Raw genomic sequence first — 72,089 nt, forward strand, 5'->3', positions numbered from 1 at the left:
TCTGTTAGGCAGCTGTGTTCACCTGTGACGCTAACAGGGCACAGCGTTTTTCCTTCTGTGCGACTCTGTGAAGTAACAGAGTTCGCTTATATCGCCATATTGTGCCAACATTTGCTAGCAGCAGGCTTGTCTCCTGCACGGTGGATCCCGGGCTGCGAACGCACCAATAATTATATCTAAATATACTCTGTGTGTTCCGCCAGCCCTAACACACCCCTTTAAATTTTTCACTCTTTGTTTCATTGCAGCCATTTGGTAAATTCAAAAAAGTTTATTTTTTTTTCACATTAATGTACACTCTGCACCCCAACTTGACTGAAAAAACAAATGTAGTAATTTTTTCAAATTTAATAAAAAGAAAAACTGACATATCATATGGTCATAAGTATTCAGACCCTTTGCTCAGACACTCATATTTAAGTCACATGCTGTCCATTTCCTTGTGATCCTCCTTGAGATGGTTCTACACCTTTATTGGAGTCCAGCTGTGTTTAATTTATCTGATAGTGAGTCGCCCGCCATGGCTGTGGGGTACTCGGTACCGGGTCCGGTGTTCACAGGGGGATGTCACGGTGGCTGTGACCCAGTCCGTCTCCCTGCGCGCCAATGTAAAAGGGAATGGTCTTTAATGGGAATAAAGTTTATGTTCATGATGCCACCTGTGGTATTCGGTCAGGGTGAGCGACGCTGCTTTAAGGGTTCAACTGGGGTGATGTTATGGCAGCTAGATGGTATACCTTCCCACAGGTGAAGTATATCCCCAGGGCTTCCCAGTGTGTAGATGGTAGAATGGTGAGAGGTGTAGTAAGGAACGAGGACACAGGTTTGCAGTCTTTTTACCTCTTTACTGAAGACTTCAGCAGCCAGGGCACTGGATCACAGGGCAGGTACGGTCCGGCTGGTTCGCAGTCAAGTCCAGAGTTCCCTTATCCAGGTGGAAAGTAAAAGCCTTCCTTTGCGCTGTAGTGATGTAGTCCCTTACTTCTAGAAGCTTCACATAAGGTCCTCACAGATGTTATCTCTCTCTCTGTCCCCCATATAGGATAGGACAAAACCCGTTTGACTGGTGACTTGAGCCTGTTTATAGGGTCTCTTAGATCAGTGTTCCCCAACTCCAGTCCTCAAGGCCCACCAACAGATCATGTTTTCAGGATTTCCTTTGTATTGCACAGGTGATGCAATTATCACCTGGGCAAGACTAAGGAAATCCTGAAAACATGATCTGTTGGTGGGCCTTGAGGACTGGAGTTGGGGACCCCTGTCTTAGATGACCCGGCTCTGTGGGGTGTTACCGTGCCTCCTGGGTCTAGGTGCGGACAGGTAACGTGCAATTAGCTGTCTTGCTGGTCTCTGATGTAAGGCATGGAGGTCCTCACAACCTCGGTGTTCCGGCCTCAGAAGGAGGCAGCCTGCTAGGAGCTGGTCCCCTTCTGGTATCCTCTCTGGTGCTCTGCTTTCCTGCACGCTCGCTACAATCAATTTTGCTTTCTAAAATGTCTCTTTCCGGGATCTGCAGCTCTGAGAGCATGCACAGCCCCGTAACCCTCCGTCCTCCTCAGACGGCTGTCTGGAACTTTCTCTGACTTTCCCTACAGACTACCAGTTATATATATGTATATATATATATCTATATATATAATTGTCTAAGGGTTTTTCCGTCTGTCTGTCTGTCCTGGAAATCCCGCGTCTCTGACTGGTCGAGGCCGCCAGGCCTCGACCAATCAGCGACGGGCACAGTATCAACGTAGGTCATAATGATTGCCATGGCGACGATGATGTCATAAAGGTTGCCTCGACCAATCAGCGATGGGCACAGTCTGCCGCGAATCACATACTACGGGGACAAGCATTTTCTAGAATACCCGATGCTTTAGAATCGGGCCACAGTCTAGTATATATATATATATATATATATATGTGTATATATATATATATATATATATATATATATATATATATGTATGTATGTATGTATGTATATATATATGTGTATATATGTATATATATATATATATATATATATATATATATATATGTATATATGTATATATATATATATGTATATATGTGTGTGTGTGTATATATATATATATATATATATATGTCACCTAGTAAATAGGATCAAAAGCTCCCCCCTGGTGGCCTGGAGTGTGAATGTGTTGCATGTTTGTGGTACCTGGTTATAGTTATCCTTTCTTGCCTCCAAACGTAGCATCACTCTCCCCATGAGGAAAGCGACATTACTGTGACGACCAGGACCCTGGGGCACCACACTAGGACTTGATTTGGAAAGGCACACATCTGTCTATATAAGACCACACAGCTCACAGTGCATGTCAGACCAAATGAGAATCATGAGGTCAAAGGAACTGGCCAAGGAGCTCAGATACAGAATTGTAGCAAGGCACAGATCTGGCTAAGGTTACAACAAAATTTATGCAGTACTCAAGGTTCCTAAAAGCACAGTGGCCTCCATAATCCTTAAATGGTAGAAGTTTAGGACCACCAGAAGTCTTCCTAGATCTGGCCATCCAGCCAAACTGAGCAATCGCTGGAGAAGAGCCTTGGTGAGAGAGAGGTAAAAAAGAACCCCATGATCACTGTGGCTGAGCTACAGAGATGCAGTAGGGAGATGGGAGAAAGTTCCACAAAGTCAACTATCACTGCAGCCCTCCACCAGTCAGACCTTTATGGCAGAGTGGCCCGACAGAAGCCTCTCCTCAGTGCAAGACTTCTGAAAGCCTGCATAGAATTTTTGCTAAAAAACACAGACTATGAGAAATAAAATTCCCTTTAAATTTGCGTGAAGTGCATCCCACATACATCTTAAAGCTGGGTGGTACAATGTTACCAATGGTGGTTGCTCATTTCACTACAATGTAACATCCCTGTTCCAAAAATTTAATATAGAATGGCATCCTCATACAAGATGGGTAAAAGTAGAAATAGTGGATGTAGTACAATCAAATTGAGGACTGTATTGTATGGATAACACGGGTTTAGTTGGATTACCATTATTTTGGTGCCTTTTTTTCATCAAATGTTTCCTGTTTTTAATTTTGACCATATCAGATGCTCTGTTTTAGTCCAACTAGGGTATCCCCTTTTTATGAATCTAGACGGTGAATCCCAATTTCTCTATTTAGGCTGGTTTTATTGCTGCAGTTTCTTTTTTCATCCTAGTGAAGTCTCCTACTGGGATAGCTTGGATAGTGTGTTGGGGATGACTGCTATTGGCATATAACATAGTAATACCCATAACTGGCTTCATTTAAGTTGCTGTATACATTATTTTATTAGGAATGACTGTTAGTTGTAAATCAAGAAAGGAAATTTGTGTTGCATGAGAAGTGAGTGTCAATTTTAGATTGTACTCATTTCCGCTAATGTATTTAATAAATCCAGTTATGGCAGATACAAAGCCCCACTATATGAAGAGGAGCTCGTCTATGTATGTGCCATACCATATCAATTGTGATGGAAAGATTGTAAGTGGAATACAGAAATTCCATCTTTCCAGAGTGACAACAAAATTGGCCAATGTGGGAGAATATTTAGCCCTAATTGACACGCCTTTACACTGAAAATGAGTAATCAAAGGTAAAAAAAAATTGTGTCATAAGGAAATAGATAAAAAATGTCTGCATTTCGATAACGAAAATTATAGGAATTTAATAACAACAGCATGTGGTAAAGATGTGTATAACAATATAACTTCACAACTAAGCCATGAAAATTCAGTAGGCCAAGTTTTGTTATTCAACATTTTAGAACTTTTTGCTGAGTCCTTAAAAAAAAACCAGGGTTTTTTGGACCAATGGCTGAAGGGCCGTGTCAAGTCCTTCACTTTGGTGTTCTGTTACTGAACCAATCCCAGATATGATGGATCTCATGAGAGGAGGGTTATTGGCTTTGTAGATTTTGGGGAGGGCATGTAGGATTGGCAAAACACACGGTTCTACTGAAAGGTATTCCACCTGTTTGTCATTGAGAATTTCCAATACAGAACATTTTTTTTAAGTATTCACAAACTGTCAAGCACACCTGTAAGGCTAAGGCCGGGTTCTCATTAGCGTTTCTGTGCACAGCGTATGATCTGCATGCATCCACTACTTTAGACTGTGCATGTCCAGAAAATGATGTCACCACCTCCACCATGTGGATAAAAAATGCAAACGCATGCCAAAATGCATTTAAGCACATGCAGCATTTTTGTTTGCGTCATGCGCAAGCGTAAGCATGCGTTTGTGCATGCAGATCATACGCTGCGCACAGAAACGCTAATGTGAACCTAGCCTAAGCGATCTACAAAAGAACCAGGGACTGGTAACTATTTGCAGAGGACACTGCATACTCTTTTAAACCCCCCAGTGCTCCCATATTGGTATATTCTTCTAATATTTCTATCGGCTTACATGACATATATAAGAGTATGAAGGAATTGTTCTCCTTTCTTGTATCCACTATTTAGTTACATTAAAAAAGATACACAAAACCTTACTTTTTCTTTAAAGTTATGACATGACATGGCTAATCTGCTCTAATGTGCTTTGCTCTGTATTAGAGTGCTTGTACATGCCAGAGAATGTATGACCTGAATCTACACAGAATATGGCTGTAATAGAGATGTGAAAATTTGAAAGGACGTAAGGGTTGAGCGACCTTTATTTTTTTAGGGTCGAGTCGGGTTTCGCGAAACCCGACTCCTAAAAGTCGAGTCGAGTGAAATCGGCCGACCACCGTGAAATGTCGGGGTTCGGCCAAAACACGAAACCCAATGAAGATTTTTTATTTATTATTGTTTTTGTTTTTTTTCTCTCCCCCTCTCTCCCCCTCTCTCCCCCTTCCCCCGGAACGGTAACACTGCTTTTACACATTTCAAATCGCTGCAAACATGCAAGCGAAAAAATGGCGATATTTGTGCACGCCCCCTGAGCCTATGTCATCACTCTGCCGCTCCTTCATTGGCTGCAAAAATGGCGCTAAAAGCGTCATATGAAACGCGACTTTGGCGCCAAGTTCGCGTCCCGCGTGGCCAACCCCACACAGGGATCGGATCGGGTTTCATGAGACGCCGACTTTGCCAAAAGTCGGCGACTTATGAAAATGAACGATCCGTTTCGCTCAACCCTAGACGTAACCTGTTGACCTAACACTATAATCTCAGTCCCTCTTTTATGGTCTATTGTCTTAGTCTGTCAATAATTGAATTGTATTACAGTTTGCATGAAAATGCTATAAAGTACTGTATATAATATTATAAATAGTAATATAAGTCAAATGAAAACTATTAAAATATGTTTTATTCTCAGCAGATGACTGTACCAGGAGCATAGAGAAACGTCAGATATTTTCAGATTTTGCAGAAAATAATCTTGGTATCACACTAGATACTTGTGAAGAACATGTCATTATACCAGATCCACCTCGGGACCTTCTCAGAAAAAATCTGTCTTCTGATCCTTTTCAACAGGTCCTTTCTTCTGCTTTAACAAAGACAAATATGAAAAACAAAAGGCAGAGAAGGACTGTTGAGCATGAAATAGCTGACATAGGGAAGAAACCATTTCGGGACCTTCTCAGAAAAAATCTGTCTTCTGATCCTTTTCAACAGGTCCTTTCTTCTGCTTCAACAAAGACAAATATGAAAAACAAAAGGCAGAGAAGGACTGTTGAGCATGAAATAGCTGACATAGGGAAGAAACCATTTCGGGACCTTCTCAGAAAAAATCTGTCTTCTGATCCTTTTCAACAGGTCCTTTCTTCTGCTTCAACAAAGACAAATATGAAAAACAAAAGGCAGAGAAGGACTGTTGAGCATGAAATAGCTGACAAAGGGAAGAAACCATTTTCCTGTTCAGAATGTGGGAAATGTTTTAATTGGAAAGGAAATCTTGTTACACATTTGAGAATTCATACAGGGGAGAAGCCATTTTCATGTTCAGAATGTGGAAAACATTTTGGTAATAAAGGCACACTTACAAATCATGAGAGAATTCACATAGTGGAGAGGGGGAAGAAGTCATTTTCATGTTCAGAATGTGGGAAACATTTTAACCGGAAAGAACAGCTTGTTAGACATCAGAGTTATCACACAGGAAAGAAGCAATTTTCTTGTTCAACATGTGGGAAATATTTTAATAGGAAAGGAAATCTTGTCACACATTTGAGAATTCATACAGGGGAGAAGCCATTTTCATGTTCAGAATGTGGAAAATGTTTTAATTGGAAAGGAAATCTTGTTACACATTTGAGAACTCATACAGGGGAGAAACCATTTTCATGTTCAGAATGTGGAAAACATTTTGGTAATAAAGGCACACTTACAAATCATGAGAGAATTCACATAGTGGAGAGGGGGAAGAAGTCATTCTCATGTTCAGAATGTGGGAAACATTTTAACAAGAAAGAACAGCTTGTTACACATCAGAGAATTCACACAGGAGAGAAGCCATTTTCTTGTTTAACATGTGGGAAATGTTTTACAGACAAGTCAAATCTTGCTTCACATCAGATAATTCACACAGGGGAGAAACCATATTCTTGTTCAGAATGTGGGAAATGTTTTAACAGAAAATTACAGCTATGTAGACATGAGAGAAGTCACACAAGGGAGAAGCCATATTCATGTTCAGAATGTGGGAAATGTTTTAATATGAAAGGAAATCTTGTTACACATCAGAAAACTCACACAAGACAGAAGCCGTTTTCATGTTTAAATTGTGGGAAAGTTTTCACTGAGAAAACAAATCTCATCAAACATCAAAAAATTCACACAGGATAGAAACCATTTTCATGTTCAAATTGTGGGAAATGTTTTACTCAGAAAATATATCTTGTATATAGATCAGAAAACTCGCACAATAAAGTATCAATTTTCTTTAATTGGTTTATTGACAAAATGTAAAAGAAAATCAAAAGTTATAGTAAAGTCTCCAAAAGAAAGCGAAACGATTTAGAAGAGTAAATGATTATTAAAAATGAGATGGAACGCAAACATCTGAGGGGCAAGACCAGGAAGCCATACCTAAAGATCAAAGAAATGTGGTGAAAGTTTTAACCAAGAGTGGGCATGTTTAAAGACTACAACTCGAAGAAGCAGAGCCAGAACAGATCAAGGAAAGATAGAAAGAGTACACGGAGCACCTCAACTAAAACAACTCAGTGATATGGGAAGAAATGGAGTCTGGACATTATAGAGAGTCGAAACATCTTTAAAGACAAAGTCGTTGCGGCTACAAAGCACCTGGATTTGACAATATTCTAATAGAGCTAATAAAGTGTTCTGAAGCTGCAACAAATAGACAACAATTAAATGGACACAATCGGTTTATTTCTATTCTGAAGAAAGATGCTACTTACTGTGAAAACGATCGGATTTGTGAGCTCATATCACATGCCAGAAAATAGTTCTGAAAATCATAAAAAGATGCAGCCTTACTTTTGACAAAGCTGCCAGAGGAACATACAGGATTCAGAAAAAGAGGAGGAACAAGAGATGTTATTTGCTAACATTAGATGGAAAAGGCCAAAGAATACAACCAAGAGATCTATTTTTGCTTCAACTGCAGCAAAGCCTTCAACTGTATTGGTTACCAGAAACTTTGGACACCATGAAGGATATGGGCTTTTCGAATCATGATTAGGAACATTTACATTTACTAAGAAGCAACACTGTGACACTGCATGGTTCAAAAGATAGTGAGACATTAGGCAAGGCAGCATTCTTTTACTATTTCTATTCCATTTATACACAGAAGCTATTTTCAGAAAGGCTGGACTTTCCAAAAAAGAAGGAATCCAAATTGCTAATCGATTAATCAACAATCTTAAATACGCAAATGATATCACATTGATAGCAACAAGTATACATGGAATGAAGGACTTACATTTTATCCCAAAGTGCGTACTCGCTTCACATTTTTGTAAATATATTATAATTTTTCATTTGACAACACTGAATTTATGACACTTTAAAACAGTGTAAAGTAGTCAGTGTACAGCTTCTATAACAGTATTAATTTAGTGTGAATTCTAAATAATTCAACATACAGCCATTAATGTCTAAACTGCTGGCAACATAAGTGACTACACCCTTAAGTGAAAATGGCTATATTGTGTCAATATTTTGTGTGGCCACCATCACCACAGCTGTCAGCATTCATGTAGTCCCAAGCCATGACATTCCCACCACCATGCTTGACTGTAAGCAAGACACACTTGTCGTAAATCCCTCATCTGATTGTCGCCACTCATACTGAACATCATCTGAACAAAATAAGTTTATCCTGTTCTCATCTGTCCACAGGACATGGTCCAGTAAGCCATGTCCTTAGTCTGCTTGTCTTCAGCAAACTGGGTTGTGCATCATCTTTAGAGGAGGATTCCTTCTAGGATGACAGCTATGCAGACCAATTGGATGTAGTACAGAATGCATAACACACTGCGGGGCTGGGAATCTGGGGCCCCCGCTACATGCAGGCGCGATATCCTTCCATCACCTGATGTAAGTTCCCGGGCAGCACGCACAGCGCATGCCCGAGAACTGATTGCAGAGCGCAGGCGCCGGTGACATCACGAGAAAGAGATGGGGCGGAGGCCAGAGGGGGACGATGGACGGCTGCGAGTTGGTTGAGTCAGGGGGAGAAAACATACCTCCCTGACTCAATAGAGGTATGGCGGGTAATTTATAAAACTCATTATTTCAGCGTTCCTGGGGATAATAAGCATAAGAGCCATCTTCACAGAATGCAGTCTTAGTGCTGCTGAAAGTGGCTATTTTACTTTAATAGGCCCTGATTTGGGGGGGGGGTGACAGGTTCCCTTTAATCCGACTAAAGGTGTAGCTGTCACTCAGGACTGTCTGGCGAACGCACTTAAAGCATTTGAAGAATCTGCAGCTAAAACTGGAGAGACCATTTGATAGGATGCAAATTTCTATTGACGGACAGTTTTAGACAAAGCGGGGCCCTGCGCAAAAGTTTAAAGTGGGGCCCCAAATGCTCACTTATTGCACAATCATACAGAAGCATTTCGGCTGTATTCACGCGCTGAGTTCAGGCCCCTAAACAAGCCTCTTTAGGGTATGTGCAGACGTTCAGTAATTGGCAGCGCATTGGACGCAGCACATGTCCGCTGCGTCCAAAGCGCTGCTGTATATTGAATGCAGGATGATTCTACATGTGTTCATTGAACCGTGCCGATTCACTGCATCCAATAAATTGTACAAGTGACATTTATCGTGTGGAGATTCGTGTCTCTGCAAGATAAATAGACATGCTGCGGTCTGCAGAGACACGCCGCATGTCCGTCTCCACAGGATTCTGTGCACGTAGAGTGGGCATGGGATTTCTTAAAATCCCATCCACTATGCTGCACATGTACGCAGCAGCGTCCAATATGCAAATATGCATTGTTTATTGACCGTGTGCATCTACCCTTACTCCGGCTGAGGAAGTATGATTGGTACAAATTGTCCTCGATACAGTATAATGCAGGTCCCATATAATACATATAGTAAAATGCACTCCCCATGGTCCATGATAGAGTATACTGCAGCCCCCCTCAGAGTATAATGCAGCCCCCTCCCACACACAGTATATTGCAGCTCCTTCAGAGTATAATGCAGCACGCTCAGAGTATAATGCAGCCCCCCACACACAGTATAATGCATCCCACACAGCATAATGCAGTCCCCCCACACAGTATAATGCAGCCCCCCGAACACACAGTATAGTGCAGCCTCCACACACAGTATAGTGCAGTCCCCCACACACAGTATAGTGCAGTCCCCCCACACACAGTATAGTGCAGTCCCCTATACACAGTATAGTCCAGTCCCTCCACACACAGTATAATGCAGCCCCCACACACAGTAGCGCACTCCCCCCACACACAGTATAGTGCAGTCCCCCACATACAGTATAGTGCAGTCCCCCACACACCTTAAAGTGCAGCAGACACAACAGTGTAGTGCAGACACACAGACACAACACAGTATAGTGCAGCTCCTTCAGAGTATAATGCAGCACGCTCAGAGTATATTGCAGCCCCCAAAGACACAGTATAGTGCAGCCCCCCACACACAGTATAATGCATCCCACATAGCATTATGCAGTCCCCCCACACAGTATAATGCAGGGACCGCTATTACTCTCGCTAACAATACTAAAAAAAAACAGGAGTCGCCATTTTGATAAAAAATTAAATCACGTTACAACGCCCTTGGCCATGTTTACTCATCCTAGTGTCTGTGGTGAAATGCACCCTGGCAGACATAGCTTTAGTCAAGGAATGGGTGATGTTGTCTGTGACATGCTGGTGTAGCACAGGCACAGCATTCTTAGAAAAGTTATAGCCACTGGGCAATTGGTACTGGGGGACCGCAACAGCCATTAGCTTTCAGAAACAATCTGTATCTACCAGGCTGAAAATAGAATTAGTCTTACCGGTAATTCGATTTCTAGGAACTTTCCACGACAGTCACCTTGGAGGTTGTCTCCCCGCCCTAGTGGGGGACAGGAAACACAAAGAGGTTAAATAACCCTCCCCTTCCTGCCATCTCCAGTGTTTTTTCTGGCCATACTAGCGTGAATAGTTACCACCAAAGTGCAGGAATCATCCAATGAATATCAGATACGGAGAGAAATTAGTGCTGTTGTGGAAGGTTCCTAGAAACCGAATTACCATTAAGACTAATTCTATTTTCTCTAGTCACCTTCCACGACAGTCACCTTGGAGTTATACCAATGATAATTTCTTTAGGGAGGGACTACGGCCTGTAGAACACATCTGCCAAATGTCAGATCCCTGTCGAAATTTAGTCTGTAGTGTCTGATGAAAGTATGTACAGAAGACCAGGTGGCGGCTCTGCATATCTGCTCAGATGAGGCGTTCCCCTTGCTGCCCATGATGTGGAATGTAGATGTAGAATGGGCTTTCAGCGAGATCGGTGGAGGGAGATCTTTTGCCGAGTATGCAAAGCAGATGGCCTGCTTAATCTAGTTGCAATTGTGCTCTTAACTGCTTTCTTTCCTTTATTCTGTCCTGAGAACTGGATAAAGAGATTTTGGTGAATCCTCCAAGCCTTGGATTGCTCCAGGTAGTGGAGGACTACCCTGCGGACATCCAGGGTGTGGAAGATTTCCTCCTTCGCATTGGAAGGATTTGGGCAAAATGAGGGCAATATGACATCCTGACCCCTATGAAAATTCAAAACGACTTTGGGCATAAAGGCGAGATCTAGACGCAGGACTATACTACCTGAATTTAAGGATAGGAAGGGTTCTTGAACAGACAGGGCCTGCAAATCTCCTATGCGCCTAGCCATGGTAATTGCCACAAGGAACACAGTTTTAAGCGTTAGGATTTTAAGGGGTAATGAAGACAAGGGCTCAAAGGGTGGCTGAGTTAGACTATTGAGCATTAAATTTAGATACCAGGGGGAACCCGACTAGGGAGTCTAGGACGTAATCTGCTTACAGAAGTCATGCATCCAGCGGTGGCCAGCCAGGTCCTGGTCAAAAAAAGAACTAAGGGCCGATACCTGAACCTTTAGTGTACTCGGGGTGAGCCCTAGATCTAAACCCTTCTGGAGGAAGTCCAGGATTTGAGCAATGTTGGTGTGGAAAGGGTCAGGGACACTGGGAAGACACCAGGAAGAGAGCTTCTTCCACACTTTGCCGTAGATAGCATTGGTCACAGGTTTCCTACTCTTTTGGAGAGTTTGTATAACCCTGTCTAAGAGGCCCCTGGCCTTTAAGATGTCGGTCTCAGTAGCCAGGCCGCCAGGTTCAACTTTTTGAGTCCTGGGTAAAGTAGGGGACCTTGAAAAAGGTTGAATCTTTGAGGAAGAAGTATGGGACCTTCTTCGGCCATGTCCCTCAAAGCGCTGTACCAGCTCCGATCCAGCCACATTGGGGCAATTAGGATTGTCGTGACTTTGTCTGATCGGATCTTCTGCAGAGTCTTTGACAGCATCGGAATTGGTGGAAAGGCATAAGCCAGATTGAAGGTCCATTTATGAACGAAAGCATCTATCCCCAGAACCCCACACATGGGGCTGAGGGAGAAATGTTTTTGATTTTGCGTTTTGGGCATTTGCAAATAAGTCGACCTTCGGGCTTCCCCATCTCAAGGTTAGGGATAGGAAGACCTCTTGGTTCAGGCACCATTCCCTGGGATGGACATCCTTCCTGCTGAGGAAATCCGCTTGCTTGTTGTCCGAGCCCTTCAGATGTACTGCAGAGATTGAAAGCAGGTGTTTCTCTGCCCAGAGAAATATCTGTGCTGCAACTAGCTTCAGACTGGCATATTTCGTGCCCCCTTGATGCCGAAGATAAGCCACCTTTGTTACGTTGTCGGAGTAGACACGGACATGATGGCCTCGGAAGAGAGATGAAGCAGCTATCAGTGCTTCCTCTACTGCCTTTAATTCCCTCAGGTTGGAAGATCTGGAACCTATGTCTGAGGACCATAGTCCCTGAAAATATGTTTCTTCCACCACGGCACCCCAACCTCTTCGGCTGGCATCTGTATGAAGCACTTTCAGGGGAAGCTGGTCCCAGCTTACCCTCTGCCAAAGGTTCCGGCCCTTTAGCCACCACAAAAGGGCCGAATTCACGTGTCCGGGAAGTTGAATTTTCCTGGATAGAGTGTTCTGATACCTCCGTGTCATGCTGCCGCCTGCCTTGCCACCGGAATCCTGCTATACTTACTGCTCTGCGGCGTCCCGGCGCGTTCTCCGGCTTCTGTTCCTCTCCTCGCGCGTCCGGGTCCTGTTAGCCGTAACACTGGGTTCTGCGGCGCACGCGCACACTTCTGCTGATTCTGGATGCTCCTTCCCCTCAGCTCTGTGCTCCTGGAGGACCCTGACCCGGAAGGTATGCCGCCGCTCTCCTTATCAGGCCGCCTCTTCCTCCTGGCGGTGCCTGATTGTCATTTCTGTTTAGCATTTGATTCTGGACCCACGTCCTCCTGCTATTCCGTACTCCTGCCTGCCTTTTTAGCCAGTAGTCCTTTGCTTGCTACGTTGCCTACTTCCTCACCTGCTCTCTCTCCTTTGTTTCCTTCTAGTGCCAGTGTTCCCTGTTTGCCCTTGCTGCCGTGTCTTCACCGTACCAGTCTGTCTGTCTCAGTCCTGTCCGTTTGTCCTGTACTCCTGCCTTTACTACCTTCGCCTCAGTCCTGCCCGTATTACCTGTGCCCCAGCCACGTCACTCTGTCCTTCCAGCCCCCCACTGTGACTCCTGTACCCTGTCACTGAGTACCAGCTGCCGTGATAGTAGTCTCCCTTGGGCCTGCCCCTAATTACCCCCTGTATAGGGGGTGGTCCACTGGGTCTACTCGCCCTAGCGAGGTTCGCTGTCATGGTCCAGTGGGTCAACCTTTTGAGTTCCTCAAGCTCCCTGACACTCTGTGAGTATAGGAGGATGTGAGTCTGGAGGGTTCGTGTATGTGCCTGGGCCCAGGATACTGCCTGAATACACGAAGTTAGGGACCGCAGAATGCACATGGACTCTTTTAGGGTTGGAGACCTTTGTTGTCTGAATCTGGAGATTCTCTGAGAAAGGTGACGATCTTCGGGAAGGAAGGACGTTGTTTTCTCTGAGTCTAAGAGGAATTTTTTCCTTGTGGAAGGCTGTAGGTCCAACTTCTGGAGATTCGGGATCCAGCCTAGTGACTCGAGTCTACTTAGAGTCTTTGACACATCTTGGTTCAACTGAGATGTTAATGGAGCAATGATGAGAAGGTCTTCTAAGTAAGGGATGAGGCAGATTCCCTGAAGACGAATGAAGATGACTGCATCTCTCATGATTTTTGAGAATACCCTCGGGGCTGAGGATACTCCGAAGGGAAGCATACTGAACTGAAAGTGAGTGATCCTGCGGTTGTGGGAGACCGCTAACCTGAGGAATCTCCTGTGATCCGGATGGATCGGAACATGATAATAGGCGTCCCTCAGGTCTATTGTAGTCATTATCCAGTTTTGCCCGTTAAGTGGGATTGCCGTTCTGATTGACTCCATCTTGAATCTCCGGTATTTGATGACCTGATTCAGGGGTTTTAAATTTATGATCACTCTGCATTTCCCAGAGGGTTTTCTTATGAGGAAAAGACGAGAGTAATGACCTAAGTCCTGCTGAGATACATGAGAGATCACTTTTTCTCGCAAGAGATCCTGAATTTGAGAAGGAGGAAAAGGGAGTCCTGGAGGTCTGGGGACTGTTCCGGGGTAATTCTCAGGCATTGGGGGGCTCTCGAATTCCAATTTCAGTCCAAATTGTATGGTGTGGAGGATCCACTGGTCCATGGATATGGACTGCCTTTGGGCGAGCAACTTCGAGAGTCGGTCCCCCCACCTGAGAGTCACTGTTTATCAGGGGTCTGTTGCTGTTGAGGCACGAGGATATTCCTGCCTCTACCCCCCTTCGGGTAGCTCCATCGACCCATTTTACCTTTTCCCTGAAGTCCTTCTGGGAGGACTGGTCATGACGCTTCCTAGCAACTTTTTGTTCGGGAAGCAATTTTTTCCTATCAGATGCCTTTTCAAGCATATCATCCAAGACTGGCCCAAACACATGGTGTCCCTGAAAGGGGATGGCGCAGAGTTTGGTTTTAGAGGTGATGTCGCCTCCCCAACACTTCAGCCAAAGGGCTCTCCTGGCTGAGTTAGAGAGGACTACGGACCGAGCCGCCAATTGAACGGATTCCCCTGAGGCATCGGCTAAGAACCCTGTTGCCTTTTGAAGAAGGGGTAGGGAGTCCAGGATTTCCTCTCTGGAAATACCCTGGGAGAGATGATCCTCTAATTTGCGAAGCCAGAGGACTAAGGCCCTGGCAACGCATGTAGATGCAATATTTGCTTTGCAAATTTGTAGAGGATTCCCAGGACTTTTTTAGGTGGCTTTCTATTTTCCGATCCATTGGATCTTTTAATTGAGAGGAATCCTCAAATGGGAGAGACATCTTTTTATTAACTTTAGAGACCTGGGCGTCCACCCTGGGAACCTCCCAAATAGAATTGTCACCTTCTGGGGGAAAGCTGTTCTTAAAATCTGAAGTTACACTAAGGCCCTTCTCTGTGGAAGCCCACTCCTTAAAAATAAGATTCTGAACATTTTCATGAATAGGAAACCCTTTTTTGCTTTTGGGTTTCAGACCCCCAAATATTTCGTCCTGAACAGAATGTTTTTCCTCCACTTCCTCAACCCCCATGGTGCTTCTTACTATGGAAACAAGCTCATCCATATCCTCAGAAGAAAAATAATATTTTTTCCCGTCAGGTTTAGGGGTGGATGTGAAGCCCTCATTTTCCCAATTATTGTCTGGCTCAGAGGTATGAACATCACCAGCGTCAGAATCGGTTTCAACCGGTGCCATTTTCCTCTTTTTAGGGGGGGGGGGGGGAGGATGCGACACCTGGGGCTGGGAAAAGGCTGCCATGGAAGTTTGTACCTCCTGTTTAATCAGAGTTTTAATGCTGTCCAGGAGGGATGGCTGTTCAGCACGTAATATGTCATCCGTACAGGGTTGACACAGAGTCTTCTTGTAGGCAGAAGATAGCTGGGAGCCACAAACACCACACTTGCGGCTGGGTTTGTTCTTTGGGGCAGACACCTTTTCTCCCTAAAAGAGAGAGAGGTATACTAAATGACCCATACTAACACATCTGAACAGTGAAGGGACCAGCCCAGCTACTCACGGTAGGAGGGTGAATGCTGGGATCTGCACATGTAGCAGAGGGTTTGTCGCCGTCCATGGTCAAACTGTCACAGTCACACAGAGACAGAGACACAGCGTCTTACCTGGAGGCTCCTGACCAGGATATGAAGGTATCGAGGTCCAGCGTTAATCGTGTGCTCCTCCTCCCCTAGGTCCGTAGGGAGGCCTATGACGACCCTATAGTGCAGGCGATTCAGACCCACATGGAACACAGGAGATGGCGTGCGTTCCAGCGTGGAGCCCCAGGCCGCGAACTGGAAGTGTGCCACTGTTGTCACATCCGGCGCGCGAGAACCCATAACTCCACTACACGCCAGGAGGACGCTGGGGAGCTCCGAGAGGACTCCGGCAGCACAACAGCACCCCGCTTTACCTCTGGAGGAGGGGCGGGAAAAAGGGGGTCCCGAGTCCATGGCAGATGGAGACAGGAGCAGCCGCATGGAGGAGGAGGAGAGGTAGCACCGCCCAACCTCGGCTGCCCAGCTGGTAAGAACTTTCAGGTGCATCATTCGCCGGCCACAGCAGCACCTGAAGGAACCTCATCATGCCCCACTGGGGGATAGGAAAAACACTGGAGATGGCAGGAAGGGGAGGGTTATTTAACCTCTTTGTGTTTCCTGTCCCCCACTATGGCGGGGAGACAACCTTCATGGTGACTGTCGTGGAAGGTGACTAGAGAAAGGCAGCATTACCATGGCCAAAAGATTGGAGACGGTGATGTTCAACCTTTTACCTTTCAGGCCTCTATAACACACTAGATGCTCCAAGCCTCCACAAGGGAAAATGCGAATATTACCGCCTGCTCACTGAAGCAGACTGAGAGTCTATAAACACCCAGGTCCAGGTGTGTCAATTAGAGCCAGAGGGAGGTTGCCACTGAGTCCAAAAGTCCGAAGGATTGAAAAGACATCTGCAATACCAAAATCAGAGACCTTCTGCAGCCAGAACGACTGACGCATTTGACACAATCGTGACAGTGCCCCCCTTCTACGAGAGGCCTCTGAACAATCAGGACCATGTTTCTCAGAATAAGAGGCATGGAATGAATGAACCAGCTTGAGGGCATTCATCTCTGATGCTGAAACCCACATCCTTTCCTCTGGGCCATAACCCTTCCAGTGCACCAAGTATTGTAGGGAAAGATGATGGAGGCGAGAATCTACAATCCTTGAAATCTGAAACTCTAGATTACTATCAACCATTATTAGGGGTGGCAGTAGGGGTGAGGTCTCAAGAGGTTCCAAATATTACTTGAACACAGATCTGTGGAAGACATTGTGGATCTTAAGGGCTTGGTGTAGCTCAAGACGGAACGCTGCTGGGTTAATGGCGGCAGTCATTTCATAGGGACCAATAAATCTAGGACCCAGCTTCCAGGAAGGAACCCTCAACTTGATATTCCTGGTAGACAACCATAAAAAGTCATTCACATTCAGGTCTGGACCTGGCGAGCATTTTCTGTCAGCCATACGTTTATGTCTGTCTCTCATGATCTTTAAAATACTTATAACCCCCTGCCACACCAAAAGAGAGCAACTAAGCAAAACGTTCCTCCTCAGGAATGCCCGAAGCCCCTCCCCTGCTAAAAGTACCAAACTGTGGATGGTAACTGTATGCACCAAAGAATGGTGATCTGCCAGTAGACTCCTGACGATGATTATTAATAGCAAATTCTGCCAGCGGTAAGTAGGATGCCCAATCCTCCTGATTATTGGAGACAAAACACCTGAGGTATGTCTCCAAATTCTGATTAACATGCTCGGTCTGTCGCTTTCGACTGGGGATGGAAGGCAGAGGAAAAGGACAGCTGGCACCCCCAGTCGAAAAAAAAATGCCCTTCAGAACTTGGAAACAAATTGGGTCCACCGATCTGACACCACATCAGAGGGAACCCCGTGAAGCTTCATGATCTCATTTATAAACATCTGAGCAAGAGTCTTGGCATTCGGAAGTGTTGGTAATGCAAAGAAGTGAACCATCTTACTGAACCTATCAACAACCACCAAAACCATAGTCCTGCCTGAAGATACCAGTAGGTCAGCAATAAAATCCATGGACAAGTGTGACATGGCCTGCTAGAAATAGGTAGCGGAAGAAGAGTATGAAAGGACGGGTATGCGATACTTTAGAACGCACGCAGATACTACAAGCAGATATGTGTTCATCTACGTTCCGATGCAACCCCGGCTACCAAAAACGATGAGAAATGAGGTCCGCATTTGCCTTACCACCTGGATGAGCAGCAAGCACAGAGTTGTGATATTCCTTAATTACTTTGTGGCGTAGATTAGATGGTACAAATAACCTTCCTGGAGGGCATTATGAAGTCGTCCCCCTGGACCTCCAACACCTCACTCTCCAGCTCAGGGTACAATGCCGAAATGACTACCCCCTTCTGCAAAATCAGGGTAGGGTTCTCATGGTCACCACCTCCAAGGAAGCTGCGGGACAAAGTATCAGTATTGATGTTTTTGACCCCTGGACGGAAAGTGACAACAAAATTGAACCTAGTAAAAACAGGGACCATCTAGCGTGCCTAGGGTTGAGATCTTTAGCCGATTGAAGATATGCGAGGTTCTTATAGAATACATTTGTGTAATGGACATAGCACCAAAGTCAGAATGTGAGCCCGGGGAAGTGCGGAGGAAGCCAGAGGACTCCTGCTGTAACGTGCGGTCGCGGCCGTGAAAGCCGCAGGTAAACAAGACCTGCAACACATGATCACCGAGGGAGTGGCTGGAGGCGGGGCAAAGCCTCGTACTCCCGAGAACGGAAATGGGAGCCGGCGGAGCCAAGAAGAGTCAAGCAAGCCGAGGTCAGACCAGAGGGTAACACTGTAACCAAAGGAGAAGACAGACAGCGTGGTACAATACAAGCTAGGGTCAGAAGACAGAGAGGGTAATGCGGTAACCAAGGGCACAAATGAGAGAATAGTCAAGGAGCTTTAGCCAAGATCAAAAACAGAGATAAGACAGAAGGTACGGAGTGCACCTCGTACATACACTCAGCTATGCTCCATACACATCGTACACCCACGGATCCGCTCCGTACACACACTGGTATGCTCTGTACACACACAGCTCCACTCCGTACACATACAGCTCTGCACTGTACACCTCGTACACACGCGGCTCCATTCCGTACACCTCGTACACGTTGCTCCGCTGTGCACTCCTTGTACACACACGGCTCTGCTGCATGCACATCATACACTCGTGGCTCCGCTCCACACACCTCATACATACACTTGGCTCCACTCACCTTGTTACACATGCGGCTCCACTCCGTACACCTCGTACACAAGCGGCTTCGCTCTGTACACATCATAGATACACTCAAATTTGATCAGTACACACACTGGTATGCTTCGTACACATGCAGCTTTGCTCCGTACACCTCATACACACGTGGCTCCGCTTCGCACACCTCGTACACAAGCGGCTCCGCTGCATGCACGTCATTCACACGCGGCTCCGTGCACCTCATACACATGCAGTTCCACTTCACTCACGCGGCTCTGCACTCCTTGTACACATGTGGCTCTGCTCTGCACACCTCATACACACGTGGCTCCGCTCCACACTCCTTGTACACATGTGGCACCGCTCACTTCGTACACACGCGGCTCCGCTCTGCACACCTCGTACACATGTGGCTCCGCTCCGCGCACCTCGTACATGCGCCTCTGCTCACCTCGTACACACACAGCTACGCTGCACGCACATTGTACACACGTGGCTCTGTGCACCTCATACACACGCAGCTCCGCTCCACACACCACGTACACACGCAGCTCCGCTCCGCACACCTCGTACACGTGCAGCTCCGCTGAATGCACATCGTATAAATGCAGCTCCGCTCACCTCGTACACACACGGTTCGGCTCCGCTCCGCACACCTCATACATGCGTGGCTCTGCTCCGTACACCTCGTACACCCACGGTTCCGCTCCATACACCTCGTACACCCACGGCTCTGCTCCATACACCTTGTACACACACGGCTCCGATCTGTACACCCCGTACACGCGGCTCCGTTCCTTACACCTCGTACACACACGGCTCTGCTCCGTACACCTCGTACACACACGGCTCCACTCTGTACACCTCGTACACACACGGCTCTGCTCCGTACACCTCGTACACACATGGCTCCGATATGTACAACCTGTACATACACGGCTCCACTCCGTACACCTCTTACACAGCTCCGTCCACACACCTCGTACACACGTGGCTCCGCTCCGTACACCTCGTACACACACGGCTCTGCTCCGTACACCTCGTACATACACGGCTCTGCTACACCCACCCTGTAAGCCCCTCCTTAGGCCTCTTTCACACTTCCGTCTTTCTCCACACATCGAAATACGTCGGTTTGTGAAAAAACAGGATCCTGCAAATTTGTATGCAGGATCCCGTTTTTCCCCATTGACTTGTATTAGCGACGTATGGGCACATGTTATGTCCGTCGCGCACTGGATCCTGTGCATTTTGGCCAACCGTCGTCTGCTAAAAACGCTCAAGGGAACGTTTTTCTCTACGTTGGATCCTGTGTTTTCCTACTGAGCATGCCCGGCAGGAAATCTCTCTCTCCTCCCTGGGATTTTACACTTTATCTTTCCGGACAGCGGACCCGGTGAAACACTGCATCCGCTGCACACATTATCCACTATTTCCCAAATGTCCGTCGGTACGTCGCGCCGAAGCTTTATGACTACTGACGGAAATGTGAAAGAAGCCTGACCCCACACATAAACTTCCCCTCATCCAGCACCATGACAACCAGCACAGCAGAGTCCTGCAGACACTGAGGCCCCTGATCATGTGACCCCTGACTCCTCCCCTCCTGTGACCTCATCACAGGCCCTGTGCGCACAGGTTTCCCTCACGAGAAGCTGCTGATGGACCTGAGGAGACGACAGGTGAGTTATTAGAGGAGAATTCTCTCAGTCGCTGCTTGGTTCCTGGAGATTTCCTGCAGTCTCTGATTAATGAGGCTGTAGATTGGATCCATGTGATTCGCATTATTGATCCTGAGGGGAATCCCAGTATCAGCAGAGCACAGACCTGAGTGACTACATAACAGGAGAATCCTAGTCATGGCCCCTCAGCACCACTCCCCATTAGCCAATAATACACCGGTCACTCGGAGAAGCTCCCACTCAGCTCGTTGTTGTACATTCCCATTGCTTCGGCACCAGCCATTTCTGTAGGTTTCCCTGAATAGACATTCATTAGATGCGGTAAATCCGCATAGTTCTAAAAGACAAGTGCGTATCACAAATGCTTCTATTCCTGATCATGGACATGTACCCTTATTGGGATTAGACGGTCAATGAAGGTGCTCCTCCTCCGTCTCATAAACAGCTTATATAATGGCTGTGTGTTATTGCTTATTATCGCCAAACATTTTTTCTGAATTCTTTCCTCCACTACCTCGTCAAAAGTATCAAGATGGCGGCCAACAGCCGAGCTTGCCTTCTTGCTAAGCTTATTTATCTTTATTAGCATCAGACACCAGCTCACTAAATCCCCTACATTGTGAAAAAGGTGGCACTTGCCACTAAAGACTGGTAGAACATTTCTAATATTTAGCTGCACACATTAAATGACTATGTCACGACTCTGTTGTCAGGTGACCAGGGACCAGTCGCTCCTTCCCTGTCACTAACACTAGGGACCGCACTAGCTCACCTTATTCCATGGGATACTTCTGCAGGTGAAGATGCCAGGGCCACGTATCTTGCCTTATCTCCTGAATCCACCCTTCACTCAGGGAAGTGGGGTGCAACCGTGCACCACAGTACACCAACCAGATGAAGAAGGCAACATTAGCAAAGTCAACTGAAAATACGAGGCATACAAATATTCACTCACATATAACAGAGGGATGGGGAGTGGAGGATGGAGAAAATACAATATAAGAGAAGGAGAGGGAATTATCACACTTACAAACCCATGCAACAGTCACAGATAAATCCACCAAACTCCTGATATAACCGCCAAACAACTATCCTCCAAGCCATGAGCATAAGCTAGCACTGACCATGTGTGTCAGTCAGGACCCAGATTATATAGTGGATAGCAGTGGCTAACCAAGCTCAGCTGAGAGCTCAGACTCCCAGAGCTCCCAACATGGCCGACTAACCCCTGTTCTGCCAAAAGTATTTAACAGCATTTAAAAAGAAGGTGAAGTGCTTCTTTTCAGTGCAGGAGTAGAAGTAATCAGATGCTGCGGTCTTCTGGCTGCTTTTTGTCATGGTAACCCCGTGACTAGTGATGACCAAATTTATTCGGAAAACGATCGGCAAACATAAATACAGCACAAATATGGCACATTCGGATTCATGATCGGAAACACAAGCAAAATTTTATAAAATCGGTAACATTCGGTAAAAAAGTGCGGGACAATATTTTCAGCACTTTAGCAACGATAATGGTGGTGTATCATGAGCGTTTGGCATGTGTTTGATGAGGGGAGGTGGTTTGCAGAGCTCAGAGGCGCTGAGTTCTTGTAAACAGTCATTTTGTTTTCTTCCTAACTTTATGTGTGCACATTGCAGCTAGCCATTCAGGGCGCAGGAAACACCCACAATGTCCTGACACAACAGCTTGTGTCATTGACTGCTGAATTCACATGTCCCTCTCCATATAACTAGCAGACATCTTGTTTTAGCGCCATGTTGACACTGTAACAGCAAAGACAGGCTGCTCCTGATGCTGGCACTGTTAGCAGCAAGATTTTAGCTAGTTAGCTAGGCGGTTGTATGTCAGATAGTGTAGCTAGATAGTGTCCAGTGTGGCTATAAAATTTACCTTTCAGCACTTTTTTTGGCCATTACTGACGTCCACAGACAAAGACAGCAGGGCACATATCCTACAAGTGTGTTGTGCACTGCTTCTATTGTGCTCCATGCATGAGTATAGCTTTCTAATTAATATTTTTTCACTAGCTAAATGTGAAACAGCCTGCTGTATCCCACCTTGTCATTTAGTGCTGTGGTGATACCAAACTGCAGACCTAAGTCACATTAAACAAAATTCTAATTTTTCAGTTGCAAAACGTTAGACAGCCCGCCGTATCACACTTTGTAATTTTGTTGGGTTGAAATTAAGCTGTAGAGGCTTGATCCAGAGGCCACCCAAAAATTCTTGTGTTCCTAATGTCATACAGTACGGGACCTGACTTTAAAATAGTTTGTAGCATCTAGTGTGTTATAGAGGCCTTATCCAGAGGCCACCAAAAAATTCTTGTGTTCCTAACGTCATTTATTAGCCGTGTCAACTATTGAGACGCAGGTCTACCACCGCAGAACCTTGGGTTCTTTAACCACTCCAGTCACACTGACTGAGAGCCCGCCGTCAGCTGCAACGGAAGCGGACATGCCTGCTGTTTTTGACTGATCTCAGAGAACGAGCAAACCACAACTTTCTCAATCCTCTGTAACATCTCCGCCTGCAACTCTCTCACGGTCCTGCAGTTTGTCAGGTTCACCGTACTCTGCCCTCTCTCAGCATGGTTCTGCAGTTGTGGTCACATAAAAGATTGTTTCCTGCTACGCATGACAAAGCTAAGAGGTTGAACATCACCATCTCCAATCTGTTGGCCACGGAAATGCTGCCTTTCAGCCTGATAGATACAGATGGTTCCCGAAAGCTGATGGCTGTCACAGTCCTCCAGTACCAATTGCCCAGTCGCCATTACTTTTCTAAGAAAGATGTTCCTGCGCTACACCAGCATGACACAGACAACATCAGATGTTCATTGACTAAATCTGTGTCTGCCAGGGTGCATTTCACCACAGACATTAGGATGAGTAAACATGGCCAAGGGCTCCACAAGTCTTGGAATCCAGGAGGCTTGCAGGACAAACCTCTACATTTAACACTTCCTCCACTGCTTCTGCCTCCTCCTCTAGGACCTCCACCTGTGCCCTTAACCTCTGCCTTGAAACACGCGTTTCAACAATACAGCCGAATCCCCGCCACCTCCGTACTTTACCATGGGCATAATACTACTCAGACAACACGGGGTGAGGGTAAAACAGTGTGGCAACACTTTATTGAACCACGAAACAGGCAAATAACACACAGAACAGTCCCAGCAAAATACTCAAGATGGTGCAAATTTACAGTCACCCTTCTGCTAAATCACTGGGGTAAAAACCAGCTGCGAGTTCAAGGGCCGACTACCCTAGCCTGTGGCACGCACAGAGAGGAGGTAACGACAAGCTTAGGAAGCTGACAGTCCATAGGGGTACAAGGCCAGGTGTCCGGAGGATCACGACCTACCTTCTCTGAACATCTCCATGGAGCCAGGTGCCTGGTTTATCCCAATCCTGGCTTCCCCAAATGTATCCATGAGACTCCGATTACTGGTGGGTCCAAATCCTGATGTCCCCAAACGTATCTATGGGCTCAGTGATGGTAAATGAAGCAGATCTCTATTACAGCCGCGTCCATGGTCCCCTATGCTGGCTTCCTGTACAATTTCAAATCTATGTCTCTCGTGATGGAGCCATGGCTGTTCTCTTGTAGAGTGTTTCTGGCTGTGATTTTGTAAGGAATCTCTGGTTCTCTGAATCTCTTGTTACAGAAGCATATCACCATTATATAGATCACAAATATTGTCCTTCAATTCATCATCCAGAGGTCAAGAGGAAGATGTCATGAGAATAACTTGCATTATGTGAGTATTTAATCAATTTGCATAGTTTTTACGCCTCTGTTTTGCAAGTCATCAAGCCATAGGGTCCCACATATTGGTCAATCAACATATATCAAACATCCATTGTTCAATGACCATGCATCTCTGTCTTGCAAAGATAGCAGACAATAAGCTGTAGGAGCTGATATAAGAGACAAATAACAGCCTTAAGCCTTAAGACTCATATGACAACAGTATATAGTTCTTAACCAACTGAAAATAGACATCTGGACAATTAAGATTAAATGCTGTCGTCACAGCACCATTCTAAAAAATCCGACCCAACCCTTCTATATTCCACCTAACCCCAGCCTCCTCGAATACATACGAATACATACGACTACTACGGAGTCATCCAAGAATTTGATTTCTACTGAAAATCTTCTGCAGCGTTAAAATAAAGGGCGACCGCACCATTCCGTGAGGGGCACCTACACTGTTCAACAATCTGCCAGACACAATCGCTCCCATCTGTACAAATTGTGGTCTGTCTGACAGGTAGTTGCAGCGCCCCAGAGTCCTGGTCGTTGCAGTACTGTGGCTCCGCCACTAAGGGGAGCTATGGTACGTCTGATGGCACTGAAGGAGTTCATCTGACCAGGTATCACAGACACGAATACATTTCACAGCCGGGCCTTCAGGGGGAGCTAAGGGTTCTATTCATTAGGCCACTCCTCACATACTGGTAAAACTGGGGGTCAGGCAGGAAGTTAGAACAGAAAGCTGACTGGGTTAGAACAAGGCAACACCTTGTGGCAGAGGGTGTTGTGGGGGAAGATTCGGTAGGGTCCCTGTCAGGGGTGGGATCCTGACAGAGGCCTGGCAACTTGAGAGAACGTCACGGGACCGTGCCTGCTCAGCATAGCGGCGGTGCCCAAGGAAGGACTAGAAGCGAGATAGATTGTGCTGAGTGAGAAACGAGATCAAAGCAAGAAGGAGAATACCAGTAGGAGTCGTGCTGTGAGACCGAGGCAACATCCTACTGAGGCGCACAACCGGCGGCCGGAACGCCGAGGAAGTATTCATACATCTAGCTTCAAGCAATACTTCAAACCAACGGCAGGACAGTCAGTCATAGGCGGGCTGTCTCACCTAAATCACCTACGAAGACATAGGGGGCAAATTGTGGAGAGGGGCGACTCTAGGGTCCCGGAAGAGCTCCGAGCCTACCCGTCATACGGGTGCCGTCCTAACCGTAACATCAGGGAGGGACGGAAGATTAGCAGAACATCATCTAATCGAGTTGTGAGGGAACTTAAGAAACAGACACAACAGTTGTGGGGACTTTCCGTAAGAACAGCAGGGAAGGACCACAACACATAGCGCTAGCAGGAAGGCACAGATTTCCACCTGCAAAGAGAACTCTGGAGGTGCCATTGGACCGGCCGGACTTGCGCAGCCTGGTTAACCGTATTCCGGATTGAGGACCTAGAGATCTTCAGTAAAGAGGTAAAGAGACTGCAACCTGGTGTCCTCATTATTTACTGCGACCGGCACCGCACCACCACCACCATCCACATCCATCACATCTATTACTGTACGCCCCTCAGCAGGGTCACGGACCGGGTCTAGCCACCGTGACAACCCCAGAGCAGAGACTCAGAGGCCCGGTACCGGGTACCCCTCGGCCCTGCGGCAGTGGGGGCGCTACAACTTGGCGTCACGAACAGGATCTACTTAAGCCTGAAGAATCAGGTCATGTGTGCCTTGGAACTGTGATTTCCTGTGCTTGGACTGTGCTTTATTGCAAGGACTGTGTATTGCCATTTACTGCCAAAATCCGCCATTACAGCGCCACGAGGAGCGCAGTAGAAGAAGAAGGGCGTGGAAGTGGGCGTGAACAAACTGAAGAGCGCGAAAGACAATGGCCGCCCAGTCTAAATATTTCAGCACCGTGAGGACGTGTCCGTCAGCAGCCGAGATCCGCCTCCTAATCCTCAATGGAGGGCGGAGACAACGAAAACGAAACCGCTCACGAAGGAGAGAGCGGGAAAAGGACCAGGAAGAAGAAGTCAGCGACATGGAGGACGCCATGGCGAGCCACCCGGAGCAGGAGCGTGGGGACGGAGCCGAGGACTCCCCCAGCTACCCGGAGAGGCATCGCAGGCAGACCTCCACAGCTGACGCTGACCTCCAGCAGACCGGAGCGGACAGGCTGATCCGCCAACCCCTGCAGACGCAGCTGAGCACTGAGGCCGGGTGGAAGAAGACCATCATCGGGAGCCTCGCCAGACGTCTGTCGGTAGCCTCGTCTGGTCCGGAGCAAGAAAGAAGTTCCAGCGCTCCGAAGCCAGAAGGCAAGGCCCTGCCAGAAAGCGAGATGCTGCAAACGGAGATGACAACGCCGCAGCGCAAGGCCCCGCAACCAGCGTTCCAGACCCCAGCGGAGGCGGAGCAGACCGGCACCGGAGGGACCACGTCTGAAGCAGGTATGAAGGACGTCCCTGCCCTGACGACCGACACCACTCCAGTGACTGCTAGTGCCACAGCTGCTGATTCCGTTCCAGTGACTGATCTTGCAGCAGCCGCTACCTCTGCTGCAGCAAATGCCCATACTCAAGCTGCGCGGACCTCCATCGCTGCGCATCATTTAACTGTACATGAAAGACGGATTAACGGCGTTTGTCCAGCACTGGGTGTAACCCTGGACCTCACTTTTCCCAGGCCAAGAGGGGTTAAGTGCCAGGTGCAGCCCTGGAAGCCGTCCAACTAAACCTCGGAAACCTGAAACTGTAAATAATTAACTGTTTCTACTGTTTTGCTGCTAAAACCCGTCTAGGGTTACTCTTAAAGGGATCCCTTTGTTGACCCGGGATCCCTATTGCTTTTTGTTTGTTTTCTACATTTGCACAAGTTATCAAAGAACTGCCGCAATCATGAACAGTGCATGATACAAACTGCTTGTAAATAGTTTGCACCTTCTTAAAGGTGCTCCCTACTGGTTTTACCTAAAGAAGGACTCTTTGTGAAGATACCGCACCGGAGCCTTTGCTGAGTATGGACTGGTAGCTTGAGAAGATTTGCTACCTCATAAAGACTTGGTCCCCTCTTAAAGGGGATGTTCACTTGTTGCACTTAAAGAATGGTATTGCTTTAAGACAGATAGATAGCAATAATGTCTTGACAAAAAGAAAGTGATGATGATGCCTACATGTAAAAGTTATATGTATCCAACTAGTTGATTGTAAGAAATGATTGATAATGTTGATAGAAAAATGAGGACAGAGAGTGAACCCGTACGGGGTTAGTCAGTGAGTCCTCCTGGGAGCTATGTAAGGATGGCTCAGTGATTTCAAACTGAAAGTAAATGTTATGTTCTATACTATGTATAGTAGTTGAAATGGCAGAAGGCCCGGGCTGAAAGGGGCGGTCCTGTATAGAAAGGAGAGGCAGTAGGTCTGGAGCAGTTAGGACAGGCGGTCCTGCAGATTTAATGAAGGAGAATGAAAGAGAAAGAGTTAATTAATATTATAATGTTTTATAAGTAAAGTCTTTAGTGGATAGGAAGTGTACGTCCTTAAGGACAATGTTAACTTATTATTCAAAAGTTTGCACTGAGTAGAATACCCGGTTGGGTAACAGGAGTTGTTTACAGCCTGTAATTTATAATGTTTAACCATGTTTGTAACGTTCAAGTGTCCTCACCTCCCATAAAGGGAAGCTCTGTTCAAGCTTACTTATTGTTATTGCATTTTCAAAATTGTATGTCTTTTTGCTAACCTGTATTGTTGTTTTCTTCCCAGTCCAGGAGTACTGGATTTAACCGGGGGGGAGTGCAGCGCCCCAGAGTCCTGGTCGTTGCAGTACTGTGGCTCCGCCACTAAGGGGAGCTATGGTACGTCTGATGGCACTGAAGGAGTTCATCTGACCAGGTATCACAGACACCAATACATTTCACAGCCGGGCCTTCAGGGGGAGCTAAGGGTTCTATTCATTAGGCCACTCCTCACATACTGGTAAAACTGGGGGTCAGGCAGGAAGTTAGAACAGAAAGCTGACTGGGTTAGAACAAGGCAACACCTTGTGGCAGAGGGTGTTGTGGGGGAAGATTCGGTAGGGTCCCTGTCAGGGGTGGGATCCTGACAGAGGCCTGGCAACTTGAGAGAACGTCACGGGACCGTGCCTGCTCAGCATAGCGGCGGTGCCCAAGGAAGGACTAGAAGCGAGATAGATTGTGCTGAGTGAGAAACGAGATCAAAGCAAGAAGGAGAATACCAGTAGGAGTCGTACTGTGAGACCGAGGCAACATCCTACTGAGGCGCACAACCGGCGGCCGGAACGCCGAGGAAGTATTCATACATCTAGCTTTAAGCAATACTTCAAACCAACGGCAGGACAGTCAGTCATAGGCGGGCTGTCTCACCTAAATCACCTACGAAGACATAGGGGGCAAATTGTGGAGAGGGGCGACTCTAGGGTCCCGGAAGAGCTCCGAGCCTACCCGTCATACGGGTGCCGTCCTAACCGTAACATCAGGGAGGGACGGAAGATTAGCAGAACATCATCTAATCGAGTTGTGAGGGAACTTAAGAAACAGACACAACAGTTGTGGGGACTTTCCGTAAGAACAGCAGGGAAGGACCACAACACATAGCGCTAGCAGGAAGGCACAGATTTCCACCTGCAAAGAGAACTCTGGAGGTGCCATTGGACCGGCCGGACTTGCGCAGCCTGGTTAACCGTATTCCGGATTGAGGACCTAGAGATCTTCAGTAAAGAGGTAAAGAGACTGCAACCTGGTGTCCTCATTATTTACTGCGACCGGCACCGCACCACCACCACCATCCACATCCATCACATCTATTACTGTACGCCCCTCAGCAGGGTCACGGGCCGGGTCTAGCCACCGTGACAACCCCAGAGCAGAGACTCAGAGGCCCGGTACCGGGTACCCCTCGGCCCTGCGGCAGTGGGGGCGCTACATAGTCAGTAGTGATGAGCGAGTATACTCGTTGCTCGGGTTTCCCAGAGCATGATCGAGTGGTCTCCGAGTATTTTGTAGTGCTCGGACATTTAGTTTTCATTGCCTCAGCTGCATGATTTACGGCTACTGGCCAGGCTGGATACATGTGAAAAATGCCTGTTTGTTAGGGAATCCCCTGATGTATTCAGCCTGTCTGGCAGCCACAAATCATGCAGCTGGGGCGATGAAAACGAAATCTCTGAGCCCTACAAAATACTCGGAGACCACCCGACCGTGCTCGGGAAAACCTGAGTAACAAGTATACTCGCTCATCACCAGTAGTCAGTTATCCAATGTACCTTATGTAACAGAGACATAACAGCATTGTCCCCCCCTTTAATCTATGCTGGTAAATAAACTATAGGGGGTCAGCAAAAACCCTTACCCTCGGGCTCAAGTAAGCAAGCGCTAATCTTTCCATGTATTTCATAGCATTCAATGTTAAGGCAAGACGATAGTCATTTAGGGAAGCCGGAACCAGGCAGGATGTCTTCCATAACACTGGTACCCTCAGTGAGTATAGACTCCAGTTATACAGTTACTTTAAGACAGTACACAGCTGGTTTGCATACACTTTAAAGACACGTGGACTGAGACCGTCTTGCTTTGCCTATCTCTAGTTTCCTAAAATGTCTCCTCACATCATTTTGGTAGACTCTGAAATCAGTTCATAAGGACAGAGTCCTCTCCCCTCTGTACTAGTCTGTAAATTATATTTCTTTGTGCTGTATTGTATATATGTATGCAAGGCGTGTACATATATACAGCACCAGAGAGTAAGTAGTGCTCTAATATAATACTGTTACATCATCTTCTCCCCATTCAGGTCTCTACAATATCGGATCCTCTCAGTAAAGATTTTCTATATAAGATCATTTTCTTGATTGTCCCATAAAGGATGGCTAGGGACAGGGACAAGATGGAGGAGAGGATATTACACCTCACCCTAGAGATCCTCTTCCGGCTTACTGGAGAGGTGAGAGATTCTGATGACGTCACATTACATCATTCTTATCTATGGGAATAACAGATGGACAGAACTGGAGAGGTGAGGACTCTGGAAATGTCTGTAGTGAGATTTATTAATGTGTCTCTCCATAACCAGGATTACACAGTAGTGAAGAAGACCTCTAGTGAGCGCTGTCAGGCCCCTGTGTCTGAGGGATGGGGAAGACCCCTGAGCCCAATCAAGGAGGCTCCACCTCATCCTCTGATACATGAGGTCATCAATGACCAGAAGATCCTAGAACTCACCTACAAGATGATTGAGCTGCTGACTGAAGAGGTGGGAATGCTGGGACATTATACAGTAATGCTATGAAGGGATTGGGGGGATGACGGTATCATTGTATGTGTCAGGTTCCTATAAGGTCTCAGGATGTCACCGTCTATTTCTCCATGGAGGAGTGGGAGTATTTAGAAGGACACAAAGATCTGTACAAGGACGTCATGATGGAGGTTCCCCAGCCCCTCACATCACCAGGTAATAGACAGCACTAAATACACACAGCCTATAATTATCTGTATGTAATGAATGAATTCAGTCCCTGTATGTATTTCTTTCAGTTCTATCCAGTGAGAGGACAACACCAGAGAGATGTCCCTGTCCTCTTCTTCCACAGGACTGTAAACAAGAAGATCCCAATGTTCCTCAGGATCATCAGGTAGATGGAGAGAAGGTGTCATGAGATCTCCACTATGATGTAGAGAAGGTTTTGAATGTCTTGTACTCAGTTGTGATTTATTTTCCATCATTTAGAGATGTATGAATTGGTTTTGAGGTAAATTGAATTTATCTTTAATTTCACTCTGTATTTGTTCGCTGAAATTTGAGTTTGAAAGTTTGCTCATATTTGGGCAGGAACTTCAATGTCTGTCTTCAGTGGAGATGCGATTTGCTACTAAATAGATTGTCTCTCACAATTTTCTGGTTATGGAGACTGGTGGTTAGAATTAGGTCTAACAGGCTGGATTTATACAGGAGACCTCCAACTATGTGATAACTACTGATGTCATTATGGTCTTCATGTTCATGTTGACTTCTCCATCTGTCTATGACTTTTACAATCTTTGTTTCAGGGTGAAGATCTGACCCATGTTAATACATATGTGAGGGGTGATGAGCGGTGTAAAGAGGAGATTAATACAGATAATCACACTGGTGAGTAGTGATCACTAAATGCAGATGGAGATACTGACTTTTCTGTGCATATTTTCCCTATAGACTTAAATTGGATGCGGAACTCCACAGATAAAAAACATACATGGGTTTTTAATGTGTTTCTGCTGTGGAAAACACACTTAAAGCGCAGGTAATCCGCACCTAAGTATGTCAATGAAGTTCAGTGAAATCAAAATACCAGAAAACTTTATTTACAGCATGACAAACCAAACAGAAAAGAAAGCCATAAAAATGCATGTTTATAAAATGCAATAAAAAAACACAAGTGCCACAATCTAATTTTAGCAATAGGTGCAGAAATCCTGCAACATCAAAAACGCACCAAAAGTTCATTGTGGGAACGTAGCCTAAGCCCATGTTATCATGTTCAGTATTTGGTCAGTATTTTCCTTCAGTATTTGTAAGCCAAAACCAAAAATGTTGATTTAGCCCCATATTTTTCATTTTCACAGGAGAAACTGGACCATACAATTTGTTGTTCAGTTTCTCCTGAGTACGCCGATACCCCATATCTGGGGGAATACTACATTTGAGGCACAGTGCAAAGCTCAGAAGGGAAGAGGCACCATATTGGAGTTCAGATTTTACTGGACTGGTTTGAGGGTGCCATGTCACATTGGAGGAGCTCCTGAGGTGCTGGAGAAGCAGACCCCAACATAAATGATGCCATTTCACAAAGTACATCCCCAATTAATTCATCTAGGTTTGCAGTGATTACATTGACACCACATGTGCCTCACAGAATTGTATACCATTGGGCGGTGAAGAAAGAATAATTACATTTTTACCACTAAGGCTACTTTCACACTAGCGTTAACTGCAATACGTCGCAAATGCGTCGTTTTGCCGAAAATACGCATCCAGCAAAAGTTCTTGCTGGATACGTTTTTTCGTCATAGACTAACATTAGCGATGCATTTGCGACGCATTGCCAAACGTTGCGTCCGTTTTGCGACGCTTGGGCGTGTGGTAGCGGACCGTCGGGAGAAAAAAACGTTACATGTTTTTTACAACGTTACGCCCCCACCTCCCCGCACTTCCCCGCACCTCACAATGGGGCAGCGGATGCGTGGGAAAAATGCATCCGCTGCCCCCGTTGTGCGGCGGAGACCACGCTAGCGTCGGGAACGGCGGCCCGACACACAGCGACGGGTTGTTCCCGACGCTAGTGTGAAAGTAGCCTTACATGTTATTTTAGCCCAAATCTTTTAATTTCTATAAGGGCTAATAGGAAAAAATGGGCCTCAGTTTGGTGTGCAATTTCTCCTGAGTGCGCCAATATCCTAGAAGGGTAGGGGCATTTGAATTTGGGAGCACATAATTTGGTGATTTTTTTATTTTATTTTATTTTTTTTTTTTTGGGGGGGGGGGGTGAGGAGCCATTTTGCTTTTCCAGAGCCTTTGTGCTGCCAGTAACATGGAAGTCCCCTATATGTCCATTGACAGACCTGAGTGAGGGTTTGGGGTTTTTTTTGTTTATTTTGTGGATTGAGTTGAAGCTTTTATTGGAAACATTTTAGATAACACCTGGGATCACATTAATCCTGAGCGCTACTGTCACACACAGTGTAGGAAAGACTAAGTGCAACACAAAAGGATAAGGGGAGGGGAACCTAACACTAGAGAAGGGGGAGTGGAGAGCCCTAGGCAGATCTATGGAGTACTCACCCTGTCCTTGATGTTAAACTTCTTTTAATCCATATTAGAATAACATCCACACCATATCAAAGTGCAGTGTGCAGATGGCAGGGGAGTGAGCAGATAGAAAAACCTGACGGACTACCGCCGTTTCGCACTGTTCATGCTCTTTTACGGGTCCATACTAGCCAGGATGTTACAACACTTCCTTTTAACAAGGATTGGGGAGTGGTTAAACACATAACTGTGAAAGTAACACCTGAAATAAATACATACATAATTGCAGGTAATACCTTGGTTATAACCATACTGACATATCCAGTTTATCTTTCAAACTGAGTGGACAATGAGCATCGGTATCAAGAATCCATTTTCCTTCTTTTCTTAATGGTAATCTATTAAGATCACCACCCATTCTGGGGTATTCTATATGTTCAATTCCTGCGAACCTCAAAACATTTGGATCTGCATTATGTACCTCTTTGACATACTTTATTAATCATAATGATCTTTTTCCTGTTATTATTGAATTAGAATCTTCTCTAAATCTAATATACATAGGTCTGATTGTTTTACCAATATAGAAAGAACATCACGGACAATAAATCACAAATTAATTGTTTGGTGCGGCATGTGATTAATTCCCTAACAGAATGCAATACCGCTCCGATTTTAATTTTTTTTCCCCACTATGTGTAATTGACAAGAAGAACAATTCCTACAGCGAAAATTTCCTGTTGGATTTTTCCCATCCAACCACGTTATTCTACTATTAGTTTCAACGAATCATTTTTGCACTTGAATATCATTTAGATTGCGGCTTCTCTTATAGCTAATTAGGCTATGTGCACACGCTGCGGATTTTGCTGCAGATCCGGAGCGTTTCCGCAGCCGCGGGTCCGCAGCAGTTTCCCATGAGTTTACAGTACAATGTAAACCTATGGGAAACGCAATCAGCAGTCCACATGCTGCGGGAAAAAACGCGTGGAAACACAGCGGTTTACATTCCGCAACATGTAGATTCTTTGTGCGGAATCCGCTGCGGGTTACACCTGCTCCATAATAAAAAACCGCAGGTGTAAAACCGCAGTGGAATCCGCACAAAAACCACGGTAAATCCGTGGTAATTCCGCAGGAAATCCACAGGTAAAACACAGTACATTTTATCTGTGGTTTACACAAATCCGCTGCGGAAAAATCCGCAGACCTCAAGAATACGTGTGCACATACCCTTAATGGTTTATTTTTGCTACTGCTGTAAGATCTTTGTCACTTTCCAAGAGTTGCCAATTTCTTTGGATCACAGCTTTAATTAAGTTCATATTAGGATTATGTTTAAAAGAAAAAAATTAATCTCTTATTATCTGCTAAACTACCTGGTGTTTTTTTTTCTTTACCTGCTTTAGTAAGTCTGACTGATTTTTCTCTTCTGCCTTTGTTCTAGCTTCAATAAGTATAGCCTCAGGGTAACCTCTTTTTTTTTTTTTAAATTCGTTTATTAAAACACTTAATTCACGTGTACATACACAGTTTACATATTTCCAGGTCAGTGCAGGTACATCATAATAATAGATTCATTAACATAATGCTGTATACACTGATCGGATCATGCAAATTTGAAATATAATAGTATGTCGCATATACTGAAAATCCTAAAACTCAACCTATCTTACTGCCTAAACAAAACGGTCTCCACCACATTAGCATAACAGTTTTAATGTTCAGCGTGAATCACTCGGTTTCTCAAATCTTTATTATACTGAATCTAGGCCCTCAACTACGTGATGATATGGTGAGGTACGACGAGTTCCACAAGTCCCAGATTTTATTAAATTTCTCTAAACAACCTCTATTTTGGTATAAAGTGCGTTCATACGGCACAATTAGATTTACCAACTCTATCCAGGCCCTAAGAGACGGATGTGAAGTGCCCATCCAACGCAAGGAGGGTAACCTCTTTTTAATAAATTGTTTGTTAATTCGTTTGCTTTTAAACATAATCCTAATATAAACTTAAATACCGTATTTTCCGGCGTATAAGACGACTGGGCGTATAAGACGACCCCCCAACTTTACCAGTTAAATTATAAAATCTTCTTAAAAGTCGGGGGTCTTCTTATACACCGTATGTCGTCTTATAGGGCAGGTGACTAATGTGCCTTTTGGGGGGGGGGAGTGGTCCTGATGACGACGAGGGGGCGTCTCAAAGGAAAGTGAGTATCCCCATTACCTCATCGTAGCGCTGCAGCGTGGGGTCTCTGCTGGGAGCGGCGGCTGCTGCTCCTCTTTGTGCCACGTGGGTGCTGTGGGGCGGCGGCTCCTCTTCTGCAGTGTAGGTCCTCTGTGCTGTGGGGCGGCGGCGTATCTTCATGCAGTCGGGGCTCCTCCGGCATCTCCTTAAAGCCCGGAGACCCCGCCGGCAGCTCCATCAGTGCAATGCGGTGGCCTCCGGGAAAATGGCCGTTGCTCAGATTCAGATCTCGTCCCAAGATCTCGGGAGACGAGATCTGAATCTGAGCAGCGGCCATTTTCCCGGAGGCAGCTCAATAGGTGCGATGCAGTGTCCTCCGGGAAAATGGCCGCTGGGGGCGGCGCATGCTCAGACTCAGATCTCGTCCCGAGATCTCGGGACACGAGATCTGAATCTGAGCAGCGGCCATTTTCCCGGAGGCCGCCGCATCACACCTATTGAGCTGCCTCCGGGAAAATGGCCGCTGCTCAGATTCAGATCTCGTCTCCCGAGATCTCGGGACGAGATCTGAATCTGGGCAGCGGCCATTTTCCCGGAGGCCACCGCATTGCACCGGCGGGGCTTTAAGGAGATGCCAGAGGAGCCCCGACTGCATGAAGATACGCCGCCGCCGCAGCCCCACAGCACAGAGGCCCCACACTGCAGAAGAGGAGCCGCCGCCCCACAGCACAGCAGCCGCCGCTCCCAGCACAGAGACCTCACGCTGCAGCGCTACGATGAGGTAATGGGGGATACTCACTTTCCTGTGAGACGCCCCCTCGTCGTCATCAGGACCACTCCCCCCCCCACCCCCCCCCACCATATACACCCGGCATACAAGGCGATACCCGGCGTATAAGACGACCCCCGACTTTTAAGAAGATTTTCAGGGGTTAAAAAGTCGTCTTATACGCCGGAAAATACGGTAAATCTGCGATACTCAATGTCCACTCGGTTTGAATGATAAACTGGATATGTCAGTATGGTTATAGCGAAGGTATTACCCGTAATAATGTATGTATTTATTTCACATGTTACTTTACTTTCACTATTATGTGTTTAACCACTACCCAATCCTTGTTAAAAGGGAGTGTTGTAACATCCTGGCTATGAACCAGTAGAAGCGCATGAACAGCATGAAACGGCCGTAGTCCGTCAGGTTTTTCCATCTGCTCACTCCCCTGCCACCTGAACACCACACACGATACTTTGATATGATGTGGATCTTATTCTAATATGGATTATAAGAAGTTTAACATCAAGGACTGGGTGAGTGCTCCATTTCTTCTCTTCTCATCTGTGTGCCATATGATTAATTTTTTAGCGTATGCACCACCTTGAAGAGGTCCTGGAAATCTATTTGTAGGGTGAGATTTGTATTCAACAAAACACTTTTCCAGCTGATTTAATCTGGTGCCTAATCTCTTAAAGTTAATTTAGATCTATCATCACCCTGTCTGCCCTAATTGTCCCTATATAGGTTTTGCACCTATCGCCGAGCAGGATAGTTAACCCCTGCCTGATCCTGGCGATAAGCCCTGCATAGGGAAGGATAGGATGTGCAATAGTTAATCCCCACTAAAGACAGATGGGATACACAAACAAGGGGAACACTTAACTTGAGTAGACTCAAGGAGAAACAGATGTCCTCCAAACACTAAGAGGAAGATAGCCGACTGCTATAGCTCCAAGCCTCATCAGGGAAATGGAAATATCAAACACATCTTACAGCAGCAAACTAGGAGTTATAAACACTCGATCGGTGTGTCCATTAGAGTAGAAGGAATGTTGCCACTGGTTCCTAGAGTCAGAAGGACCATTAAGAAGTTTGCAATGCAAACTGCTGAGACCTTCTGCAGTCAGATGCGGTGCCATGGTATGCAGCCACTGACACACCCATGACAGCTACACTGAGCACATAATGTGGGGTTTGAGTGACGTGATTCAAATGAAACTCCCGAGGGATCCATTCACGTAAACCAGGCAGCAGTTACTTTGGACTCCATCTGGTCTCTGTTCAGCATTGTCCTTCTTTTCAGAAGTGCACAAAACTGTGCTGGACCCTGCTTTTGTGCATGCCTAAAAAGACATACATAGGCTAGACAGCATCCACAGTGCCTGAAATTGCTTCATTATAGGGAATATTCTTCCTGGGGTTCCTTCTGAATCACGTATTTCAGACATTTACATGGAAACCATGGGGTAAGCGCTCAGCGTAGAGCACAGGAGAAATGTGAGCCGAGTCTTACTGCGATCTTTGGGAGTCAGAATGAACAAATCAACAGCAGGTGAATAATTGGTTATTTTTTTTTACCTCATTCCTCATATAGTATAAGAGAGTAAAAGACTTTATTCTTCGGATTGGTGTGATTACAGCAATATCGGATTTATATCGGGTTTTTATGTTTGACTGCTGTCACACACTAAAAATGCTTTTTTCTTTGCAAAATCAAGTTTTTGCATCGCCATGTTTTGTGAGTTTTCAGTGTCTTGTGAAAGTATTCGGCTCCCTGGAACTTTTCAACCTTTTCCCACATATCATGCTTCAGAAATAAAGATACCAAATGTAAATTTTTGGTTAAGAATCAACAACAAGTGGAACATAATTGTGAAGGTGAACGAAATTAATCGGTTATTTTAAATTTTTGTGGAAATTCAAAAACTGAAAAGTGGGGCGTGCAATATTATTCGGCCCCTTTAACTTAATACTTTGTTGCGCCACCTTTTGCTGCGATTACAGCTGCAAGTCGCTTGGAGTATGTCTCTATCAGTTTTGTACATCAAGAGACTGAAATTCTTGCCCATTCTTCCTTGGCAAACAGCTCGAGCTCAGTGAGGTTTGATGGAGATCGTTTGTGAACTTGATTTGGCCATTCTAACACCTGGATACGTTTATTTGTGAGCCATTCCATTGTAGATTTTGCTTTATGTTTGGGATAATTGTCTTGTTGGAAGACACATCTCTGTTCCAGTCTCAGGTCTTTTGCAGACTCCAACAGGCTTTCTTTAAGAATGGTCCTGTATTTGGCTCCATCCATCTTCCCATCAATTTTAACCATCTTCTCTGTTCCTGCTGAAGAAAAGCAGGCCCAAACCACGAAGCTGCCACCACCATGTTTGACAGTGGGGATGGTGTGTTCAGGGTGATGAGCTGTGTTGCCTTTACGCCAAACATATTATTTGGCATTATTGCGAAAAAGTTCGATTTTGGTTTCATCTGACCAGGACACCTTCTTCCACATGTTTTGTGTGTCTCCCTGGTGGCTTGTAGCGAACGTTAAACAACACTTTTTATGGATATCTGTTGTGAATAGCACTTTTGTGAGTTCTGCCCTTGGGCTCCCTCTGGTGGTTGCAATGTGGAATTGCTGCTTCTTCGGTTTTGCATTAGCAGCTGCTTCACTGATCGCCTCTCCTTGCTCTGCTATTTAACCTGGCTCTGGACTTCAGTTCATGCCAGCTGTCAATGTTTCTGGGTTGGATTCAGATCTCTCCTTGGATTTCTCTTATGGCCTGTCCATTTCAGCAAAAGATAAGTTCTTACTAGTTCTTTTGTTGTCCATTTGCTGTGGACTTAATCGCTCTGCTCATGTTGTGTTTTTTCTTGTCCAGCTTGTCACTGTGATATATTCAGCCTAGCTGGAATCTCTGGGGAAGCAGATTTGCCCTCCACACCGTGAGTCGGTGTGGAGATCATTTTTGTAAACTCTGCGTGGATTTTTAGTTTTTAATACTGACCGCACAGTATCCTTTCCTATTCTGTCTATCTAGATTAGTAGTGGCCTCCTTTGCTAAAATCTGTTTTCATTCCTGTGTATGTAATTTCCCTCTCCACTCACAGTAAATATTTGTGGGGGGCTATCTTTCCTTTTGGGGAATTTCTCTGAGGCGAGTGTTGTGAATTCCGTTCTTGGAATCCCTCCTGTGGCTATGAATGGTACTTTGGGGATTTCTGCTCTTGGGCCCCCTCTGGTGGCTTTGAGTGGAACGGCTGTTCCTTGATGGTGCTTTCTCAGCTGGAAGCACTCATTGTTTCTGCTGGTCTTCTATTTAACTGGGCCTTGCTAGTTAGTTGATGCCAGCTGTCAATGTCTCAGGACTGGTTCAGATCTCTCTCTTGGATTTCTCGGATGGCCTGTCTGTTATGGACCTGGTGGTTAGGAGCACCCGGAATGACCTGATGGGTAACCAGAAATTAAGGACAAGCTCTGGGGATGTGGGCGCTCTACTGACCGCAACCCTGATCCTATCACACACACTAGAAATAGCCGTGGAGCATACCTAACTCTCCCTAGATGCCTCTTCACAGCCTAAGAGCTAACTACCCCTAAAGATAGAAACAAAGCCTTACCTTGCCTCAGAGAAATTCCCCAAAGGAAAAGGCAGCCCCCCACAAATATTGACTGTGAGTTAAGAGGAAAGGCACAAACACAGAAATGAAACAGGTTTTAGCAAAGGAGGCCAGACTTCACTAAATAGTCAGAGGATAGTAAAGGGAACTGTGCGGTCAGTACAAAAACCTACAAAAAACCACGCAGAGTATGCAAAAAGGCCCCCACACCGACTCACGATGTGAAGGTGCAACTCTGCACCCCAGAGCTTCCAGCTAGCAAGGAAATATCATGATAGCAAGCTGGACAAGAACTTAGAATGTACTAAGAAATATATTCAAAGGCAATGAACAACAAATGAACTAGCAGGGACTTAGCTTCTGCTGAAGTAGACAGGTCATCAGAGAAATCCCAGAGAGATCTGAACCAGTGCTAAGACATTGCCAGCTGGCATGAAGTAACGATCTGAGTGGAGTTAAATAGGGAAGCCAGCCTAGCAATAAGCGAGGGCAGCTGAGGAAGCCAAGCTCAAAGACCAGCAATTCCACTCAAAGCCACCAGAGGGAGTCCAAGGACAGAACTCACCAAAGTACCATTCACGACCACAGGAGGGAGCCCGAGAACGGAATTCACAACACCTGTCCATTCCAGCAGAAGCTAAGTTTTTGCTTATGATTTTTGTGTCCATTTGCATTTGAGGTTATTCCTCTGTGTTTGCTATTTTTCTTGTCCAGCTTGCCATTATGATATTTGTTTGCTAGCTGGAAGCTCTGGGGGTGGAGAGTTGCCCCTTCCGCACCGTGAGTCGGTGTGGAGGTCTTTTTGCATACTCTGCGTGGATTTTTAGTTTTTGTACTGACCGCACAGTTCCCTTTGCTTTTCTTTGTCTATCTAGTATAGTTGTGGCCTCCTTTGCTAAAATCTGTTTTCATTCCTACATTTGTTACTTCCCTCTTAACTCACAGTCAATATATGTGGGGGGCTACCTTTCCTTTGGGGAATTTCTCTGAGGCAAGGTAGTTTTCTATTTTCATCTTTAGGGGTAGTTAGCTCTTAGGCTGTGAAGAGGCGTCTAGGGAGAGTTAGGAACGCTCCACGGCTACTTCTAGTGTTGGTGTCAGGATTAGGGATTGCGGTCAGTGGAGTTACCACCTCCTCAGAGCTTGTCTCGGGTTTTGTTTTGACCACCAGGTCATCTCAGTGTGCACCTAACCACCAGGTCATCTCAGTGTGCACCTAGCCACCAGGTCAGTTCGCTGTGCACCTAACCACCAGGTCATTACAGTGTGCACCTAATCACCAGGTCTTCTCAGCGTGGACCTTACCACCAGGTCATAACAGGCGAGATAGCTTTCTGTTTCCATCTTTAGGGGTAATTAGTCCTCCGGCTGTTATGAGGTGTCTAGGGAGTGACAGGAACATCCCACGGCTACTTCTAGTGTTGGTGTTAGGATTAGGAACTGCGGTCAGTACAGATACCACCTCCTCAGAGCTCGTCCCATGTTGCTCCTTAACCACCAGGTCATAACAGTACAGCTGGCCCACAATGTGTTGAATGCATCTCAAAGGAGGGAAGAAAAAAAAATTCTGAGCCATTTTTTTCTTTGCAGTCTGTTTTGTTTTTTTTTTTTCCTTCCCCTTAATCTCTGGGTGGTTCAGGACTCTGGTGCTGACATGGATGTTCAGGGTTTATCCTCTCGTGTGGATCAACTCGCTGCAAGGGTACAGAGTATCCAAGATTATGTAGTTCAGGCTCCGGTTTTAGAGCCTAAAATTCCTATTCCGGATTTGTTTTTTGGAGATAGATCCAAATTTTTGAACTTTAAAAATAACTGCAGATTATTTTTTGCTTTGAGACCCCGTTCCTCTGGTGACCCCATTCAGCAGGTGAAGATTGTCATTTCTCTGCTGCGTGGAGACCCGCAGGACTGGGCATTCTCCCTTGAGTCAGGGGATCCGGCATTGCTCAATGTAGACGCATTTTTTCAAGCGCTTGGATTGCTGTATGACGAACCTAATTCTGTGGATCAGGCAGAAAAAACCTTGCTGGCTCTGTGTCAGGGTCAGGAAGCGGCAGAAATATACTAGCAACATAGGAGAACCAAGAGTCAAAACTAGCCAAAAAATTTTTTTTTACAAAAAATTAAGTTTATTAGATGAATCCATTACATTAGTAAGATAAATAGTAATAAATAGTAATAAAAATCAATTAAAAGAGCATTTAGTAACTGCATCCGTAAATACACCCAAACGTCCAGGTGATTATAACAGGACCAAAATGACTATGATATACATTGGAATGATCGTAAGTATCAAGGCAAGTACTCCTCACACATGAACCTGGTTATCATAGGTGAGTGGCGATTAGATTAAGTCTGAAAAAGTATACTACCAGTAATCAAATGGTGAAAATCGCCACATCTCACCATGGATACATAAATAATGAAAAAAAGTCAAATAGATGAATTACCCATGTGTGTGGTAAGGTCCTGCCAGGGTCCTGGATCACCTATGATAACCAGGTTCATGTGTGAGGAGTACTTGCCTTGATACTTACGATCATTCCAATGTATATCATAGTCATTTTGGTCCTGTTATAATCACCTGGACGTTTGGGTGTATTTACGGATGCAGTTACTAAATGCTCTTTTAATTGATTTTTATTACTATTTATCTTACTAATGTAATGGATTCATCTAATAAACTTAATTTTTTGTAAAAAAAAAATTTTTGGCTAGTTTTGACTCTTGGTTCTCCTATGTTGCTATTCTATTTATGAGTCGCCATATATATTTGCACTACATTGTAAACTGACGATTTTTTCTGTTCATAGGCAGAAATATACTGTCAGAAATTTAGAAAGTGGTCTGTGCTCACAAAATGGAATGAGTATGCCCTGGCAGCAATTTTCAGAAAGGGTCTTTCTGAAGCCCTAAAAGATGTTATGGTGGGGTTTCCCACGCCTGCTGGTTTGAACGAGTCAATGTCTTTGGCCATTCAGTGTGATCGGCGCCTGCGCGAGCGCAAGGTTGTGCACCATATGGCAGTGTCCTCTGAGCAGAGCCCTGAGCCTATGCAATGTGATAGGATTTTGACTAGAGCAGAACGGCAGGAATTCAGACGTCAGAATAGGCTGTGTTTTTACTGTGGTGATTCAGCTCATGCTATTTCTGATTGCCCTAAGCGTACTAAGAGGGTCGCTAGGTCTGTTACCATTAGTACTGTACAGCCTAAATTTCTCTTGTCTGTTACCCTGATTTGCTCATTATCGTCCTTTTCTGTTATCGCATTTGTGGATTCAGGCGCTGCCCTGAATTTGATGGATTTAGAGTTCGCCAGGCGCTGTGGTTTGCCCTTGCAGCCTTTGCAGAGCCCTATTCCCTTAAGGGGGATTGATGCTACACCATTGGCCAAGAATAAACCTCAGTACTGGACACAGTTGACAATGTGCATGGCTCCAACACATCAGGAAGATTGTCCTTTTTTGGTGTTGCATAATTTGCATGATGTTGTTGTGCTGGGTTTTCCAAGGTTACAGGTACATAATCCAGTGCTGGATTGGAAATCTATGTCTGTGACTAGTTGGGGTTGTCAAGGGATACATAGTGATGTTCCTTTGATGTCAATTTCCTCTTCCCCTTCTTCTGAAGTGCCTGAGTTTTTGTCAGATTTCCAGGATATATTTGATGAGCCCAGGTCCAGTTCCCTTCCTCCTCATAGGGACTGCGATTGTGCTATTAATTTGATTCCTGGCTGTAAGTTCCCTAAGGGACGACTTTTCAATTTGTCTGTGCCAGAGCATGCCGCCATGTGGAATTATATATTAAGGAGTCTTTGGAGAAGGGGCATATTCACCCGTCTTCATCACCGCTGGGAGCGGGATTCTTTTTTGTTGCCAAGAAGGATGGCTCCTTGAGACCCTGTATAGATTATCGCCTTCTCAATAAGATCACGGTCAAATTCCAAAACCCTTTACCTTTGCTTTCTGATTTGTTTGCTCGGATTAAGGGGGCTAGTTGGTTTACTAAGATTGACCTTCGAGGGGCGTATAATCTTGTTCGTATCAAACAGGGTGACGAATGGAAAACTGCATTTAATACGCCTGAAGGCCATTTTGAATACCTTGTGATGCCATTCGGGCTCTCTAATGCTCCATCTGTGTTTCAGTCCTTTATGCATGATATCTTCCGGAATTATCTTGATAAATTCATGATTGTATATTTGGATGATATTTTGGTTTTTTCCAATGATTGGGAGTCTCATGTGAAACAGGTCAGGATGGTATTTCAGATCCTTCGTGCTAATGCGTTGTTTGTGAAGGGCTCTAAGTGCCTTTTTGGAGTTCAGAAGGTTTCTTTTTTGGGTTTCATTTTTTCCCCCTCGGCTATTGAGATGGATCCTGTTAAGGTCCAGGCCATTCATGATTGGATTCAACCCACATCTGTGAAGAACCTTCAGAAATTTTTTGGCTTTGCTAATTTTTATCGCCGTTTCATTGCTAACTTTTCCAGTGTGGTTAAGCCCCTGACCGATTTGACGAAGAAAGGCGCTGATGTGATGAATTGGTCCTCGGCGGCTGTCGAGGCCTTTCAAGAGCTAAAACGTTGTTTTACTTCTGCCCCTGAGTTGCGTCAGCCGGATGTTTCTCTTCCTTTTCAGGTTGAGGTTGACGCTTCTGAGATTGGGGCAGGGGCCGTTTTGTCTCAGAGAAGTTCTGATGGCGCTTTGATGAAACCGTGTGCCTTCTTCTCCAGAAAGTTTTCGCCTGCTGAGCGTAATTATGATGCCGGAAATCGGGAGTTGTTGGCTATGAAGTGGGCATTCGAGGAGTGGCGGCATTGGCTTGAAGGAGCCAAGCATCGCGTTGTGGTCTTGACCGATCATAAGAATCTGATTTACCTTGAGTCTGCCAAGCGATTGAATCCTAGACAAGCTCGATGGTCCCTGTTTTTCTCCCGTTTTGATTTTGTGGTCTCGTATCTTCCGGGATCTAAGAATGTGAAGGCTGATGCCCTTTCTAGGAGTTTTTTGCCTGATTCTCCGGGAGTCCTTGAGCCGGTTGGTATTCTCAAGGAGGGGGTGATTCTTTCTGCCATCTCCCCTGATTTACGGCGGGTGCTTCGGGAGTTTCAGGCTGATAAACCTGACCGCTGTCCAGTGGGGAAACTGTTTGTTCCTGATAGATGGACTAGTAAGGTAATTTCTGAGGTTCATTGTTCGGTGTTGGCTGGTCATCCTGGGATTTTTGGTACCAGAGATTTGGTTGCTAGGTCGTTTTGGTGGCCTTCCTTGTCGCGGGATGTGCGTTCTTTTGTGCAGTCCTGTGGGACCTGTGCTCGGGCCAAGTCTTGCTATTCCCGTGCTAGTGGGTTGCTTTTGCCTTTACCGGTCCCTGAGAGGCCTTGGATGCATGTTTCCATGGATTTTATTTCGGATCTTCCTGTTTCTCAGAAGATGTCTGTCATCTGGGTGGTTTGTGACCGGTTTTCTAAGATGGTCCATCTGGTACCTTTGCCTAAGTTGCCTTCCTCCTCTGATTTGGTTCCATAATTTTTTCAGCATGTGGTTCGTTTGCATGGCATTCCGGAGAATATTGTGTCTGACAGAGGTTCCCAGTTCGTTTCTAGGTTTTGGCGTTCTTTTTGTGCTAGAATGGGCATTGATTTGTCTTTTTCTTCAGCATTTCATCCTCAGACAAATGGCCAAACTGAGCGAACCAATCAGACCTTGGAAACCTATTTGAGATGCTTTGTGTCTGCGGATCAGGATGATTGGGTGCCCTTTTTGCCGTTGGCCGAGTTTGCCCTTAATAATCGGGTTAGTTCGGCTACCTTGGTTTCGCCTTTTTTTTGTAACTTTGGTTTTCATCCTCGTTTTTCTTCAGGGCAGGTTGAGCCTTCTGACTGTCCTGGTGTGGATTCTGTGGTGGACAGGTTGCAGCAGATTTGGACTCATGTGGTGGACAATTTGACGTTGTCTCAGGAGAAGGCTCAACGTTTTGCTAACCGTCGTCGGTGTGTTGGTCCCCGGCTTCGTGTTGGGGATTTGGTCTGGTTCTCTTCTCGTCATGTTCCTATGAAGGTTTCTTCCCCTAAGTTCAAGCCTCGTTTTATTGGTCCTTATAAGATTTCTGAAATTATCAATCCGGTATCTTTTTGTTTGGCCCTTCCAGCTTCTTTTTCCATCCATAATGTTTTCCATAGATCTTTGTTGCGGAGATATGTGGTGCCTGTGGTCCCCTCTGTTGACCCTCCTGCTCCGGTGTTGGTTGAGGGGGAGTTGGAATATGTGGTGGAGAAGATTTTAGATTCTCATTTTTCGAGGCGGAAGCTTCAATATCTGGTCAAGTGGAAGGGTTATGGCCAAGAGGATAATTCTTGGGTTGTTGCCTCCAATGTCCATGCTGCCGATTTGGTTCGTGCTTTTCACTTGGCTCGTCCTGATCGGCCTGGGGGCTCTGGTGAGGGTTCGGTGACCCCTCCTCAAGGGGGGTACTGTTGTGAATAGCACTTTTGTGAGTTCTGCCCTTGGGCTCCCTCTGGTGGTTGCAAGTGGAACTGCTGCTTCTTGGGTTTTGCATTAGCAGCTGCTTTCACTGATCGCCTCTCCTTGCTCTGCTATTTAACCTGGCTCTGGACTTCAGTTCATGCCAGCTGTCAATGTTTCTGGGTTGGATTCAGATCTCTCCTTGGATTTCTCTTATGGCCTGTCCATTTCAGCAAAAGATAGGTTCTAACTAGTTCTTTTGTTGTCCATTTGCTGTGGACTTAATCGCTCTGCTCATGTTGTGTTTTTTTTTGTCCAGCTTGTCACTATGATATATTCAGCCTAGCTGGAGGCTCTGGGGAAGCAGATTTGCCCTCCACACTGTGAGTCGGTGTGGAGATCATTTTTGTAAACTCTGCGTGGATTTTTAGTTTTTAATACTGACCGCACAGTATCCTTTCCTATTCTGTCTATCTAGATTAGTAGTGGCCTCCTTTGCTAAAATCTGTTTTCATTCCTGTGTATGTAATTTCCCTCTCCACTCACAGTCAATATTTGTGGGGGGCTATCTTTCCTTTTGGGGAATTTCTCTGAGGCGAGATAGCTTTCTGTTTCCATCTTTAGGGGTAGTTAGTCCTCCGGCTGTTACGAGGTGTCTAGGGAGTGACAGGAACATCCCACGGCTACTTCTAGTGTTGGTGTTAGGATTAGGAACTGCGGTCAGTACAGATACCACCTCCTCAGAGCTCGTCCCATGTTGCTCCTTAACCACCAGGTCATAACAGATATCTTTGAGAAATGGCTTTCTTCTTGCCACTTCCATAAAGGCCAGATTTGTGCAGTGTACGACTGATTGTTGTCCTATGGACAGACCTTCCACCTCAGCTGTAGATCTCTGTAGTTCATCCAGAGTGATCATGGGCCTCTTGGCTGCATCTCTGATCAGTCTTCTCCTTGTTTGAGATGAAAGTTTAGAGGGACAGCCGGGTAGATTTTCAGTGTTATGATACTCCTTCCATTTCAATATGATCGCTTGCACAGTGCTTCTTGGGATGTTTAAAGTTTTGGAAATAATTTTGTATCCAAATCCGGCTTTAAACTTCTCCACAACAGTATCACGGACCTGCCTGTTGTGTTCCTTGGTCTTCATGATGCTCTCTGTGCTTCAAACAGAACCCTGAGACTATCACAGAGCAGGTGCATTTATACAGAGACTTGATTACACACAGGTGGATTATATTTATCATCATTAGGCATTTAGGACAACATTGGATCATTCAGAGATTCACAGTGAACTTCTGGAGTGAGTTTGCTGCACTGAAAGTAAAGGGGACAAATAATATTGCACGCCCCACTTTTTAGTGTTTGAATTTCCACAAAAAGTTTAAATAACCAATAAATTTCGTTCAACTTCACAATTGTGTTCCACTTGTTGTTGATTCTTCACCAAAAATTTACATTTGGTATTGCTATGTTTGAAGCATGATATGTGAGAAAAGATTGAAAAGTTCCAGGGGACCGAATACTTTCGCAAGGCACTGTATATCTGCTGGCAGAGTCTTGTGAGGGCTTGTGTGTTTTTTTTTGTTGTGTGGAATGAGTTGACGTTTTTATTCTTACCATTTTCTTCCAGTTTTTGGGAGGAAATGAACAATAACCAGCAAATTCAGGAATCGTTCTTTGGGGGATTTTTTATGCCGTTGTAGTAAACCTGATAAGGCAGCTTTATTATTTGGATCAGTACGACTACAGCTATACCATATTTCTATAAAAAATGTTATTCTTTGCTACTTTTACACAAAAAATTTTTCATAGTAAAAATAATAATTTTTGCATTGCTTTATTCTGAGAGGTATAACCTTCTATTTCTCCGCTTGATTTTTGCGGGACAAGATGACTTTTTCAGAGATATAATTTTTATTTACTTTCGTCTTTTTGTTTGATTGCGTTTTATTCTACTTTTTGTTCTCTGGTATGATGTCCAAAAACAATGCTTTTTTCACTTTTTTTGTGACCATTTTATAGGTGGGGTCTTTCCGAACGCAGCGATAAATATTTGTACTTTTTTGTTTATTTTTGTTAAAAAAAGAAAAAATATATATATTTATTTGCATATTTTTTTTCGCTTTTTTTATTTTGCAATGTATTTAACTCCTTCATGACCCGGGGTATTTTTGTTTTTCTTCTTTCGCTCCCCTCCTTCCCAGAGCCATAACTTTTTTATTTTTCCATCAATATGGCCATGTGAGGGCTTATTTTTTTGCATGACAAGTTGTACTTTTGAATGACATAATTGGTTTTACCATGTCGTGTACTAGAAAACGGGAAATAAATTCGTGCGGTGAAATTGCAAAAAAAAGTGCAATCCCACATTGGTTTTTTTGTTTGGCCTTTTTGCTAGGTTCACTAAATACTAAAACTGACCTGCCGTTTTGATTCTCCAGGTCATTACGAATTCATAGACACCAAACATGTATAGGTTCTTTTTTATCTAAGTGGTAAAAAAAATTCCAAACTTTGCTAAAAAAAAAAATAAATTGCATCATTTTCCAATACCCGTAGGGTCTTCATTTTTTATGATCTTGGGTTAAGTGAGGGCTTATTTTTTGCGTGCCGAGCTGACGTTTTTAATGATACCATTTTGGTGCAGATACATTCTTTTGATTGCCCATTATTGCATTTTAATGCAATGTCGCGGCGACCAAAAAAAACGTAATTCTGGTGTTTCAAATTTTTTTTTTATTGATAGATTGGGCGATTCTGAAGGCGGCGATACTAAGTATGTGTATATTTGAATTTTTTTTTATTTTATTTTGAATGGTGCGAAAGGGGGGTGATTTAAACCTTTTATATTTTTTTATTTTAGTCATATTTTTTAAAACATTTTCTTTTTACTTTTGCCATGCTTCAATAGCCTCCATGGGAAGCTAGCAACTGGCATAGCCTGATCAGCTCTGCTACATAGGAGCGAAGCTCAGATCGCTCCTACGTAGTAGAATTGCTGCATTACTATGAGCGCCGACCACAGTGTGGCGCTCACAGCAATCCGGCATCAACAACCATAGAGGTCTTCAATAGACCTCTGGTTGTCATGCTGACGCATCGCTGACCCCCGATCACCTGGCGGGGTCAGAGATGCGCGCATTTTCAGCCCGATGCGCTAGTTAAATGCTGCTGTCTGCGTTTAACAGCGGCATTTAACTAGTTCATAGTGGCGGGTGAATAGCGATTCCACCCGGCGCTACTGTGGGCACATGTCAGCTGTACAAAACAGCTGACATGTCCCGGCTTTGATGCGGGCTCACCGCCGGAGCCCGCATCAAAGTGGGGATTCTGACCTCGGATGTACTATCCCGTGCGAGGTCAGAAAGGGGTTAAAATATGTTTACAAATTTTTCAAACTTGTTTTTTTTTTTTTACTTGGTCCCTTTATGGGACTTTAACATTTATCACTCTTGCTGTCATAATGCATTGCAATACCTTATACCTGTCAGTGGTGCACTTACAGAAGCCCATTAGGCCATGCTCTGAGAATGGTCTAACAGGCTTGCTGTAGCATGGACTCTTCGATGGACCAGGGTGTAAAGATATTTACAATGAAACCTGTATTTTAAGTGAGCAGTGACAGAAATTTTTTCTCCTCCTTTCCAACCAACTAAATCCTTTTGGGAACCTCTGATCTTTTTAGAATCAGTAATCTGTTGAAAATCAAATTCCTGATGATCTGGAGGAAGAGAAACTCTACCTGGATGTGCAGCTACTGTAACATTACAATATATAATTCAAGTGATCACAGGTTCAAGTCCCTTGGGGGTGTAAACTAAGTAAAAAAAATATTGTTTTAAAAAGAAAAAGAAAATAATACTTTACGCACATAAAATGAATAAAAATATATACTGTACGTACATGGGATCGTCGTGTTTGTAAAAGTATGATATACAAAATTAATTAACCCAAACAGTAAATTCTGTAGAGAATTAAAATAAACTGCAAAACTTTTTATTTCTCATTCTCTCAAAAAAATTCTATATAAAAAAAAAAGTGTTCAAAATGTTGTTTGCCACCCCTAATTGGTACTAATAAAAATGACAGATCACCAAGCAGTGGTAAAAAAAAATAGTTACTAATTTCAGAAAATGGCAAAACAAAACCAAATTTTCTTTACCAAGGTCTGAATATTTTTTTTAACCACTAAAATGCAAAAATCCTTGTTCATAACCGTGATCATACTGACCTGGAAAATTATGTTGTCAAGTCCTATTTTAATACACAATGAATACAAAACCCAAACAGAGACAAAATGAACCTAGACTCTGCTGTAAGTAATAAGTAAAAGCAATAGTGCGTTTGATTTAAAAAAAAAAAAAAAAGTAAAAGCTATCCCACCAGCGTTAAGATGTACCCAAATCGGGATGGTCCTAACTTCTAGTATTAAAACCTTACCAAGTGTCAAAGTGACGTTTTCATGAATGTGCCGCATTCTGCTGGGACCTGAGATACAGCTGAGATTAAAATATCACGGCGATTAGCTGAGAACAGGTACTCTTTAAATCTACATGGATATTCATGAGTTAGCAGGTTTCTTCTGGATGGTTTAGAGTTCCTTGTGGTCTATTTGTTGGTTCTACTTATTGAAACCACCTCCTTCCATGAGATAAACCTGTGTCTGGCTCCCCTCCATGCAAGCAATAGAATTTTCATTGTGTTCCTGGCTGAATTGGAGAAGGTGTTCTGGAGAGTCGCTCTTGTCGTCTTGAGATTGTTGTGAATACCTCTACTTTCCCTTTATGGCGTTCTTTCGTGTTGCTTTTATGTCTCTTTGTGTACCCATTTTCCTTTTGCATTTTTTCCTGTTTGTCTGTTGTTTGTGCCTTGGCTTTCCCCTGTCTGTCCAACTGTTACCATTTTACTCCTGCCCCTTTCCTTCCAGGGCTAAGGGTGAGAGTTGCATAGGATTTCATAGGAAAACAGAGAGGAAGGAAACCCAGTCATCTCCAGCTTCTGGGGTAACCCTGGAGTTAGGGATAGACTAGGGCATACCTAGATTAAGGGACAGTTTTGGTTCCCCCCTTCCCCGACCTTCTTACGGTCATATCATGACGGATGTCAATGTGAGTAAGGGTCGAGGACAGGGGCGGACACAGACGATTTGGGGCCCCTGTGCAAGAAATGTGTTTGGGCCCCCCTCCTTTTATGGCTACCAATGTACAGATATACAGTATACATGTATTACATAGTATCCTCTCATGTATATTGCCGCCCCTTATTACACAGTGCCTTCTCTTGTTATAAAGTGCACCAGTCCCTTATTACACAGTGCCCTCTCTTGTTATGTGTAACACCATCTCTTATTACACAGTGCCTTCTCGTTATATACAGTACTGTTATTTACAGTGTCCTGGTCTTTATTTCATACCGTCCTCTTTTGTTAAGGTACCGTTACACTAAACGATTTACCAACGATCACGACCAGCGATACGACCTGGCCGTGATCGTTGGTAAGTCGTTGTGTGGTCGCTGGGGAGCTGTCACACAGACAGCTCTCTCCAGCGACCAACGATCAGGGGAACAACTTCGGCATAGTTGAAACTGTCTTCAACGATGCCGAAGTCCCCTGGTAACCAGGGTAAACATCGGGTTACTAAGTGCAGGGCCGCGCTTAGTAACCCGATATTTACCCTGGTTACCATTGTAAAAGTAAAAAAAAACACTACATACACACATTCCGATGTCTGTCACATTCCCCGCCGTCAGCTTCCCTGCACTGTGTAAGCGCCGGCCGTAAAGCAGAGCACAGCGGTGACGTCACCGCTCTGCTTTACGGCCGGCGTTTACACAGTGCAGGGAAGCTGACGGCGGGGAACGTGACAGACATCGGAATGTGAGTATGTAGTGGTTTTTTTTTTTACTTTTACAATGGTAACCAGGGTAAATATCGGGTTACTAAGCGCGGCCCTGCACTTAGTAACCCGATGTTTACCCTGGTTACAGGTGAACACATCGCTAGATCGGCGTCACACACACCGATCCAGCGATGACAGCGGGTGATCAGCGACCAAAAAAAGGTCCTGATCATTCCCAGCGACCAACGATCTCCCAGCAGGGGCCTGATCATTGGTCGCTGTCACAAATAACGAGATCGTTATCAGGATCGTTGCTACGTCACAAAAAGCGTGACGTTGCAACGATATCGTTAACGAAATCGTTATGTGTGAAGGTACCTTTAGGCAAAAGGGACATACAGTGGTTGCCTTTATCAATGAGCCAGTATATACCTCTATATTTAATACACAAGTGGAATATACTCATAAAATACACATCTGTGTACTATAGTGTTTGTGTGCGCATATTATACAGAATTATACTGTATATATTAAGTGCAGCAATACAAAATACAGAACAGGAGGAAGGCTGGGGTCATTGGTCACTCTGAGCCTGGAGATATTGCATCAGTAATGGCAGGAGGCATCTGGGGTTAGTGATTACAAGCAGTGAATTAGTGCCTGTGATGCAGCTCCCTGCTATCTGATCGGTGCAGGATCAGGTTTCTCAGCCATTCACTCCACCGACCAGGAAGCACCGAGCGCACAGTCACTAAGTCACTGCTGTCATGGACACGGTGCCTCCTGACACTGCAGCTCTGCGGATACTAACCAGCAGCAGTGAGAACTCCCGGCCATCCCTCACCTTGTGCTCCAAGAGGTCTGTAGCAGCTGCAGGAGACACGCTCTGCACAGGATGGATGCTGGAGCAGCAGGCATGTGACAACAAGCAAAGAGGACCCAGAGGAGGAGCTTCGCGGACCAGCTCAGCGTGTGTGCACAAGGGGAGCTATGGAAGTTTGCAATCAAACTATACTAAATTAGAGTTTGATTCCATAGCCTCCCTTGCAGGGGCCACTTGCAGGGGCGTGGCTAGGCAGTAAATAATGTATTTACTGCCTAGCCACGCCCCTGCAAGTGGAACTGAAAGCAATGCTGCGATTCTCCTGACCTGCATCATAGAGCCAGCAGCAGCATCAATAGGAGAGGAAGCGGCCCCCTACAGCGTCTGCTGCAGATTGCAGGGCCCTTTCTAACGGCAAATGACTCAGGTACCGGCCCCCTTCCTCTCCACTTACTGGAGATGCTGCCGCTGCCTCTATGACAGAACAAGACATTTCAGCAGCTGATCGGGCCCCCCTCTCCTTTGGGGCCCCTGTGCAGCTGCACAGGCTGAACCGGCGGTATGTCCGCCCCTGGTCGAGGAGGACCAGGTCCAGAACATGGACACCTTGATGCTGGTGGAATTGTTTTTATTTCACCCACTTACTATTCTTTGTCCCCATTTTTCAGTATATTATATGATAAAATTAGTTGTCTCATTCAAAACTGCAAAAACATAAACCCTCATGTGTCTATGTTGATGAAAAAATAAGTCATGGCTCTGAAGAAGGGATGGTAAAAGCTAAACATTAAAAGTTGCCCATCAGGAAGGGGTTAAACAGTTGATACTTGATTCTTATTACAATTTGTATATACATATTTATATAGAAATGTTCTAAAGTACAACAGATATTATAATTAATAATATAATTTCAAGGCACTTTTATTGAAAAATAATAGTCAGTTTTATCCTTGGCAGATGACTGTACCAGGAGCTCAGAGGGATGTCTGATATTTTCAGATTATACAGCAGATCATCATGGTGTCACATCGGATACATATGAAGAACATGTCATTATCCCAGATATATCTCCAACACTCCAGAGCAAAAATCTATTATATGATCCTCTTCGGCGAGTTTTATATCTTAATTCATCAACGATTGCTGCGCAAAATTCAAATAGACAAGGTGTTGAACATCAAATAGTTCACATGTGCGAGAAGCCATTTTCATGTTCAGAATGTGGGAAATGTTTCACACGGATATCAGATCTTACTATACATGAGAGAACTCACACAGGGGAGAAGCCATTTTCATGTTCAGAATGTGAGAAAAGTTTTAATAACAAATCTAATCTGCGTAGACATAAGAAAATTCACACAGGAGAGAAGCCATATTCATGTTCAGAATGTGGGGAAAGTTTTAGTTTAAAATCAAATCTTGTTGCACATCAGAGAATTCACACAGGTGACAAACCATTTATATGTTCAGAATGTGGGAACGGTTTTGCAGAGAAAACTCGTCTTGTTAGACATCAGAAAATTCACACTGGGGAGAAGCCATATTCATGCTCGGAATGTGGGAAATGTTTTTTACACAAATCACATCTTTTTAGACATCACAGATATCACACAGGGGAGAGGCCATTTTCATGTTCAGAATGTGGCAAAACTTTTATAGAGAAATCACATCTTGTTGTACATCAGAGAAATCACATAGTGAAGTAAGCATTATATTAGTATGTGTTATGCAACCGATATCTACTTGTAACAACAGCGACTACCTCTGATCAGCACAGAATGAGTAATCAAACCAAGTATAGGCAAATGGTGTTCCATGGCACGTCAAACATTTAAATGCACCTTCCTACCTGCTTGTTTTCCAGCTATCTCCTTCCTTCTTTGGCTCTACGAAACCAGAGCTGTCACTCAAATATAGGGGGTGGAGGTAGAAGGACAACAAGCAGGTGGGAAGGTGTATTTAAATGATTGGTCCCGCCGTGTTGCACCGAGGGCCTGTACTTGGTTTTAATAGTCAGTGTGCTGACAGTTCTTTTAACCAATTATATGCCTCAGTGCATCACTTACAATGGTACATAAATGTCATGATTGCCAGTGCAGTTGTGATACAATCACGGTGTGCCATTGGGACTAAATAAAATGGGAAAAAAACCTACATACACTCACTGATCACCTTTTTTTTCCGACTTGACGGCTCACACCTGGGTCTATGTGTGAGCTGAAAGTTGCTTTTATAATATAAGCCTATGAAGCATCAGGACGTGGTTCTACAGGCTTACTTTATAAAAACAATGTACAGTTCATACATAGAGCCACGTGTGAGCCGGGAAGTCGGAAAAGCAGTCACATGACTCAGAAGACGACTGGAACGGCCCTGGAAACCAGTGAAGAATGTGATCGGTGAGTATATTTTTGCACTGCATATACATTTACACAGGTATAGTAAATTAAAGGTTTGATGAGAGTGCATCTATGATTATTCGCTAATATTCATACTTACCAATAAACATCTCTAAAAGCAGGTTCTAGATAACTCACCCATGTGTCAATCAATTGTAAAGAATAAGTCACATTGATATTTACAGTATTGTGGTACCTATATATATAAGAGGCATCGTGATTACTCTCTAATCCCGCCCCCTGCACAGTAGCTCCGCCCCCACCACATCACCACACATAATCCCGCCCCCACCACATTACCACACACAATCCGCACCACATCACCACACACAATCCCGCCCCCCACAAATCCTGCCCCCCCCACCACACATAATCCCGCCCCTTCAACACATCACACATAATCCCGCCCCCCAACACACCACCACACAATCCCGCCCCCCACCAAATTACCACACATAATCCCGCCCCCCACCAAATTACCACACATAATCCCACCCCCCCCACATCACCACACATAATCCCCCCCCACTACATTACCACACATAATCCCGCCCCCCACCATATTACCACACATAATCCCGCCCCCCACCACATTACCACAAATAATCCCGCCCCCACCACATTACCACACATAATCCTGCCCCCACCACATTACCACACATAATCCTGCCCCCCCACCATATTACCACACATAATCCCGCCCCCCACCAAATTACCACACATAATCCCGCCCCCACCACATTACCACACATAATCCTGCCCCCAACCACATTACCACACATAATCCCGCCCCCCCACCACATTACCACACATAATCCTGCCCCCAACCACATTACCACACATAATCCCGCCCCCAACCACATTACCACACATCTCGCCCCGCACCACATTACCACACATAATCCCGCCCCCCACCACATTACTACAGATAATCCCGACCCCCCACCACATTACCACCCATAATCCCGCCCCCACCACATTACCACACATAATCCTACCCCCACCAAATTACCACACATAATCCCGCCCCCCCACATCACGACACATAACCCGCCCCTCCCCCCACATTACCACACATAATCCTGCCCCCTAACACATTACCACACATAATCCCGCCTGTTATGACCTGGTGGTTAAGGAGCAACATGGGACGAGCTCTGGAGGAGGTGGTATCTGTACTGACCGCAGTTCCTGAACCTAACACAACACTAGAAGTAGCCGTGGAATGTTCCTGTCACTCCCTAGACATCTCGTCACAGCCGGAGAACTAACTACCCCTAAAGATGGAAACAGGAAAGCTATCTCGCCTCAGAGAAAATCCCTAAAGGATAGACAGCCCCCCACAAATATTGACTGTGAGTAGAGAGGGAAATGACATACACAGAATGAAACCAGGATTTAGCAAAGGAGGCCACTTCTAACTAGATAGACAGAATAGGAAAGAATATTGTGCGGTCAGTATTAAAAGCTAGAAAAATCCACCACAGAGTTTACAAAAAATCTCCACACCTGACTAACGGTGTGGAGGGCAAATCTGCTTCCCCAGAGCTTCCAGCTTAACTGAATATTCAATACTGACAAGCTGGACTAGAGAAAACATAAAATGAGCTGAATGATTAAGTCCACAGCAAGTGGACAACAAATGAACAAGCAAGGACTTAGTCTGTCCAGTTCAGCAAAGATATCAGGGAAATCCAAAGAGAGATCTGAATCCAACCAAGAAACCTTGACAGCTGGCACTGGCTGAAGATTAGAGCCAGGCTAAATAGCAGAGCAGGAGAGACGATCAGTGGAAGCAGCTGCTAAAGCTAAATCCAAGGAGCAGCAGTTCCACTTAAAACCACCGGAGGGAGCCCAAGGGCAGAATTCACAAAAGTGCCATTTACAACCACCGGAGGGAGCCCAAGAACGGAATTCACAACAGTCCACCACATGAGCCCAAATTTGCTGCAACCTGTCAACCACAGAATTCACACCAGGACAATCAGAAGGCTCAACCTGCCCTGAAGAAAAACGAGGATGAAAACCAAAATTACAAAAGAAGGGCGAAACCAAGGTAGCAGAACTAGCCCGATTATTAAGGGCAAACTCGGCTATCATGATCTCCATGGCCAGAGAACTAGCATAAGCCTCAATAGGAACAAGCTCTTGGAAGATGTAACTGTACTGACCATGAACTAAACCTACCGCATCATCTAGAAGTAGCCAGGTAGCATGTCCTACTTTTTATCCCTATATGCCCAGCGCCGGCCGGAGAACTAAATAATGCTAGCAGAGGGAAATATAAGACCTGACTCACCTCTAGAGAAATGCCCAAAAAGGAGACAGAAGCCCCCCACATATATTGGCGGTGATATGAGATGAAACAACAAACGCAGCAGGAAAATAGTTTTAGCAAATTTGAGGTCCGCTTTCTAGATAGCAGAAGACAGAAAGCATACTTTCATGGTCAGTAAAAAACCCTAACAAAACACATCCAGAAATTACTTTAGGACTCTGGCATTAACTCATAATACCAGAGTGGCAATTCCTGATCAACAAGAGCTTTCCAGACACAGTAACGAAACTGCAGCTGTGAACTGGAACCAAAATACAAAAACAAAACATGGACGAATGTCCAACTTATCTAGTAGATGTCTGGGAGCAGGAACAAGCACAGAGAGGCTTCTGATAACATTGATGACCGGCAAGCATCTAACAGAGAAGCCAGGTTATATAGCGACACCCAGATCTAATCAGAACAGGTGAACAGGGAAGATGATGTCACAAGTTCAATTCCACCAGTAGCCACCGGGGGAGCCCAGAATCCAAATTCACAACAGTACCCCCCCCTCAAGGAGGGGGCACCGAACCCTCACCAGAACCACCAGGGCGATCAGGATGGGCCCTATGAAAGGCACGAACCAGATCAGAGGCATGAACATCAGATGCAGTGACCCAAGAATTATCCTCCTGGCCGTATCCCTTCCACTTGACCAGATACTGGAGTCTCCGTCTGGAAACACGGGAGTCTAGGATTTTTTCCACAACGTACTCCAACTCACCCTCAACCAACACCGGAGCAGGAGGCTCAACGGAAGGCACAACCGGTGCCTCATACCTGCGCAATAACGACCGATGAAAAACGTTATGAATAGAAAAGGATGCAGGGAGGTCCAAACGGAAGGAAACAGGGTTAAGAATCTCCAATATTTTATACGGACCGATGAACCGAGGCTTAAACTTAGGAGATGAGACCCTCATAGGGACAAAACGAGAAGACAACCACACCAAATCTCCAACACAAAGCCGAGGACCAACACGACGGTGACGGTTGGCAAAAAGCTGAGTCTTCTCCTGGGACAACTTTAAATTGTCCATCACCTGCCCCCAGATATGATGCAATCTCTCCACCACCGCATCCACTCCAGGACAATCCGAGGATTCCATCTGACCGGAGGAAAATCGAGGGTGGAACCCCGAATTACAGAAAAACGGGGACACCAAAGTGGCAGAGCTGGCCCGATTATTGAGGGCGAACTCCGCCAATGGCAAAAAAGCAACCCAATCATCCTGGTCAGCAGACACAAAACACCTCAGATATGTCTCCAGGGTCTGATTAGTCCGCTCGGTCTGGCCATTAGTCTGAGGGTGAAAAGCAGACGAAAAAGACAAATCTATGCCCATCCTAGCACAGAATGCCCGCCAAAATCTAGACACAAATTGGGTTCCTCTGTCAGAAACGATATTCTCAGGAATACCATGCAAACGAACAACATTTTGAAAAAACAGGGGCACCAACTCGGAAGAAGAAGGCAATTTGGGCAGGGGAACCAAATGGACCATCTTAGAAAAACGGTCACACACCACCCAGATGACAGACATCTTCTGAGAAACAGGCAGATCTGAAATAAAATCCATCGAGATGTGTGTCCAAGGCCTCTTAGGAATAGGCAAGGGCAACAATAATCCACTAGCCCGAGAACAACAAGGCTTGGCCCGAGCACAAACGTCACAAGACTGCACAAAGCCTCGCACATCTCGTGACAGGGAAGGCCACCAGAAGGATCTTGCCACCAAATCCCTGGTACCAAAAATTCCAGGATGACCTGCCAATGCAGAAGAATGTACCTCAGAGATGACTCTACTGGTCCAATCATCAGGAACAAACAACCTATCAGGCGGACAACGATCCGGTCTATCCGCCTGAAACTCCTGCAAGGCCCGCCGCAGGTCTGGAGAAACGGCTGACAAGATAACTCCCTCCTTAAGAATACCTGTGGGGTCAGAGTTGCCGGGTGAATCAGGCTCAAAACTCCTAGAAAGGGCATCCGCCTTAACATTCTTAGAACCCGGTAGGTACGATACCACAAAATTAAACCGAGAGAAAAATAATGACCAGCGCGCCTGTCTAGGATTCAGGCGCCTGGCGGTCTCAAGATAGATCAAATTTTTGTGGTCAGTCAATACCACCACCTGATGTCTGGCCCCCTCGAGCCAATGGCGCCACTCCTCAAACGCCCACTTCATGGCCAAAAGCTCCCGATTCCCAACATCATAATTCCGCTCAGCGGGCGAAAATTTACGGGAAAAGAAGGCACAAGGCCTCATCACGGCGCAGTCAGAACTTTTCTGCGACAACACTGCCCCAGCCCCGATCTCAGAAGCGTCGACCTCAACCTGAAAAGGAAGAGTCACATCAGGCTGACGCAACACAGGGGCAGAAGAAAAACGGCGCTTAAGCTCCTGAAAGGCCTCCACAGCATCAGGGGACCAATTAGCAACATCAGCACCCTGTCTAGTCAAATCGGTCAATGGCTTAACGACATCCGAAAAACCAGAAATAAATCGACGATAAAAGTTGGCAAAGCCCAAAAATTTCTGAAGACTTTTAAGAGAAGAGGGCTGCGTCCAATCACAAATAGCTTGAACCTTGACAGGATCCATCTCAATGGAAGAGGGAGAAAAAATATATCCCAAAAAGGAAATTCTCTGAACCCCAAAAACGCACTTAGAACCCTTGACACACAGAGAATTAGACCGCAAAACCTGAAAAACCCTCTTAACTTGCCGGACATGAGAGTCCCAATCATCCGAAAAAATCAGAATATCATCCAGATACACTATCATAAATTTATCCAAAAAATCGCGGAAAATATCATGCATAAAGGACTGGAAGACTGAAGGGGCATTAGAAAGACCAAAAGGCATCACCAAATACTCAAAGTGGCCCTCGGGCGTATTAAATGCGGTTTTCCACTCATCCCCCTGCCTGATCCGCACCAAATTATACGCCCCACGGAGATCAATCTTAGAGAACCACTTGGCCCCCTTTATGCGAGCAAACAAATCAGTCAGCAACGGCAATGGGTATTGATATTTAACCGTGATTTTATTCAAAAGCCGATAATCAATACATGGTCTCAAAGAGCCGTCTTTTTTTGACACAAAGAAAAAACCGGCTCCTAAGGGAGATGACGATGGACGAATATGTCCCTTTTCCAAGGACTCCTTTATATATTCTCGCATAGCAGTATGTTCAGGCACAGACAGATTAAATAAACGACCCTTTGGGTATTTACTACCCGGAATTAAATCTATAGCACAATCGCACTCACGGTGCGGAGGTAGCGAACCCAGCTTGGGTTCTTCAAAGACGTCACGATAATCAGACAGGAACTCAGGGATTTCAGAGGGAATAGATGATGAAATGGACACCAAAGGTACGTCCCCATGAGTCCCCTTACATCCCCAGCTCAACACAGACATAGCTCTCCAGTCAAGGACTGGGTTGTGAGACTGCAGCCATGGCAATCCTAGCACCAAATCATCATGTAGATTATACAGCACCAGAAAACGAATAGTCTCCTGGTGATCCGGATTAATACACATAGTTACTTGTGTCCAGTATTGTGGTTTATTATTAGCCAATGGGGTGGAGTCAATCCCCTTCAGAGGAATAAGAGTCTCCAAAGGCTCTAAATCATACCCACAACGATTGGCAAAGGACCAATCCATAAGACTCAAAGCGGCGCCAGAGTCGATATAGGCGTCCGTAGTAATAGATGACAAAGAGCAAATCAGGGTCACAGACAAAATAAATTTAGACTGTAAAGTGCCAATGGGAACGGATTTATCAAGCTTTTTAGTACGCTTAGAGCATGCTGATATAACATGAGTAGAATCCCCACAATAGAAACACAACCCATTTTTCCGTCTAAAATTCTGCCGCTCGCTTCTGGACAGAATTCTATCACACTGCATGTTTTCTGGCGTCTTCTCAGTGGACACCGCCAGATGGTGCACTGGTTTGCGCTCCCGCAGACGCCTATCGATCTGAATGGCCATTGTCATGGACTCATTCAGACTTGCAGGCACAGGGAACCCCACCATAACATCCTTAATGGCATCAGAAAGACCCTCTCTGAAAGTAGCCGCCAAGGCACACTCATTCCACTGAGTAAGCACAGACCATTTACGGAATCTTTGGCAGTAAATTTCAGCTTCATCTTGCCCCTGCGATAGGGACATCAAAGTTTTTTCTGCCTGAAGTTCCAAATGAGGTTCCTCATAAAGCAAGCCCAAGGCCAGAAAAAACGCATCCACATTGCGCAACGCAGGATCCCCTGGTGCCAATGCAAAAGCCCAATCTTGAGGGTCGCCGCGGAGCAAGGAAATCACAATCCCAACCTGCTGTGCAGGGTCTCCAGCAGAACGAGATTTCAGGGACAAAAATAACTTACAATTATTTCTAAAATTCTGAAAGCTAGATCTATTCCCTGAGAAGAATTCCGGCAAAGGAATTCTCGGCTCTGATACCGGAGCATGAACAACAAAATCTTGCAAACTTTGTACTTTCGTGGCGAGATTATTCAAACCTGCAGTTACACTCTGTAGATCCATTATAGACAGGTGAACATAGAGCCATTCAAAGATTAGAAGGAGAGAGAAAAAAAAGAAAGACTGCAGCATAGACAGACTGGCAAGTGATCCAATTAAGAGCACACTAACTACTAGAGAAAAAAAAAAAAAAAAAAAATTTTCAGCAGACTTCTTATTTCTCTCCTTTCTCAGCCAAGGATTTTAACCCTTTAGATGGCCGGTCAAACTATCATGATCTCCATGGCCAGAGAACTAGCATAAGCCTCAATAGGAACAAGCTCTTGGAAGATGTAACTGTACTGACCATGAACTAAACCTACCGCATCATCTAGAAGTAGCCAGGTAGCATGTCCTACTTTTTATCCCTATATGCCCAGCGCCGGCCGGAGAACTAAATAATGCTAGCAGAGGGAAATATAAGACCTGACTCACCTCTAGAGAAATGCCCAAAAAGGAGACAGAAGCCCCCCACATATATTGGCGGTGATATGAGATGAAACAACAAACGCAGCAGGAAAATAGTTTTAGCAAATTTGAGGTCCGCTTTCTAGATAGCAGAAGACAGAAAGCATACTTTCATGGTCAGTAAAAAACCCTAACAAAACACATCCAGAAATTACTTTAGGACTCTGGCATTAACTCATAATACCAGAGTGGCAATTCCTGATCAACAAGAGCTTTCCAGACACAGTAACGAAACTGCAGCTGTGAACTGGAACCAAAATACAAAAACAAAACATGGACGAATGTCCAACTTATCTAGTAGATGTCTGGGAGCAGGAACAAGCACAGAGAGGCTTCTGATAACATTGATGACCGGCAAGCATCTAACAGAGAAGCCAGGTTATATAGCGACACCCAGATCTAATCAGAACAGGTGAACAGGGAAGATGATGTCACAAGTTCAATTCCACCAGTAGCCACCGGGGGAGCCCAGAATCCAAATTCACAACACTCGGCCAATGGCAAGAAAGCCACCCAATCATCCTGATCAGCAGACACAAAGCATCTCAAATAAGTTTCCAAAGTCTGATTAGTTCGCTCGGTTTGGCCATTTGTCTGAGGATGAAATGCGGAAGAAAAAGACAAATCAATGCCCAGGCTAGCAAAAAAGGCCCACCAAAACCTAGAAACACACAGTCCAGAAATATAGCAATCGCACAGCCGTTATACATTAGACCCTTACTACCTTAGGAGATAGAAAATACACCGTATATGCCTTTTAGTCAAAATAGATCTGTTGAAGTGCTTGATAGCACGAAACAGCTGTCATCTGCTATGTATTCACTACCCTCCCTGCACCGCATGATTACATGTGAATAAATCGCCTTTGCTCAACACCGGTGAGTGCGCTGTAATTTTCTTTCACTTGGACACTTTAAAACCTAGAAACAAACTGGGAACCTCTGTCGGACACAATATTCTCCGGAATGCCATGCAAACGAACCACATGCTGAAAAAACAACGGAACCAAATCAGAAGAGGAAGGCAATTTAGGCAAAGGTACCAAATGAACCATCTTAGAAAACTGATCACAAACCACCCAGATAACCGACATCCTCTGGGAAACCGGAAGAACTGAAATAAAATCCATAGAAATATGCGTCCAAGGCCTCTCAGGGACCGGCAAAGGCAAAAGCAACCCACTAGCGCGGGAACAGCAAGGCTAGGCCCGCCACAAGTCCCACAGGACTGCACAAAAGAATGCACATCCCGTGACAAAGATGGCCACCAAAAGGACTACCAACCAAATCTCTGGTACCAAAAATCCCAGGATGGCCAGCCAACACAGAACAATGAACCTCAGAAATCACTCTACTAGTCCATCTATCAGGAACAAACAGTTTCTCCACTGGACAGCGGTCAGGTTTATCAGCCTGAAATTCCTGAAGAACCCGTCGTAAATCAGGGGAGATGGCAGAGAGAATCACCCCTTCCTTCAGAATGCCGACTGGCTCAAGGACCCCAGGAGCATCAGGCAAAAAGCTCCTAGAGAGGGCATCAGCCTTAACATTCTTAGAACCTGGAAGATACGAGATCACAAAATCAAAACGGGAGAAAAACAGGGACCATCGAGCCTGTCTAGGATTCAGCCGTTTGGCAGACTCGAGGTAAATCAGATTCTTATGATCGGTCAAGACCACAATATGGTGCTTGGCCCCCTCAAGCCAATGTCGCCACTCCTCAAATGCCCACTTCATAGCCAACAACTCCCGATTGCCGACATCATAATTGCGTTCCGCAGGCGAAAACTTTCGAGAAAAGAAGGCACACGGTTTCATCAAGGAACCATCAGAATTCCTCTGAGACAAAACGGCCCCTGCCCCAATCTCAGAAGCGTCAACCTCAACCTGAAATGGAAGAGAAACATCCGGCTGACGCAACACAGGGGCAGAAGTAAATTGGCGTTTAAGCTCCTGAAAGGCAGAAACAGCCGCAGAGGACCAATTCGTCACATCAGCGCCTTTCTTCGTCAAATCGGTCAGGGGTTTAACCACTCTGGAGAAGTTGGCAATGAAACGGCGATAAAAATTAGCAAAGCCCAAACATTTCTGAAGGCTCTTCACGGATGTGGGCTCAATCCAATCATGAATGGCCTGAACCTTAACCGGATCCATTTCTATAGATGAGGGAGAAAAAATGAAGCCCAAAAAAGAAACCTTCTGCACACCAATGAGGCACTTAGACCCCTTCACAAATAAAGCATTATCACGAAGGATCTGAAATACCATCCTGACCTGTTTCACATGAGACTCCCAATCAAAGGAAAAAATCAAAATATCATCCAAATAAACAATCATGAATTTATCAAGATAATTCTGAAATATATCATGCATGAAGGACTGAAACACAGATGGAGCATTAGAGAGCCCGAATGGCATCACAAGGTATTCAAAATGGCCTTCGGGCATATTAAACGCAGTTTTCCATTCGTCACCCTGCTTAATACGAACAAGATTATATGCCCCTCGAAGGTCAATCTTAGTAAACCAACTAGCCCCCTTAATCCTAGCAAACAAATCAGAAAGCAAAGGCAAAGGGTATTGAAATTTGACCGTGATCTTATTCAAGAGGTGATAATCAATACATGGTCTCAAGGAGCCATCCTTCTTGGCAACAAAAAAAAAAACGCTCCCAATGGAGAAGAAGATGGCCGAATATGCCCTTTCTCCAAAGACTCCTTAACATAACTCCGCATGGCGGTATGTTCTGGCACCGACAGGTTGAAAAGTCGGCCCTTAAGGAACTTACAGCCTGGAATCAAGTCAATAGCACAATCACAGTCCCAATGCGGTGGAAGGGAACTGGACTTGGGCTCATCGAATACATCCTGGAAATCTGACAAAAACTCAGGAATTTCAGAAGAGGGGGAGGAGGAAATTGACATCAAAGGACTGTCATTATGAACCCCCTGACAACCCCAACTAGTCACAGACATAGATTTCCAATCGAGCACCGGATTATGTACCTGTAACCATGGAAAACCCAACACAATAGCATCGTGCAAATTATGCAACACCAGAAAACGACAATCTTCCTGATGGGCTGGCGCCATGCACATGGTCAGCTGTGTCCAAAACTGAGGTTAATTTTTAGCCAAAGGTGTAGCATCAATGCCCCTTTAAGAAATAGAGTTCTGCAAAGGCTGCAAGGGGAAACCACAACTCCTGGCAAATTCTAAGTCCATTAAGTTCAAAGCGGCGCCTGAATCCACAAATGCCATGACAGAAAATGACGATAATGAGCAGATCAAGGTCACAGATAACAGAAATTTAGGCTGTAGAGTACTGATGGTAACTGAACTAGCGATTCTCTTTGTACACTTAGGGCAATCAGAAATAACATGAGCAGAATCGCCGCAGTAAAAACACCACCTATTCTGACATCTGAATCTTTGTCGTGCAGCTCTGGACAAAATCCTATCACACTGCATAGGCTCAGGACTCCGCTCGGAGGACAACGACATAGTGTGCACAACTCTGCGCTCGTGCAAGCGCCGATCAATCTGAATGGCCAAATACATAGAATCACTCAGACCAGCAGGCGTGGGGAACCCCACCATAACATCTTTAACGGCTTCAGAAAGACCCTTTCTGAAAATTGCCGCCAAAGCATCCTCATTCCATTTAGTCAGCATAGACCATTTTCTAAATTTCTGGCAATATGATTCTGCCGCTTCTTGACCCTGATACAGGGCCAACAAGGTCTTCTCTGCATGATCCACTGAATTGGGTTCATCATACAATAACCCTAGCATCTGAAAAAAGGTGTCTACATTAAGTAAAGCCGGATTCCCAGATTCCAGGGAAAATGCCCAATCCTGAGGATCACCATGCAGCAGGGAGATGACAATTTTAACCTGCTGAATGGGATCACCAGAGGAACGGAGTTTCAGAGCAAAAAACAGTTTACAGTTATTTTTAAAGCTCAAAAATGTGGACCTGTCCCCAAAAAACAAATCAGTAGTTGGAATTATAGGCTCTAAAACCGGAGTCTGAACAATATAATCGGAAATACCCTGTACTCTAGCAGCAAGTTGGTCCACACGAGAAGCCAATCCCTGAACATCCATGCCAGCGCCAAACTCCTGAGCCACCCAGAGGTAAAGAGGGAAGGAAAGACAAAACAGACTGCAGAAAAAAAAAATGGCTCAGCACTTTTCTTCCCTTCTTCTGAGATGCGTTTAACTCATTGTTGGCCAGTTGTACTGTTATGATCTGGTGGCCTAGGAGCAGCATGAGACGTACTCTGGAGACACCTGTACTGACCGCAGACCCTGAACTTAACACCGCAACTAGAAGTAGCCGTGGGATGTACCTAACACGGCCTAGACATCTCGACACAGCCGGAGGACTAAATACCCCTAAAGATAGAAACGGGAAAACTATCTTGCCTCAGAGAAAATCCCCAAAGGATAGACAGCCCCCACGAATATTGACTTTGACAGGAGAGGGAAATCACATACGCAGACTGAAAACAGGATTTAGCAAAGGAGGCCACTCTAGCTAAATAGACAGGACAGAGTACTATGCGGTCAGTATTAAAACACTAGAAAATATCCACCACAGAAAATACAAAATCTCCACATCTAACTAAAGATATGGAGGGTATATCTGCATCTCCAGAGATTCCAGCTTGGCTGAATAAATCCTTACACAGAAAAAGCTGGACAAGAAAAAACATACAAATGCACTGAACTATAAGGCCCACAGCATGTGGACTGCAAAAACAAGGCCAGAACTTATCTTTGTTGATTTGGACAGCAAGCAGGAGAAACCTGGCAGAGATGTGAATCCTCCAAAAACAATGGACAACTGGCACTGACTAAAGGATCCAGCCAGACTAAATAGCCCAGTCAGACTTGCAATGAGTGGACACACCTGATGAATGCTGCGATCCAAAGACAGCAGCACTACCACTTATAACCACCGGAGGGAGCCCAAGAGCAGAATTCACAACATTCACCCACCTAACTCAGTGTATTCTGTTCTACAGACTGAGTGCTTAATACTGACTGCTTGAGAGGTAAATAATACCGTATATACTTGAGTATAAGCCGACCCGAGTATAAGCTGAGACCCCTAATTTTGCCACAAAAAACTGGGAAAACTTAATGACTCGAGTATAAGCCTAGGGTGGAAAATGCAGCAGCTACCTGTAAATGTCAAAAATAAAATTAGATACCAATAAAAGTAAAATTAATTGAGACATCAGTAGTTTAAGTGTTTTTGAATATCCATATTGAATCAGGAGCCATATAATGCTCCATACAGTTCATGATGCGCCCCATAAGATGCTCCATATTAAAATATGCCCCATACAATGCTGCACAAATGTTGATTATGACCCCATAAGATGCTCCATACAGACATTTGCCCCATATAATGCTGCACAAATGCTGGTTATGGCCGCATAAGATGCTCTATAGAGATATTTGCCCCATATAATGCTTCACAAATGCTGATTATGGCCCCATAAGATGCTCCATAGAGATATTTGCCCCCATATAATGCACATGGCCCCATAAGATGCTCCATAGAAATATTTGCCCCATATAACGCTGCACATGGCCCCATAAGATGCTCCGTAGAAATATTTGCCCCATATGCTGTTGCTCTGATAACAAAAAAAATAAAAAATCACATACTCACCTGTCGTCGCTCAGGCCCCCGGCACTTGCTATATTCACCTGTCCCTCGTTCCACCGCTGGGCGCAGCTGCGTCTTCTCCGTCCTCTGCACTGACTGTTCAGGCAGAGGGTGGCGCGCACACTAATCGTGTCATCTCGCCCTCTGACCTGAGCATCACTGCAGAGGACACAGCGGCGCCGACGGTGGAACATGGGACAGGTGACTATGCCCCCATTATACTCACCTGCTCCTGGCACGGTCCCTGCATGTCCCTGGTTCTTCGGGCTCTGGCATCTTCCTGTGTTGAGCGGTCACATGGTACCACTCATTACAGTAATGAATATGCAGCTCCACCCCTATGGGAGTGGAGTTGGGTCCATATTCATTACTGTAATGAGCGGTACCATGTGACCGCTCAACACAGGTAGAAGCTGTCAGCGCACAGAGAACCAGGGACCGCGCCAGGAGCAGTTGAGTATTATTAGACAGCTGCCGCTCCCCCTCCCCTGCCGACCCCTGGGAATGACTTGAGTATAAGCCTAGAGGGGAAATTTCAATGTAAAAAAATGGGCTGAATTTCTCAGCTTATACTCGAGTATATACGGTAAGATGGAGACCAAGTTTCCTTCCTTAAATGTAAGAGGTTTAAACAGCCCACAAAAAGACATACCATATGGAACAAAATGAAAAAAATAAAAGCCGACATTGTCAGCCTGCAGGAAACCAAATTTGCCCACAACAATTGCCCGAAATTTGAAAACTCCAACTTCCCACATATTACTCTCGCTAACAATACTAAAAAAGAGTCGCCATTTTGATAAAAAATTAAATGACGTTACAACGCCCTTGGCCATGTTTACTCATCCTAGTTTCTGTGGTGAAATGCACCCTGGCAGACATAGCTTTAGCCAAGGAACGGGTGATGTTGTCTGTGACATGCTGGTGTAGCACAGGCACAGCTTTCTTAGAAAAGTTATAGCCACTGGGCAATTGGTACTGGGGGACCGCAACAGCCATTAGCTTTCAGAAACCATCTGTATCTACCAGGCTGAAAATAGAATTAGTCTTACCGGTAATTCGATTTCTAGGAACCTTTCACGACAGTCACCTTGGAGGTTGTCTCCCCGCCCTAGTGGGGGACAGGAAACACAAAGAGGTTAAATAACCCTCCCCTTCCTGCCATCTCCAGTGTTTTTTCTGGCCATACTAGCGTGACTAGTTACCACCAAAGTGCAGGAATCATCCAATGAATATCAGATACGGAGAGAAATTAGTGCTGTTGTGGAAGGTTCCTAGAAACCGAATTACCATTAAGACTAATTCTATTTTCTCTAGTCACCTTCCACGAAAGTCACCTTGGAGTTATATCAATGATAATTTCTTTAGGGAGGGACTACGGCCTGTAGAACACATCTGCCAAATGTCAGATCCCTGTCGAAATTTAGTCTCTAGTGTCTGATGAAAGTATGTACAGAAGACCAGGTGGCGGCTCTGCATATCTGCTCAGATGAGGCGTTCCCTCTTGCTGCCCATGATGTGGAATGTAGATGTAGAATGGGCTTTCAGCGAGATCGGTGGAGGGAGATCTTTTGCCGAGTATGCAAAGCAGATGGCCTGCTTAATCCAGTTTGCAATTGTGCTCTTAGCTGCTTTCCTTCCTTTATTCTGTCCTGAGAACTGGATAAAGAGATTTTGGTCGATCCTCCAAGCCTTGGATTGCTCCGGGTAGTGGAGGACTACCCTGCGGACATCCAGGGTGTGGAAGATTTCCTCCTTCGCATTGGAAGGATTTGGGCAAAATGAGGGCAATATGACATCCTGACCCCTATGAAAATTCAAAACAACTTTGGGCATAAAGGCGGGATCTAGACGCAGGACTATACTATCTGAATTTAAGGATAGGAAGGGTTCTTGAACAGACAGGGCCTGCGAATTTCCTATGCGCCTAGCCATGGTAATTGCCACAAGGAACACAGTTTTAAGCGTTAGGATTTTAAGGGGTAATGAAGACAAGGGCTCAAAAGGTGGCTGAGTTAGACTATTGAGCACTAAATTTAGATCCCAGGGGGAACCCGACTAGGGAGTCTAGGACGTAATCTGCTTACAGAAGTCATGCATCCAGCGGTGGCCAGCCAGGTCTTGGTCAAAAAATGAACTAAGGGCCGATACCTGAACCTTTAGTGTACTCGGGGTGAGCCCTAGATCTAAACCCTTCTGGAGGAAGTCCAGGATTTGAGCAATGTTGGTGTGGAAAGGGTCAGGGACACTGGGAAGACACCGGGAAGAGAGCTTCTTCCACACTTTGCCATAGATAGCATTGGTCACAGGTTTCCTACTCTTTTGGAGAGTTTGGATAACCCTGTCTAAGAGGCCCCTGGCCTTTAAGATGTCGGTCTCAGTAGCCAGGCCGCCAGGTTCAACTTTTTGAGTCCTGGGTAAAGTAGGGGACCTTGAAAAAGGTTGAATCTTTGAGGAAGAAGTATGGGACCTTCTTCGGCCATGTCCCTCAAGGCGCTGTACCAGCTCCGACCCGGCCACATTGGGGCAATTAGGATTGTCGTGACTTTGTATGATCGGATCTTTTGCAGAGACTTTGACAGCATCGGAACTGGTGAAAAGGCGTAAGCCAGGTTGAAGGTCCATGGATGAATGAAAGCATCTATCCCCAGAACCCCACACATGGGGCTGAGGAAGAAATATGTTTTTGATTTTGCGTTTTGGGCATTTGCAAATAAGTCGACCTTCGGGCTTCCCCATCTCAAGGTTTGGGATAGGAAGACCTCTTGGTTCAGGCACCATTCCCTGGGATGGACGTTCTTCTTGCTGAGGAAATCCGCTTGCTTGTACTGCAGAGATTGAAAGCAGGTGTTTCTCTGCCCAGAGAAATACCTGTGCTGCAACTAGCTTCAGACTGGCATATTTCGTGCCCCCTTGATGCCGAAGATAATCCACCGTTGTTACGCTGTCGGAGTAGACACGGACATGATGGCCTTGGAAGAGAGATGAAGCAGCTATGAGTGCTTCCTCTACTGCCTTTAATTCCCCCAGGTTGGAAGATCTGGAACCTATGTCTGAGGACCATAGTCCCTGAAAATATGTTTCTTCCACCACGGCAACCCAACCTCTTCGGCTGGCATCTGTATGAAGCACTTTCAGGGGAAGCTGGTCCCAGCTTACCCTCTGCCAAAGGTTCCGGCCCTTTAGCCACCATAAAAGGGCCGAACTCACGTGTCCGGGAAGTTGAATTTTCCTGGATAGAGTGTTCTGATACCTCCGTGTCATGCTGCCGCCTGCCTTGCCGCCGGAATCCTGCTATACTTACTGCTCTGCGGCGTCCCGTCGCGTTCCTGCTCGTTCTCCGGCTTCTGTTCCTCTCCTCGCGCGTCGGGCTCCTGTTGGCCGTCGGGTGCGTGCGAACACTGGGTTCTGTGGCACATGTTCACACTTCTGCTGATTCTGGCTGCTCCTTCCCCTCCGCTCTGTGCTCCTGGAGGACCCTGACCCAAAAGGTATGCCGCCGCTCTCCTTATCAGGCCGCCTCTTCCTCCTGGCGGTGCCTGATTGTCATTTGTGTTTAGCATTTGATTCTGGACCCACATCCTCCTACCATTCCATACTCCTGTCTGCCTTTTTAGCCAGTAGTCCTTTGCTTGCTACGTTGCCTACTTCCTCACCTGCTCTCTCTCCTTTGTTTCCTTCTAGTGCCAGTGTTCCCTGTTTGCCCTTGCTGCCATGTCTTCACCGTACCAGTCTGTCTGTGTCTCAGTCCT

At 45.3% G+C, this 72,089-nt stretch overlaps 2 protein-coding genes across 5 annotated transcripts in view; both read left to right on the forward strand.

The window, feature by feature from the left end:
• Window positions 1-7,313, forward strand: part of LOC143767238 (uncharacterized) — a 388,340-nt gene extending 381,027 nt beyond the window's left edge. For both annotated transcript variants that reach the window (XM_077255425.1, XM_077255426.1), the window contains exon 7: window positions 5,316-7,313. In XM_077255425.1, coding sequence (XP_077111540.1) covers window positions 5,316-6,784 — 1,469 coding nt within the window. In that variant the 3' untranslated portion in view covers window positions 6,785-7,313. The remainder of the gene's footprint in view (window positions 1-5,315) is intronic.
• A 13,271-nt stretch (window positions 7,314-20,584) lies between these two features.
• On the forward strand, window positions 20,585-55,458 carry LOC143767299 (gastrula zinc finger protein XlCGF66.1-like). 3 transcript variants are annotated; one of them, XM_077255527.1, is made up of 8 exons: window positions 20,588-20,647; window positions 24,322-24,414; window positions 30,222-30,371; window positions 30,501-30,680; window positions 30,755-30,878; window positions 30,962-31,059; window positions 31,475-31,556; window positions 53,886-55,452. In XM_077255527.1, exons 3-8 carry the CDS (start codon window positions 30,294-30,296, stop codon window positions 54,632-54,634), a joined length of 1,311 nt encoding a protein of 436 aa, XP_077111642.1. In that variant the 5' UTR covers window positions 20,588-20,647; window positions 24,322-24,414; window positions 30,222-30,293; the 3' UTR covers window positions 54,635-55,452. The 3 variants fall into 3 exon arrangements, with proteins under 3 accessions (XP_077111643.1, XP_077111642.1, XP_077111641.1); XM_077255528.1 differs by lacking the exon at window positions 24,322-24,414 and having other exon boundaries at window positions 20,585-20,647; window positions 53,886-55,458; XM_077255526.1 differs by lacking the exon at window positions 20,588-20,647 and having other exon boundaries at window positions 23,990-24,414.
• The last annotated feature ends 16,631 nt before the right edge of the window (window positions 55,459-72,089 follow it).

Source organism: Ranitomeya variabilis, chromosome 4 (assembly GCF_051348905.1).
Source record: "Ranitomeya variabilis isolate aRanVar5 chromosome 4, aRanVar5.hap1, whole genome shotgun sequence".
Taxonomy (NCBI): Eukaryota; Metazoa; Chordata; class Amphibia; order Anura; family Dendrobatidae; genus Ranitomeya; species Ranitomeya variabilis.

Bases quoted from the DNA above. Each gene is read 5' to 3' on its own strand.
- LOC143767299 (XM_077255528.1), top strand. From the start codon at position 30,294: ATGGCTAGGGACAGGGACAAGATGGAGGAGAGGATATTACACCTCACC. The intron at 30,681-30,754 runs GTGGGAATGCTG...TGTATGTGTCAG, and splicing joins TTGAGCTGCTGACTGAAGAG to GTTCCTATAAGGTCTCAGGA. The intron at 30,879-30,961 runs GTAATAGACAGC...TATTTCTTTCAG, and splicing joins CCAGCCCCTCACATCACCAG to TTCTATCCAGTGAGAGGACA.